The sequence below is a fragment of the Nyctereutes procyonoides genome, unplaced genomic scaffold (genome assembly GCF_905146905.1).
Source record: "Nyctereutes procyonoides isolate TBG_1078 unplaced genomic scaffold, NYPRO_anot_genome, whole genome shotgun sequence".
Classification (NCBI taxonomy): Eukaryota; Metazoa; Chordata; class Mammalia; order Carnivora; family Canidae; genus Nyctereutes; species Nyctereutes procyonoides.
The window spans coordinates 34,737,524-34,802,248 of record NW_026575160.1 but is presented as its reverse complement, the minus strand read 5'-3'; the positions used below and the strand labels follow the sequence as shown (position 1 = coordinate 34,802,248).

Here is a 64,725-nt window from a genome sequence, read left to right as displayed (position 1 = left end):
AAAATCTGTTTTTAAAAAAAGGAAAGATGAGACAGGACCCAAATAAAATCACAACGAGAGAAGAGAAATAACAACAAACAAAACAGAAATACCAACGATTATAAGAGAACATTATGAAAAATTCTATGCCAACAACTTAGAACCTGGAAGAAATAGATCAATTCCTAGCAATGGATAACATAGCAGAAATGAAAAAGGAAGCAATAAGAAACTGGAACCCAAAAATCTCCATCAAACACTGCTAAAACTGATAAATTCAGTAAAAGACACAAAGCGAACTTGCAGAAATCTGTTGCGTTTCTATGCACCAATAATGAGGCGGCAGGAAGAGAAATTGAGGATTCACTTCCATGTAGACTAGCACCAAAAACAATAAGATACGTAGGATTGAGCCTAACCAAAGAGGTGAATGCCCTGCACTATAAAACACTGATGAAAGAAACTGAAGATGACACAAACCAATAGAAAGGCATTTCATGCTCCTGGATTGGAAGAACAACTATTGTTTATATATTTTTTAAATATTTTATTTATTTATTCATGAGAAACAGAGAGGTAGAGACACAGGCAGAAGGAGAAGCAGCTCTCCATGCGGGGAGCCCGACGTGGGACTTGGACCTGGGTCTCCAGGATCAGGCCCTGGGCGAAGGCGGCGCTAAACCGCTGAGCCACCCGGGGTGCCCTGTTGTTTAAAAGGCTATATACTACTCAAAGAAATAGATAACACAGCAAAAATGAAAAAGGAAGAAATAAGAAACTGGGACAGACAGATAACCAGCAAAGAAATTGAATCAGCAATCAAAAATCTCCCAACAAAGTCCAGGACCAGAGGGCCTTCCCGGGTCAATTCCACCAGACATCTAAAGAAGAGTTAACATCCATTCTTCTCCAATTATGCTCAAAGCAATCTACACATTTCATGCGATCCCCATCAACATAGCTATGGTATTTTTCACAGAACTGGAACAAATGATCCTAAAATTTGTATAGAACCGCAGAAGATGGGCTGCCCGGGGGGCTCAGCGGTTTAGCGCCGCCTTCGGCCCAGGGCGTGATCCTGGAGACCCGGGATCAAGTCCCATGTCGGGCTCCCCGCATGGAGCCTGCTTCTCCCTCTGTCTGTGTCTCTGCCTCTCTCTCTCTCTCTCTCTCTCTCTCCTTCTCTGTGTATTCTCATGAATAAATAAATAAAATCTTTAACCAAACAACAACAAACCACGGAGGATTGAAAATAGCCAAAGCAGTGTTGAAAAAAACCCAAAGCTGGGGTTTCAGATTTCAAGTTATATCACCGAGCTCTAGTGATCCAGAGTATGGTGCGGGCACAAGAAGGAGAGCCTTAGATCGATAGAACAGAATGGAAAACCGGAACAAGACGCACACCTGTAAGTCTATTTTCAATTAATCTTCAACAAAGCAGGAAAGAATATCCGATGGCAAAAAGACAGTCTCTTCAACAAACGGGGTTGGGAAAACCAGGCAGCCAAGTGCAGAAGAATGAAACAGGACCACTTTCTTACACCATGTATGTTAAAAATAAATTCAAAATGGATTAAAGACCTAAATGTGAGACCTAAAACCATAAAAAGAAGAAAAGATAGGCAGCAATGTCTTTGACATTAGCCATTGGATCTTCTTTCTAGATATGCTCTGAGGCGAGGGAAACAAAAGCAAAAATAAACTATTGGGACTTCATCAAGGTGAAAAGGTTCCGCACAGTGGAGGAAACAACCGTCGCTAAGAGGCAACATACAAAATGAGAGGAGATATTTGTAAACGACACATCTGATAAAGAGTTAGTGTCCAAACTAGATAAAGCAAATATAAATCTCAGCATCCTAAACGCAAATTACCAACTGAAAATGGGCAGAAAACATGAACGGACATTGTCTCTGACGGGACATCCAGATGGCCACCAGACGCACGGAAAGTCACTCAGCATCACCCATCACCAGGGAAATGCAGACCCAAACCATGATGAGACGTCCCCTGACAGCCGTCAGAATGGCTAAAATTCACAACACGAGAAACAACGGGTGTTGGTGAGGCTGGGGAGAAGGGGGAGCCCCCTTACACTCCTGGTGGGCATGCCTGGGACCAGGTGCGGCCACTGTGGAGAACGGTGTGGAGGGGCCTCAAGAAGTGAAACGTAGAGCGATCCTACGATGCCGGAATTGCGCAGCAAGGTACTTGCCCCAAGGATACAGGAGTACAGTTTCGAAGGGGGACGCGCAGCCCAGTGTCTGTGGCAGCGTCGTCAACGGCAGCCGAACAGGAGACACGGCCCAGGCGTCCACCGACAGATGAGTGGGCACAGACGATGGGGGAAATACAGTCACTGCGACGTCACTCGGTCATCAGAAGGGATGGAATGAAGCCATTGACAACGATGTGGAAGAACCGGAAAGGACTGACGCTAAATGAACTAAGTCAGAGAAAGACAAATACCATAACGTGTGGATTTTAAGAAACCAATCAAACTGGCAAAGGGGCGGGGGCGGGGGGGGGGAGATGAGGGAAGTAAACCAAGAAACACACTCTTAACCGTAGAGAATAAAGTAATAGGTACCAGAGGAATGGGGGAGTGGATAGGGAAATGGGGATGGGGATGACGGAGGGCACCTGTGACGAGTACCAGGCGTTGTAGCCAATGGTTGAATCACTACGTGGTACACCTGAAACTATATTATTACCGTGTTAACAAACGGGAATTCAATTAAAACTTTAAAATGACAATTGTTAGTATTGATGGAACGGGTGGGTGCGCACAGTGAGGTGCAAACAGAAAGGAGGGATCCCTGGGTGGCGCAGCGGTTTAGCGCCTGCCTTCGGCCCAGGGCGCGATCCTGGAGACCCGGGATCGAATCCAAACGTGGGCTCCCGGGTGCCATGGGAGCCTGCTTCTCCTCTGCCTATGTCTCTGCCTATATCTCTCTTCTCTTTTAATTGGGAGATTTCTTTGACTGAGCTCGTCGGCTAACTGTGTTTGTCCTGCGTGTCTGTTGCATGTTACTTTCTCCCCATTGAGGCGGTTTCTGTGGTGGAATTTTTATAGATACGGGCTGCAGGGGTGGCATGAGTGGTATTGTGTTCGTATTTGATGGGTGTTCTCGTTATTGGTTGTTGTTTAGGTTTGTCTCTGTTTAATGGGGTTCCGTTTTACTTTGTCGGTCTTTCGCTTTGATTTTAGTTTTTTCTTTTTCTTGTACGCTTTGACATGGGTCATCAGTTTATTCTGTTTTTATTCTGTGAATGTGCATTCGTTATTTTTTATCTGTTTAAATCTTCTGTCGTCATTCCTCTTTGCCTTTCTGTATAGTTTTCATGTCCGTGTTCTATTGGTTTTTTTTGTAGCTTTTAAGTGGTTGTGTTTAACTTGCGCTGTCGTCAATCTTTTTTTCTGTTGTTTTTTCTATTACTGTGGTGTTTTTTCACCTTTGCTGTACGTTTTTGCGGGCTTGATTAGAGTTGATTGTCGCTTGTATTTGCTCGACGGTAATGGTTTTCGTTTTCGGGTTTTGGAAGGTGTCGACATTTATATTTTTTTGCACTTTGTTTGATGGATTGTTTGATTAGTAGTTTATGGTTTTTTATGTTTTGGTTTTCGTATAGATTTTTCTCGGGTTGGTCGCGTTTGATGAGAATGTTGTCTTTTTGCTCTTAGTCTTTTACGAACCGCAGTGTTTTGTCTTGGTCTACGGGTTAATTTTCTTTGTTTTTCCTCTTTGTTTATTTTTTTCTATTTCTTCTTTTCGCACTTATATTTATCGTTCTCGAGCCCTCTTGTTTTCATTTTTTTGTTGTGACTTGCATTCTTCTCGTTCTTATCAGGCGTGTAATTGCTTTTCGTGTTTCTTGATTGGTTTTGTTTTCTTGGTAGTTTCTTTCCTTCTCATACTTTATTCTCCCTGTGCGATTCGTTCATCTTCGTGTGTGTCTTTTCTTTATGCAGTTTTAAACTTCCTTTTTTATTTAATCTGTTTTCTATCTGTTTGGCTTGGTCTTTTTGATTTTTCTAGCGCGTATGTACTCTTGATTTGTATCTTATCGATTACCGTTCTCTGCTGTGACTATCATAACTAAATCATAAAATATTACCAAAAAACACAGAAAGGAATTTGAAAAACAAATAAAGAGCACTTAGAGCGAAATCCTCCTTAGTCAGGAGGACTCGGCCTGCCATGGCTATTGTCACCTCAATAGAGGCCTGGAGTTTGATCCTCTGGAGAGGCTTCTGAATGGATGGATGCCAAGCACATACCCTAACCCAAAACATAGCTAGAACACTTAAAACTAACCCACTGAAGCTACTGGGAGTCCCAGTGCCAAGCACATGCCCAGATCCAATCTGTACTGTTCACAGACAAAAACCCTGACCCTAATCTTAAACCTAACCCTAACCTAGCCTAACACCAGACCCATCAGTAACCGAAACCAAACACTAACCCCTAGTCCATAATCCATATACCTAACCCTGATTCCAAGTATAACTGTAAAGTAAACCCTAACACTCCAACCCAAACCCCTATCCCTAACGCCTAACCGTAACCCCTAACTGTAACCCCTAACCCCTGACCCTAACTCTGACCCAAACCCTAACCCTAACTCCTGACCCTAACCCCGAACCCCTAATCCTGACTCTCACACCTAACCCCTAACCCTATCCCTAACCCCTAACCCAACTCACCCTAAATCTAACCGTAACCCTAACCCTAACCCTAACCCTAACCCTAACCCTAAACCCTAACCCTAACCCTAACCCTAACCCTAACCCCTAACCCTAACCCTAACCCTAACCCTAACCCTAACCCTAACCCCTAACCCTAACCCTAACCCTAACCCTAACCCTAACCCTAACCCCTAACCCTAACCCTAACCCCTAACCCTAACCCCTAACCCTGCCCATGGCGAGTACCCGGACGCATATTTCCTCGGAGGGTTTCACGCACCATCATTATTGGCTGTGTTTGGTTGCAGCACGATGCAGGAGGACCCGGAGACCCTGCTGCCCTTCAAAGGGCCAGTATCGTGGCCCAGTACCATCAGGTGAGGCCCAGAAGGGATATAGACACTACACACCCATGACAGTGGTGACCATACCGTTAAGAGCAGGTGAGGCTCAAGCGGGGATCAGAGCCAAGGATGAGCCAGGTCAGCCCAGAGAAGGACCATAGTCACCAGGAACAAGTGAGACCCTGGGGATGGTCCCAATGTCAGTAGCAACTAAGGGTCCATCCTGAATCCTAGTCATTGGTAGCGGAGGAACTCAGTCACCAGGTACAGGTGAGGCCCGGGTGAGGACCAGAGTCACCAGGTCCAGATGAAGACCACAGCTACCAGGTTAAGGTGGTGAGCCCAGGTGGGGACCAGAGTCACCAGAGTCAGGTGAGGCCAAGGTGGGGACCACAGTCACAGATCCACATGAGGCTCAGGTGGAGACCAGAGTCACCTAGGTGAAGCCCAGTTGGGGACTAGAGTCACCAGGTCCGGGTGAGGGCCAGGTAGGGATCAGAGTCACCAAGTCAAGTGAGGGCCAGGTGGGGACCACAGTCACCAGGTCTGGGTGAGGCCCAATTGGGGACCATAGTCAACAGGTCCGGGTGAGGGCCAGGTAGGGATCAGAGTCACCAGGTCAAGTTAGGCCCAGGTGGGGACCACAGTTACCAGGCCCGGGTGAGGCCCAGTTGGGGACTAGAGTCACCAGGTCTGGGTGAGGGCCAGGTAGGGATCAGAGTCACCAGGTCAAGTGAGGCCCAGGTGGGGACCACAGTCACCAGGTCTGGGTGAGGCCCAATTGGGGACCAGAGTCACCAGGCCCGGGTGAGGGCCAGGTAGGGATCAGAGTCACCAGGTCAAGTGAGGCCCAGGTGGGGACCACAGTCACCAGGTCTGGGTGAGGCCCAATTGGGGACCATAGTCACCAGGTCCGGGTGAGGGCCAGGTAGGGATCAGAGTCACCAGGTCAAGTTAGGCCCAGGTGGGGACCACAGTCACCAGGCCCGGGTGAGGCCCAGTTGGGGACTAGAGTCACCAGGTCTGGGTGCGGGCAGGTGGGGACCACAGTCCCAGGTCCAGGTGAGGCCCAGGTGGGGACCACAGTCACCAGGTCAGGTCAGGCCCAGGTGGGGATCGTCACTGATAGATAGAAGCAGGTGAGGCTGTCAGGCTGCACCCACCGGTCAGACAGTCTCTTCCTCTGGCGCCCGGCCAATCTCAGAGGGTCGGCCCTCCCTCAGGATTCAGGGGAGGCAAAGAGATGGAAAAGCATTCCATGCTCATGGATTGGACAAATTAATATTGAGAAAATGTCAATGCTACCCCGGCAATTTACACATTTAATTCAATCCCTATCAAAATACCATGGACTTTCTGTTGCGTGCGCTGTGGCAACACGATCAGGGGCCTGAGGATAAGGGGATGAGGAAAATAAAAGTAAAGAGATGGGGACAGGAGGGACCCAGTGGATGATGTCCAAGCAGTTCCAGCTTTATTCAAGGTTTTACAACATTTTATAGCATGAACAAAACAAAGCCAAGAAGGTGTTTATTTTTAGCAGGTTTGTGAAACCCTCCAAAGTTCCCCTTTCTCAGCATGCAAGACAGACTCACAGGTGCCAGAAGACCTTGGTAAATAGATAAGCTTGTTGCTCCAGATGTGCATACTTCAAAGGAATATTAGGTATGGAAAACAGACCAGCAAGGACAGACAGACCCTTATTTACATTTATGACCAGGTCAGAATAAGTTGTATCTATTGTGTAATGTGGGCAATCACGTACAAGCGAGCCCTGAGAACCATTTCTCAAGCCCTTTCTCAAGTGTCTACCAACTATTTACCCTTTAGGCTCCCGAGCCTTTTGAGTGAATGAGGGACGCAAGTCTGGGCCTGGTTTGGTTCAGTTACTCCAGCTAGTCTGCGGTCGCCCACAATTTTCTTCCTTTTTTTTTTTTAAAGATTTTATTTATTTATTCATGATAAACAGAGAGAGGCAGAGACACAGGCAGAGGGAGAAGCAGGCTCCATGCACTAGGAGCCCGACGTGGGATTCGATCCCGGGTCTCCAGGATCGTGCCCTGGGCCAAAGGCAGGCGCTAAACCGCTGCGCCACCCAGGGATCCCTATAATAATACACTAATAGTAGACTTCCACATGGCACTCTCAGCCAGTGAGGGATATTCTAAGCAGAACATCAACACGGAAACCAGGGCTTTAAATGATACACTGGGCCAGATGAATTTCACAGATATCTACAGAACGTTCCATCCGAACCCAACTGAATACACATTCTTCCCAAGGGCACATCGAACTTTCTCCAGAATAGTCCACATACTGGGTCACAAATCAGGTCTCAACTGATACCATAAGATTGGGATTGTGCCCTGCATATTTTCAGACCACAATGCTTTGAAACTACAACTCAATCAGAAGAAGAAATTTAGAAGAAACTCAGTGTTTGGGCATCCCACTAAAGGAAGAGGGTCAACCAGGAAATTAGAGAATTAAAAAAGACTCATGGAAACTAATGAAAATGAAAATACATAATAGTTAGCAATATATTTGCAAGAGGAGCAGAATTCATCCTTTCCCCCGATAAACGTGCTTCTTTAAAAACCCTAATTTGCAGAATTTATAGCAATGGAAAAATACCTATAAGATGATTCCGTGATTAACAAAACCTTTGCTTCTCCTGATTTAGAACAGGAAATAGCTCCTGTCTCCCCTTTCTCTTAGGCTGCCAGGAAGCTAAGAGCCAAGTTCTAATTTGAATATAAGCCAAGTGGCACCTAATGCCTTGGACTATGTTCTCCTCTGTCAAGGTTTTCACTCTCTGTATTTTCACCAATCCCGACTTTTTAAATCTATAAACCAAACTGCTGTCAGCGTTTGGTGCTGAGAACTGTGCCCTTGCACAAGTGTATGAGGGAGTTTGGACGGTAGCGCCGCATTCACTCTGGGATCTAGGTGCCCAGCACCAGACAACCGCCTCCAGCTTTCCCTCTCGGCCCCGCCCCCGTCCCGCCCTTCAGCCCCGCCCCTAGGTCCGCCCCGCCCCTAGCCCCAGCTCCGCCCCGCCGCTGGCCCCGCCCCGCCCCTAGCCCCAGCTCCGCCCCTGGCCCCGCCCCGACCCTAGCCCTAGCTCCGCCTCCTGGCCCCGCCCAGCTCCGCCTCCGGATCCCGGCCCCGCCCCTTGGGCCCCGGCCCCGCCCCTCTCCACAGCCCTTCTTCCCGCGGGAGCGCCGCCTCTTCTCGCGGGACCGGCGCCGGCGGCAGGGCCGTTGCTAGGATGCGGCGGGCATCAGAGAAAGCGGCGGGGCGGGTGCGGACGCGGCTCCCTCGAAACCTCAGCGACCCGGTGGCTGCGTCCGTCGGTCAGGTGGGAGGACAGGTTCTGGCTGCCTCTCCTGGCCCCTCCGCAGGCCGGCCTGGAGCCGGGAGCCCGGGCGCGGGGCGCGGAGCTGTGTGCGGGCGCTGTCCCGCGGGGTCGGGGCTGCCTGGCCGCGGGACGAAGCTCCACCTTCGCTTCAGTCCGTGCAAAGCCTCCTGTTGTCCTTTTCTGGCTCTGTTTCTGCGATGTGGGGTTCGGAGCGGCAGCGTGCGGTGGGCGGGGCCGGGAAGGGTTGTGGGCGGGGCCGTGGGCGGGGGGCGGAGCCGGGGTGCAGACTCAGGCCGCCGTGCGGGGGGCATCGGGCGGCTCCTGGCAGCGCTGAGGGGGCCGCACCCCGTACCCCCGTGCTCAGATAGTGACCCCAGGGGTTCGCAGCCTGTATCGGGGTCACACCTGCACGACGTTCCCTGCTCTCCTCACGGCGGCTCAGACCTGGAGCCCCAAGATGCTCTGGGATGGGCGGGGCCGGGGAGGGGTGCGGGCGGGGCCGTGGGCGGGGCCGTGGGGGCGGGAGGGGGTCGTAGGCGGGGCCGGGAGGGGTCGTGGGCGGGGCCTGGAGGGTTGTGGGCGGGGCGTGGCGGCGGGAGGGTTTGTGTGCTGGGCTGTGGGCGGGGCCGGGCGGGGCCGTGGCGGCGGGCGGGCGGGGCGACTGGTCTCCCCGAGCCCCGAGTCTGCGGGGTGGTGGGAAAGAAGCCGGACGCGTGCTGACCCGGTCGGGCCGCAGGACACCGCGGGCGCCCACGGCGACGGTCCCGGGTGGCAAATGGGCGGCTTCGGAACAGCGTCCTCCGTGGCGCCCTCCGCTCCCCCACGCTCGTGTCCGAGCCTCTTAGAAAACTCAAAGATGCAACAGGTTCGTCTGGCCCCAGGCAGGACTGGGTCCCCCGGAGCAGTGACGCCGGCTTCGTAGGCCCGTCGGGGACCGTGCTTGGGAGGTGAAGGGGCAGGTCCGTGTGATCATCATAGGGGCTGTTTCTTCCTTGTTGAGCAATTTTTGTTTTTTTATTTATGATAGTCGCGCACAGAGAGAGAGAGAGAGAGAGAGAGAGAGGCAGAGACACAGGCAGAGGGAGAAGCAGGCTCCATGCCCCGGGAGCCCGACGCGGGACTCGATCCCGGGTCTCCAGGATCGCGCCCTGGGCCAAAGGCAGACGCCAAACCGCTGCGCCACCCAGGGATCCCCTTGAGCAATTTTTAAAGTCTAAAACGTCTACGTCTGAACAGTCCGCGTAAAGATGACGCCAGTTCAAGCGGCGGGCGGAGTGACCAGCAGTGACCAGCGCAGCCCCCTCAGCCCGTCCTCCGCGCCGCCTCCCAGCGGTGCCCGCCGCGCCCGCGCCCAGGTGCTCCTGCTGGGGGAGGGGCCGCGCTGGCGGTGACCCGGGCACGCTCGGGCGGGGAGCCCGCAGCCGGGCCTCTCCCTTCACTGGACCCCGCGTACAGGGCTGAGCGGGCCTCACTGGGACCCGCCCACGTTGTAGCAATAGTTTACCCCTTTTCGCTGATGAGTAGTGGTCTGTTTTATGAACGTCTCCTAGTATGTGGATCGTGCCTCACCCGAGGAACATTCGTTTCCAGGGTTCGAGGTTAAGCACAAGGGCTTCATGTACTGTCGTAAGCAAATTCGGTATGAATGTGGTTTTTCACGCCATCAGGGTAAAGAACACAGATTGCTAGCTGATGCGTGTGTTTGATTTTATAAGAAAACTGACAGTTCTTTCAAATGCTGTACCAATGGCCGTTTCCGCCTTCAGGGTGTGAGTTCCACGTGTCTTCCATTCACTAGCACCTGACATGGTTGGGAGAGTCTAATCTATATGGATATATCGCCATAGTTGCGTTTCTTTAATAGCTACTGATACTGAGCACCTTTTCATGTGCTTGTTCTCGGGGTCAGGGCTAGACAGAGGCAGTTGAAGAAACTCACCCGGATTTTCAGGAGGCATTCATTTTTAGGTGCACCTGCGAGCCTGGCACAGCGCAGGTGCCACATCGCACTTGTGCCTCTCTAGTCCTGGCTCCACTTCTTTGCCTTCTGTATATGTTCCGTGTTGACTGACTTGTTTAAATATTCTACTCATTTTTATTTTTATTTTTTTTAAGATTTTGTTTATTTATTCATGAGAGACAGAGAGAGAGAGAGACAGAGACACAGGCAGAGGGAGAAGTAGGCCCGATGCAGGACTTGATGCCAGGACTCCCGGGATCACGCCCTGGGCCCAAGGCGGACGCTCAACCCCTGAGCCACCCAGGTGCCCCTATTTTACTCATTTCTAAACTGTTATTCTTTTCTCACTGAAATTTGAGAGTTTTCTATACATTCCAGGTACAAGTCCTTGATCAGATACAAGCTTTGCAAAAAATTGTCTACCAGGCTGTGGTTTGTCTTTTTATTCTTCTACTTATGTTGTTTGAAGAGCAGACATTCTTGATTTTGTTGCTGTTTTAGAAGATGACATCTTGGCCATTGTGCAGGGAAGGTGACCCACCAGATAGAAACAAAAGCATTACCTCAGCCTCTCCGGGGGTGGGAGGAGTATGTTGCTGGGAGTCAGGGCTTCTTTATGATACTGTCTCTCTAATCAGGCCATTAAGCCCTGTTAATGGGAGAAAATAACCAAAAGGAAAATTTTGGGTGTGTGAGAACCTAAAGAAGTTTCTTGAACTTTTTAAAAATTGAGTTTTTATTCAGTTTTTTTTTCTCATTTCACATTTTTTTTTAATTGTTTTGGAAGTGTAGAACTTTCAGTTTTTCAATTGGCCGTACTAGAAATTCGGCTATGCTTTTAATTTAACAAAGTCTAGGGTTAAGTATCCTATCCCTCAATTTTGTAAAAAGTATAAGAATTTGAGAACAGTTCACTTTGATCTTTCCCTTCCCAGTCATATATTCTTATTGTCTAATACTTCAATTTTCTACTACTATTCTGTTGACAGTATTTTTTCGGGTTTACCCGTATGCTTATAATTTATTTGTTTACCTTTTCTTTTGCACTTCAAAGTTCTGTTGACCCCATTTTCCTCTTCCTTCAAGTATATCCTTTAGAACTTTCTTTAGAGCAGATATCTTTGTGGTAACTATGTATAAATATTTCTGTTTTCTATCTTGAAAGAGAATTTTGCTCTATGCACAGTTCTAGGTTGATAGCTATCTTCTTTTAATTAGCTCATTGTTACCTTGGCTTCTATATTTCTGATGAGAAATCCGCAGTGATTTTGCTTTTCTTTCCTTTGTATTAATATTAGCAAATTAATCCAAAGCAGTAGGTGATATGTCCTTTTTCACTGTGTGCTTTCCAGACCTTCTCTTTGTTATTCTGTAATGTAATTACAGTGCATATGGGTTTGATTTATTTATACTTATCCCATTGGGTGTATGTTTATGTTATGCTTCTTGGATCTTTGGATCCATACTTTTCATCAGTTTTGTAAAATTCTCGTGCTCGCTTTGGCAGCACATATACTAAAAAAGAGTTTTGTAAAATTCTCAACCGTTACTTTAAAAATATTTTCTCTCATTTATCTTTTTGTTTCCTCTGTGATTCAGATTTGACATCTGTTAATTAGATCAGGGACTGACAGACTTTTTCTGGAACGGGCTTCTCAGGCCACATACAGTCTCTGCTGCATATTCATTGCTATTTTTTTATTTTAAAAGTATAAAACCATTCTGAGCTCACAGAAAGATATACTTAGCAATAGATATGCTAGACTTTTCCTCTTTTGCATGGCCCTTAATCTCTCATATTTTTCATATCCTTATCTGTTTGCTGCATTCTATATCAAATCATTTTATTTATCTTTTAGTTTCCCAATTCTCTCTTCAATTATAATGCTATATTCATTGAATTCAACAAATATATATTTTTATTCCAGATATTCCATATTTGAGGAAAGCTAGAGAACTTCACTAAGGTTATTTTTTTTTCTATGTAAGGATTTGTGCTTAATGTGTTAGCCCCAAACACAGCTTTCCCACTTCACTATTGTTCCAAATTTTAATCAGCCCCTGCTCTTGCCACAGAAATACACCTCCAGGCCACTTCTATCCTCCCTTGCTGACTGCCAGTTTCTACAGGTAGACTCCCTGATGTACTGGCTCCTCAGAGCTCTGATCCAGCTGCTGCCCCTGCAGCCTGGCCCTTGGCTGCCCAAGCCCACTCTGGCCCCAGGTCCTGGGTGCTGTCACAGCCTCCCAAGCCAGAGCTCTGGATTGCTGTACCTCGGGCCCTAGTCAGCTCCAAAATCAACCCACACTTGTTTGTTGTGGGGAACAAAAGTCATTGGAGACTTGCTACAGTTTGTGAGAACAAAGCTACTACAAAGAGTGCGTACCATCCAGGGTGTGGTTGCTGGGTCGCTGGCAGATCCCTTACAGCTTCTGATCGGTTGTAATCCCAGAAATAGAAGTCCTGTGTTAGTTTGTATTCAGAAAGAAAGCTTTTCAAATAAGCCCTTTCACAAGGCATTGTTCATTGGATAGGGAAGCAGTGACAATATATTTTAAAATATTTTTCAATATATTCTTGACAGTAGATTTTTCTCAAATTAATTGTGTTTTGAGGTTCTCGTTTAGTGATATTTTTACTTTTCATGGTGTTTTTATTAAAAATTCCCCGGTGCTTTTACCTAATGCCATTACTAAAATAATCAGTATTTAAAAGAAAATAGTGAGCAACATTGCAGTATGTTATGAACATCACTGTACACCAGCACTGAATTTGTTATTTGGTGTAAGAATTTTTTATGTGTAATAAATACATATATTTTTTTTGGTTCAGAAAAATGTCTGATCGGGAAGAAGAATTTGGTGCTCAGAATGCTGTTACTGCGTCAGAAGAAAATGATGATGCTTTTGAGACTATCACTGTTCCAGTTTCCTCGGAGGAGCTTCCAGAGTCAGGTCAAGCAGAAGGCAGTGAATCTGAACTCACACCATCCAGTGAAGGCCGCACAACACGTGTTAAAGAGGAAAATGACCAGAGCTTCTTGAACGAGGAGCCAGAAGATGAAGAACAACTCATGGAAGAAGTTTTGTTCCCCAGACGAGTTTCATACTCTCGAAGAAATTCTATAAAGCATAAGTTCACTAAACATGACAATGCAGTGCAGTCAGCCAAACAGTTTTCACATGCTGGATCTCTGGCATTTCTGGATAAGATAAAGGCGATAAAGGAATCTCTGAAAGCATCGATGAAAGATCCTTTAGCAACAGGTATTACTTGGGGAAGACAGGAATCTCTTTTCCTCGTTTCGAAGAATGGTTGCTTTTTCAAATTTATTTTGCTTGAAGATTTGTTTTATATTTGGTGTTGCGTACTTTTCCTTCCTTTTACCCACCAAACCTCTGTAGCCACTACCACTTAATCTCTTAAGTAAGTGTGAAGGTACTCTATTCTTTAGTATCTGTTTTCCCTGAATAGATGAACACTATTACATTTTAAGTTGATATGGATCCATCTTTCCTAAATAAAGTAGGTTTTTAAAATGTTTAGGGACCTGGTAAAATGGGCAAATTCTTGAGTACAATTGTCGTTCTTTTGCATACCTCTTTGGAATTACTTGTTCGTAGCTAGATAGAGTTGGAAGGGAACTTGACTCCAGATTTCTTAGTTTCATATCCAGAGTTCATTCCTCATATCTCGTTACTTATATATATTTCCACACTTTTTCTTAGTGTTAACTTTATATTTAGCTTCAGAAAAATTGTTTTCTTGAATTATTGTTTATTGTATTGTATTGTATTGTATCATATTGTATTGTATCGTATTTTTATATTGTTTAATTTTAAAGGCATAAGATTCATGGCATGTAGGAGTTACCACTACATTGTTGGTAACAAAGCCAAAGTGGAGCAGCAAGAAAGTGGTTACATCTAGAACCAGCTTAGTTGGCTGATTAATGGACTGCTACTTCTCTCTCTTGTCCATAAGTTTTGAAATTGTTCATCCATAGGGTGGTGAATATGGGGCCATCTTTTAACAATAATAACAGCAGCTTGTTTGGCTGATGAAAAGTAGCTTTTGAATCCAGTGGAGTAGTTTACCCTTGTGTGGTGTATCCATACAAGAGAAGAATGAGAAGGAAGGAGAAGAAATTAATTAAGCCCTATTATACCTAACTGAAGCTGTTATCCCTCGTTTTCACTATTCACTATAACTTTGGTCTTCATTTGTTTATTTGTTTTTTAAAGTAACCTCTGTACCCAACATGGGGCTCAAACTCACAACCCCAAGATCAAGAATCACATGCTGTACTGACTGAGCCAGCCAGGCGCCCGTGGGCTCCATTTTTTGGTATTTCTGTGATTGCCGGATAGTAGTTTATAACAAATACTTAGGGATTAGAATAAAGTTGTCTTAGTCCTGTACTTTCTGAGGCTCACAAATTCATACACCTTCCTTTCCCAAAGCTTAGGAAGTCACTGTTACGAAAATGTTAAAATATATTAACCATAGAATTTTGAATCCATAAAACAACTAGAATAGCCTTCTGATGACTTAACATCTATGAAAGTGTTTTCTTTGTTGATAGCTGTGAAAGTAAATTTTAACAATCTCAAAGAATCTTAGCATCAACAGTGCCTGGTTAAATGTCATTCTGAGATTATTGATAAAAGTCTCATTTAGCTTTATGAAAATTGTTATGTGTCAGGCATCTAGAAATATATAAAACTTTTTCAGCCTACAGTTTGTACTCTGCCCTCCATCTTACTTATTGATCTTCTCCATTAAAACTTAAAGTCAGTAGATGTAAAAGAAGAAAGTTTACCCCATTATATTAAACTTTTGAAAAGTTTTTATTATTAATATGTAAGTGTCTAGAATTGCTATTTTATAGAATGGCTAGTGAGCCACGTAATGCCTATTTTTGTGAAAAGTAGATTAGTGTGTAGTTATTCAAAATATTTGTAATTAAGAGTGTTTTTTCTGTTTCTCATTTTAGTAACTATAGACATAAATCAATTATGGAAAGAAGAATGGATTTAGAGATCTTTTACTTTGAAAATTTCTCTATTGGATTTTTTTTTTTTAAAGATTGTATTTATTTATTCATGAGAGAGAGAGAGAGAGAGAGAGGCAGACACACAGGCAGAGGGAGAAGCAGGCTCCCTGCAGGGAGCCCGATGTGGGACTCGATCCCAGGACCCCAGGATCATACCCCAGGCCGAAGGCAGGCACTAAACCACTGAGCCACCCAGGAATCCCCCTCTATTGGATTTTCTTAACTTGATGAGTATGCACTGATTTACTGATGCATGCTATCAATATGTAACCAAAGTGTGCACATCATAAGTTCAGGGACACCTTGTAGGTCTCAGGGTCTCCTGTTCCAGTACTCAGTACACAAAAATGCTTGATTTTCTGAGCTGTTCCCGTATTTATATCTGAGTAATATAATACTAGATGCCAATAACCAGATTAGTACCAATTAATACCAAATATTGGGAATCTTTAAAAGCAGTTTAGTTTTCCTATTTCTTGTGCTATTCTGACTGAAGAGTTAATTCTAAATGTGCACTGATGCCCATAGCAGAGAATAGAAAAAGGATCTGAACTTTAAGCTGGAGTTGGGGTGCAGGTGTTGACCACTGATGCTAATTATTGAGATTCTGGATTAATCTGCAAAATAAAATCTGAATGTCATTTCCCGTAGATATTAAAATGTAACTCTTATCATGGAGGTGCAGTGGGGGAACACGGCAGGGGCAATCTGCCTTCAATATTATTAAAAATTGTCCCATAATTCTCTGTTTATGGATTGTAGGTTGCTGACCCTTGCTTTTGACTATGATTCTTTTCTCTTTTTATCTACAGTGAAAGTTGTACTTTTTCCTGTGGGCCAGGAAATTATAATGCCTTTTAAAATAGACACCGTTGTAAAATACCTCAAGGATCATTTTTCATACCAATTACTTATTCCATCCGATATACTGCAGATAAGATATGCAGGTAAGTTTGGAAGCTAACAAAACCTACCAAGACTTCTTTAGCTTTACCATGTAAATAATCAAGATCTTTGATTTGTTAAAATATATTGTTATCTTCTGTTGGAACATTATATTGTGATTCTGCATTCATTTGACACATTTTTATTGAGGCTATATATATATATATATATATATATATATATATATATATATATTTAAATATTTTATTTATTCATGAGAGACAGAGAGAGAGGCAGAGACACAGGCAGAGGGAGAAGCAGGCTCCATGCAGGGCCTGACGTGGGACTTGTTCCCGGGACCCTGGGGTCACGCCTTGGGCTGAAGGCAGCGCCAAACCACTGAGCCACCCGGGCTGCCCCCTATTGAGTATATATTTGTTTTAAATACTTAGCTAAGAACTGAAGATGTAAAGAAACATGAAACAAAATCTTTGTTCTCAAACTGTTAATAGACTAGTCAGAAAGACAATGTATGCAATAGTTACCACATAATGTGTAAATGTTTTTTAATGGAGATAAGCACAAAACACTCTGAGAACAGAGAGGAAGGAAAGTGGGAGATTCTAAAAAGCTTCATTTAATGAAAGTGATAATACCTGTGCTGGGACTTTGGGGAAGTGATAAGTTTAGAGTGGCTAGAAGTAGATTCTCTGTGAGAAGTGGGAGGCAATGAGGTTGAGAGAAGTAGATGAGGAATGAGAATAAGAAGAGGACTAAAAATGGTTTATCTGTCAGACTTTATACACTAAGGTCAATTCACAATCCTCTGATGTTCAAGTTTATTTATATTTTGTGGGCAATACTGAGTAACCCACTTTATTGTAGCCTTATGTCATGAGAGGACTTGGTCTTTGTAACTGTGATAGAGGGAGTGAGAGCAACATGGCTAAATGAATGTTTCAATGGAATATGTCTGCACAGAGGCTAATATTTTAGTTTAAAAAGTTTTGCTCTTAACTTATAAAATGCCACACACAAAAAAGGTTTCCATGGAGATAAGAATACTTTTTTTTGTGGGAAAATCCTAAACACTAAAAAGATGGTAAGCCTTACCTATTAAATTCCTCATCAAATCAAAGAAAACAATAAGTTCAATTTCAAAATTATTTTTAAAAAACTATTATAATGAATGTGCTATAAATTAAGATGCTCATGCATTCAAACAACTGACTATTATAGGGAAACAACATGAAAATTTAAATAATTACTAGTAATAACAATCACGATGGTTAATTTATTAGGACTTACCATGTGCTAGTCCATCTACAAGATACTTTGCGTCATTACCACATTATCATTCAGTCCACACAATAACCCTTTGAGGTAGGTATCTTATTAACTTTTTTTTTGAAGGAAGGAAACTAAAGCTTGAGAAAGTTGTACAAATTCACGCAGCTAATGAGTGACAGGGTCTGAACTTAAATATAGGTATGACTCCAAAAAGGATATTTGAAACTGCTTGGCATTAACTATGAGATGAAGTTCCAAATTGGAGAAGAAAGAGCACTTTGAGAATGGAGTAACTAGCCAGTGGTATCTGAGACTGTTCTTTGTACTTCATGACCTTCATTCGCTGTATCGTAAGTGGCGGCATCTCCACTGGGTACCGGGCTTATGTGAGCCACGACAGTCAAAGAGCGGATTCTGTGTCAGCTTCCCTCTAACATAGGTGCTTTCTTCTCGTCCGCAAATTGGAGTTTAAATTTGGTGGGACTAAGCCTACTACACAAACCAGAGGAGTGAAGAGGGCTCTGGGCATCTGTATTAGTTTCTTGTGGCTGTTGTAAAAATTAACCACAAGTTTAGTAACGTGTGATTCCTCTTAGAGTCCTGAGTGCCGGCAATTGTAGACCAGTTTCACTCAAATGAAGCCAACCTGTGGGCAGGGCTGTTCCTCCTCTGGAGGTCCTGGGGAGAATCTGCTCCTTGTCTTCTCCAGCTTCTAGAGTTGTACACCTTGCATGGCCCCTTCCCCCATCTGTAAAGCAAGCAGCAGAGCATCTTCAAATCTCTCTCTGCTTCTGGTTTATCATCTTCTCCTCTGTAGTCAAATCTCCCTTCCATCCTATCTAAGGGCATTTGCAATAAGTTCTGCGGATTAGGACATGGATATATTCTGGAGCCATTATTCAACCTATCACAAAGTCCATATAATATTCATGTTAATTTTTTAAATTAAGAATTTGGGATGTGAAATGGAAACTCAAGGAACTTTGTGCTTTCTTAAACATAGCTAAAGTAGGCTGTGGTATCTGATATTATTTCTAAGAAGGAGGGTAACAAAACCTTTGCTATGTTTAAATTCTTTTTTTTTAAAGATTTTATTTATTTATTCATGATAGACACACACATAGAGAGGCAAAGGGAGAAGCAGGCCCCATGCAGGGAGCCCGATGTGGGACTCGATCCCGGGACTCCAGGATCATGCCTGGACCGAAGGCAGGTGCCAAACCGCTGAGCCACCCAGGGATCCCCACTATGTTTAAATTCTTACTTATAATTTAGGAAGACCATACATTGGAAGAGTGATATAGATTCTATCAAAACAGCAGCCATTAACATTATGCATATTTATTATTCCTTAAAATAGAGAAGTAAAATTTGGGTCAATTTATAGAATAAACCAATAAGAGGAGATAGAACTAAAAAAAGACAAAAAATAACATAAAAATAGAGTGATGTACACTTTTTCCAGCACAGACCTGAGGCTTAACCCCACTTTTTCATGAATTTCTTTATATGGGTTTCTGACTATAGGAACAGAAGGGGAAAGATGCAACTCTGAGTATATGCTTTTCTGTACTGGAGAGAGGGATGGGTATGAAAATAATCAAATTTTCCCTGATAAAGATATGTCCTGTGTTTACATATAACACACTGATTTTTTATTTATTTTTATTTTTTATTTTTATTTTTTTTAAAAGATTTTATTTATTTATTCATAGAGATGCAGAGAGAGAGGCAGAGACACAGGCAGAGGGAGAAGCAGGCTCCATGCAGGGAGTCTGACGTGGGACTCGATCCAGGGTCTCCAGATCACGCCCTGGGCTGCAGGCGGCGCTAAACCACTGCACCACCGGGGCTGCCCACACACTGATTTTTTTAGAGAGTCAATGTCTAGAATATGATTTTGCTCATAGGATATGGTTTTTTTTTTTGTTTTTGTTTTTAAATAATTACGGAGTTTCATGGTTATTATGTATTTGTATTTCTGATGAGAAATCCTACGAGAGTTGTAGCTTATAATGCTGAATTCTTGCATCTTAACTTTTCCCATTGTGGAGTTTTCTGTACTAACATTACAGCAAGGAATGAACATCATCAATATTCTATTCAGTACTTAAACTATATGTGTTTATTATATAATCATCTTTGACATTTTCCTTCCCCTTGAAATTAGTATGTATAGTTATTTCTTTGCCATACTTCTACGAATGCTTCTTCTTCTAATTTCATGCCATTTTCAGGAAGGATTCTTAAAAATAATGAGACTCTACTGCAATATGGAGCTAAGCCACAGGATATTGTACAGGTGGAAATCTTTTCTACAGATCCAGATCTATTTCCAATCAAAAGAATACATGGATTAACTGATGCCTCTCAAATCATAACTGTCAAAGTACAAACTGGTTAGTTATTTGATGTCTTTTAGATAAAGTATTTTAGAGTCCCTTTGTAGGTGAACTTTCATTCAATCTTGGTTTTACCTCCTTAGGCATTGCTCAGTACCAGGAGGTACCTGTTGAGATTATTAAATCTGACTTTCACAAACCATTTCTTGGTGGATTCAGACATAAAATAACAGGAATAGAATATCATAATGCTGGAACACAAACTGTACCTAAAAAGATTCCTGAAAAAGACAATGTATTTTGTAGAGATACCCAGGTAATATTTTTATTTTTCTATGTAGGTTTTTCAAACTGCAAATCAACAAATGTTCTGTGTACCTCTCTAAAATGGAAATTTTCCCCATTTGCAATGATTTGGATGGTGCTAGAGCATATTAGCTAAGCAAAATAAGCCAGTCAGAGAAAGACAAATACCATTCATTCTTTTTTTAAAAAAATTATTTATTTATTCAGAGAGAGAGAGAGGCAGAGACATAGGAGGGAGAAGCAGGCTCCCTGTAGGAAGCCCGACGAGGGACTCGGGACTCGATTAGGGGTCTCCAGGATCACACCCCAGGCTGCGGGCTAAACCACTGCACCCCGATACCATTCATTCTTATGTAGATTTCATTCCTATGTAGAATTTAAGAAACAAAAAAAAAGAGAGACAGAGAAAGAGGCAAATAAAAAAAACAGACTTAACTATAAAGAACAAATTGACAGTTTGGGAAGGGAGTGAAGGGAATAGGTACACTTGTCATGATGAGCACCGGGTCATGTATAAAAGTGTTCATTCACTATATCGTACACCTGAAACTAATATTACACTGTATGTTAACTAACTGGAATTCAAATAAAAACTTAAAAAAATAAATTAAAATCTTCCAAGGAATTATATGGTAATTCATATAATAACAGAAAATTGAGAACACAGGAAAATGTGCTCTTTACTCACTGATATGTCTATATTGTGGATATTTAAATAAATGTTTATGTTTTTATTTTAGACAGTTTTTCTGAGAAAAAAGCTCCAACAAACTACAAATACAACATCCACACAGATGACTAAAATTGGTGTGTATGTATCAAATATGACTGATAAACTGGTGATACCAGGAAAATATTTTTCAGCAGCAGAATACCACGCTCAAAGATTACAGGCAGTAAGAGAATGTTTATTATGAGTAAATACTAAAAATGAAATAAATGAGCCAGTTGTTCTATGCGTGTCTACATGGTTTTCTTAAGCCACACCAGCTTATAAAACAACCCACATGAGTGTTCTTAAAGAAAAAATTATTCATAACACATGTTAAAGATGATAAGGAAGACTTTATTTAAGAGGGGCTAGTACAGTGGAGTTTTGTGGAAGGGAAGAGAGATTGGGTTCAACTCTAAATATAAGGAAAAGTGGGAATTTATAGCCAAGGGGTAGGGTATGGGTCAATGGTGGAAAATTACTAAAACATCAGGAGTAAGGGGAGAGTAAAGCATTCTAACAGGGTTTTTCACTGAGTGGGGGGATATGTTTTAAGATGAAGAACCTGATCAAATGAGGGAGGGATTCTCCTTAAACTTGACTTAGCAGGACTTGGGGAAAATCAAACAATGTGGAGATGATCACAGAAGCCAAGAGTTGAAGCCTAATTGAGAAACTCTCAGAGGAGCTTGATCAGAGTTTGGTCAAGGAGAGAGTCTTTATCAGTGTGAGTTCTGTTTCACTGGTATTAAAGGCAGGTTTTATCTCCATTTTCCCCTCAGTAAAAGGAACCAGGACCCTAAATGCTCCTAGTCCTTTTCATATGCTTGCAGAGCCCCAGGGGTTTGTGTATTACCTCTGGCCATTATTAGCTTTGTCTTCTCTTTACCTTGGCCTTAATCCTTGGTATAGTAGAATCACCTACAGAGCTTTCCAGAGAAATTGAGAGCAACAGGATACTAAAGTCTGCTTTCTTTGATATATATTAATATATAGCTCCTCCAACTCCTTTATGTCATTGTTTGCATGGTCTTTTTCTATCCTTTTACTTTCAACCTATTTTGAGTCTTAATCTAGAATGTATGTTTTATAGACAGTGTATAATTGGATCTTATCTTTTTATGCAGTCTAATCTCTACTTTGTGATTGGAATGTCTAATAGATTTATTTTAATGTTATTATTGATAAGATTGGATGGTATCAAACACTTGCTACTTGTTTTCTCTATGTCAGATGTCTCTCTCATCCTCTTTTTCCTTTACTGTCTTTTTTTATGTTACATAGGTATTTTCTAATGTACCATTTTAATTCTTTTGTTTTTATTCCATTTAAAACTTTTATTTTCAATATAATATATACTTTTTAAAAAAGTATACAATTTAATGATTTTTTTTTTTTTTTTTTTTTTTTACTATAGAAACAGTTACACAACATTTTAGAACATTGTCATCATCCCAGAAAAAATTCCTGGACCCACTAGCAGTCAGTCCCTATTTCCATCCAATGTTTTCTGCCTTGGGAGACCACTAATCCACTTTCTGCCTCTATCAGTTTAACTATTCTGGATTTCTCATATACGTGGAATCATACAATATGTAGTTTTTTGTGATTGGCTTTTAAAAATATATATTTTTGGGGATCCCTGGGTGGCTCAGTGGTTTAGCGCCTGCCTTTGGCCCAGGGCGCGATCCTGGAGTCCCGGGATCGAGTCCCATGTCGGGCTCCCGGCATGGAGCCTGCGTCTCCCTCTCCCTCTGCCTGTGCCTCTGCCTCTCTCTATGTCTATCATAAATAAATAAAATCTTTAAAAAAATAATAAAAAATAAAAATAAATATTTTTAAACATAGCTTAATGTTTTCAAGACTCATCCGTGTTGTGACATGTATCAATACTTCATTCTATTGCAGAATAATATTCCATTGAATATACTCAATTAGGTATATATTGTATCCATGCCAATGTATATACTGTATTTTGTCTGTTTATGGGTTGATGGACATTTTCATGTGGACATATGTTTTCATTTCTCTTGGGATGTAATTGCTAGATCATATGGTAAGTATAGGTTTAACCATTTTGAAGAACTACCAGACTGTTTTCCAGAGCAGCTGCACCATTTTATGTCACGCGAGCAGTATATGAGGATTCCAGTATCCTCACATCCTCATCAATACTTGTTATTTCTATGTTTTTCATTATAGCTCTCCTAGTGAGTGTGAAGGGTTGTCTCATTGTGGTTTTGATTTCTATACCCTTATGGCTAATGATTTTGAATATCTTTTCTTGTGCTTAATAGCAACATTTACACTGGTGCAGACATTTTTGATTATGATGACTTGGGCGAGGTGCTACTGTACTTTAATGAGTAGAGGACAAGGAGGCTGCCAAACATCCTGTAAGCATAAAAACTCCAGCCCCACTGCAACAGATGATTATCTGGTCCAAAGTATCAACAGTGTCATTGCTGAAATCTGCAATCCCTATAAGGTCCATCTATATCTTTACAAATGGCAAGATTTCATTCTTTATTATGGCTGAGTAGTATTCCATTGTGTGTATAGATATATTTATAGATGTATAGATGTATATCTCGCATCTTTTTTATCCATTCATCCACCAATAGACACTTAGGTTGTTTCCATAGCTTGGCTATTCTAAATAATGTTGCAGTGAACATAGGGGTTCATGTATCTTTTTGAATTAGTGTTTCTTTCTTTTTCTTTTTTTTTAAAATTTTTATTTATTTATGATAGTCACACAGAGAGAGAGAGAGAGAGAGAGAGGCAGAGACACAGGCAGAGGGAGAAGCAGGCTCCATGCACTGGGAGCCCGACATGGGATTCGATCCTGGGCCTCCAGGATCGCGCCCTGGGCCAAAGGCAGGCGCTAAACCGCTGCGCCACCCAGGGATCCCTTTTTTTTTTTTTTTTTTTTGGCTAAATACCCAGAGGTGGGGTTGCTGGGTCAAATGGTAGTTTTGTTTTTAATTTTTTGAGAAACCTCTATACTGTTTTCTTTTTTAAAGATTTATTTATTTATTCATTCAGAGAGAGCAAAGAGAGAGGCAGAGACACAGGCAGAGGGAGAAGCAGGCTCCATGCAGGGAGCCCGATGCAGGACTCGATCCTGGGTCTCCAAGATCACACCCCAGGCTGCAGGCGGCGCTAAACCGCTGCGCCCCGGGGCTGCCCTCTATACTGTTTTCCATTGTGACTGTACCAATTTACATTCTCACTACAGGGCACAAGGGTTCCCTTTCCTCCACATTCTTGCCAACACTTGTTACTTCTTATCTTCTTGATAATAGCCATTCTAACAGGTGTGAGGTGATATCTTACTGTAGTGTTGATTTGCATTTTCTAGATGATGAGTGATGTTCAGCATCTTGTCATGTGTCTGTTGGCCATCTATATGCTTCTGGGGAAATGTCTATTTGAATCCTCTGTCCATTTTTAAATTAGATTGTTTTTTTTTTTGCTTTTGAGTTTTAGGAGTTGTTTATATATTTTGGATATTAACTGCTTCTCAGATATATGATTGCAAATATTTTCTCCCATTCAGGAGGTTGTCTTTTCATTTTGTTGATGGTTTCCTTTGCTGTGCAGAAGCTTTTTAGTTTGATATAGTCCCACTTGTTTATTTTTGGTTTTGTTACCTTTGTATTTAGAGTCAGATTAAAAAAAAAAAATCATTGCCAAGACTGACGTCAAGTAGCTTACCACCTATGTTTCCTCCTAGGAGTTTTGTTTGTTTTGGGTCTTACATTCAAGTCTTTAATCCATTTTGAGTTAATTTGTGTGTGTGGTATGAGATAATACCTAGTTTCATTCTTTTGCATTTCAGTTTTCCCCATTGTATATTCTTGCCTTCTCTGTCATAAATTAATTGAGCATATATGTGTGGGTTTATTTCTGGGTTCTCTATTCTGTCCATTGATCTATGTCTGTTTTTATGCCAATAGCATACTGTTTTGATTACTCTAGATTTGTAATGTAGTTTGAAATCAGGGAGCATGGTACCTCCAGCTTTGTTCCTTTGGTAACAAAGTTAAGAGGGATGTGGAATGTCTCTTCTTTGAAATTTAGCATGTTGGTTGTAAATCAAGGCTGTTTTTCTCTATCAACGTGACATATGTCCCCCTTGCGGGAATGGTATGTTTCATTCTTAGTTATCTAATTTGAAATAACAAAGTTTCTGGTAGATTATGATTTTAGAGAACTAGATTTCTCAGTAAGTAAGAAAATAGTAGTGACTCCAAGGAGGGGATTGTCAGGATATTTTATAGCTGCAGAATGTCCTTGAAAGAAATATTGTTTCCCATTAACTTCATAACTGACTTTATTAGGGCCTGTTATTCCATCCTGATAGGTTTTTATGTTCTCAGTCCAAACTAATTTTTGCTTTTTTACTGTACAGGGTTTGGATGGTGGCTCTGTGATGTCATATAATTTTTTAATAAGGAAGTAGGGAAAATGGATTAGGTGAGGAGGTGGAAATCTCTACAATACTTTCCAAACTCCAATACAATGATTTTAGAGGAATAAAAAAATATACAGGAACAAAGAATACATGAGAAAAGAGAAGAGTAAATGCCAGTATATTATTTTAAAGTTGTAAAGAAGACAAAGAAATGTTAGCTTGATTTACTTAAACTGAGGAAGCGAAAATCTAAATGCCTGCCAAGGGGGATGGCATCAGGAACCAAATAGATTTGCCCTATGGAATCCTGGAACATGAATAGGAGGTTCAGAGGGGGTCGAAGTGGGATGTGAGGTGTAAACAGAGCGATTGATTAAAAGCCAGTATAAGGAGTAAGTTTCCATTTAATAAGTTCTTCTTTTGCTCACTGATTCTACTTGTATTATATTTATTTTATTCTTGGGCTTTTTAGAAACATTTTATTTATTCAGAGGGACAGAAGAAGAGAGAGAGAGACAGCATGAGTGGAGGGAGGGACACAGGGAGAGGGAGAGAGAGAATCTCAAGCAGACTCTGTGTGGAGCACTGAACCCAATGCAGGGTTTGATCCCAGGATCCCAAGATCACAACTTGAGTGGAAATCAAGAGTTGGTTGCTCAACCAGCTGTGCCATCCAGGCACCCCTCTTGAGCTTCTTGATTTCAGTGGTTAGTACTTACTTTAAATCTTTTTTGTTTTAACAAGTTTGTATTATGTATGACTATTGATATTTTTGTACTCATTCCTACCATCTCATTTTGGTTTTTATTTGTTCTTCATATCTTGTTTGTTTATTCTTTTTTTTTTTTTTTAAATTTTTTTTATTATTTATTTATGATAGTCATACAGAGAGAGAGAGAGAGAGAGGCAGAGACACAGGCAGAGGGAGAAGCAGGCTCCATGCACCGGGAGCCCGACGTGGGACTCGATCCTGGGTCTCCAGGATCGCGCCCTGGGCCAAAGGCAGGCGCCAAACCACTGCGCCACCCAGGGATCCCTTGTTTGTTTATTCTTTTACTAAACTTTCTTTATCTTTGTTAGTTTGACTAAACTTTTTCTTTCTTTTTTTGTTCTTTCATAATCCAGAAGCAGGTACTATATTTCTCTTTTTCTAATGGTGCCTCATAAAAAGTTTTAAATTTTTTTTATTTCCTAATTTTTTTAATACCTAAAGCATATTTATTCAGGTTCTATCTTTTCCATGAATAAATCAAGGACTTTAGCAGGCTTTTCTGTTTTTCATTTCTTTGTCCTTCTCCCTCATTCCTCCTATCCAGTGATGATCTGCAATTACAATTATATATATAATTTGCTATATACTTATCATTTTCTACATAATTATAACTGCTTACTGTTATATGTGTTTATATTGATATATATGATTTTTTTACAAATAAGATATATTTAGCTTGATAACTCTCTTGGAAATTTTTGCTCAATCTTTAAATTTTTCCCTTTTAACTTTTTTAATAAAGATTTTATTTATTTATTCATGAGAGACACACAGAGAGAGGCAGAGACACAGGCAGAGGGAGAAGCAGGCTCCACGGAAGGAGCCTGATGCGGGACTTGATTCCTGATCCCAGAATCAGGCCCTGAGCCAAAGGCAGATGCTCAACTGCTGAGCCACCCAGGCATCCCTTAACTTATTTTTCTTGCTAGAACACATTGTCTAATAATTCTTTTAGAGATTATGCATGGGAGATAAACTATCTTAATCCTGTTGAATCAACCTCATTCTTGAAGTTTAATTTGAGTGTGTGTAGACAGATTTAAACTTATTTTCAAAATTATTTTTCTTTATAACTTTGAAGTTCTATTTGTTTAAAAGTCTGATGCCAATTTCTCATTTCTTTGTTTTCTCTTTCTGGAAGCTTTTAGGATTTTTACTTTACCCTTAATAATCTTACTGTGATATGCTTGGGATTTGTTCATGAACCCTTTCTGAGTGCTCATGTCTTTCTTTAGTTTGAGGACATGCTCTTTTATTATATTTTGAGTAATTTCTCTAATCAACTTTCTTCATTCTGTCTAGAAATTATATCAGACATGTTTTGGAATGTCTTCCATGTCTCTTAATTTTCTTTCATTCATTCTCATTTTTATGACTTTTTACTCTTCATTCTAAAAGACTTTCTCACCTAAGTTTCTTGCTTACTAATTTCCTCTTAGGCTCTGCACATTCATGCAGGTCATTTTATAGTCAACTACTTGCTCTCCACCAATATCTATTCTTCTCGTTGTGATAAAGCTTTAGCCGGACACCTGGCTGCCCCATTGCAGACTATGTTTCAAAATCTCTTTCGTATATTGGTAATGCCAAATAACTAAGGCCTGAAAATGAAATGTAAAGGGAAATGATGTATGCCACTTTTTAAAGTCACTGGGTTGCAATTCTTTTGTCTTTTTTCTCCCTGTCTACTTTTCAGAAGATGATGAGAAATAGATCAGCCACTAGGGCAGAAGAGTGGGAAGCCATTTGTTGAATACAATAGAGCTTCCTACCAGCCCTAAACTGCTTGCTAATCCCTGGATTATGATGTAAAAGGGTAAAACTTATATATTATTTAAAAGACTGTGATTTGGTGTCAGTATTTATTAAAAGCATTTATTAAATGCTTTTTGTTTGTTAAGTTTAACAAGTTTAGTGGCACCCAAGTTAAATGCATTCTAATTGATTTTTTAAAATAAAAAAATTGTTTTTTAAATAGTGATTCAATATCCTTTTTTTTCCTCCATCTGAAAATGTTAATTCTAGTCTGGTCTTGGCTTTTGTTTTGTTTTGTTTTACTCTAGTACAGTGGTTCTAAACTTTAGCAGACATCAGAAACTTGTAAAATACAGAATCTGTGCCCCACCCAGGATTTCTGATTCAGTAGCTCTGGGGTGGAGCTTGAAAATTTGCATTTCTAACAGTTCTCCAGATGATACTAATAGTGCTGAGTTGACCATCATTCTTTGAGAACCACTATTCTAGTAATTCTGTTTCACACAAAAGTAAACTTTTCTTTGTTGGATGAGGAGCCTTATATTTTGTGGGCTCTTCCCAAATGTTTGGTTATTCTTGGGTGTGTAGGCAGGGTATTGAGATCCCTGATGTCCAGTGTGCTACCCATATTTATTTACTATAGCCTTACAGCAGTGGTTTTAGAATGGCCAAGCCTTGATTCTGGAAGAGAGCTAGTTTTCTGAAGAAGGAGCTTCTATTCATCCAGGGGGTTGCCGGGGACACTAACTGTTCTTGCCCAGAGGCAAATACTTCTGTTACTGTTTACCTGAATTGTTTTAGAGATGTCTGTCCCTTTTGTATTTCTCACAGGATGCACTGGTTTGGGGCTTGAAGCAGTCTCACAGACCCTTGTGTGTTTTCTAGCTTACCTTTCCCATGCAGGATAGGCATAGATTCCTTCTCCAATATATTCTTCCTGCCTCCTTTCTTGAGGGAATTCTTCATAGTGTCTGTTCTTTGGAGGACTCCTTTAGTATGATCCAGTGTCATTATTGATTTCTGCTTATATGATTTTATATAATTACCAGGGATTAGGATACAGTACAGAGATGTGTCCGTGTATTCCCTGTCCTCAGTTTTGATCTAACCTCTCCATATTTTATTTTTATTTATGTGTTTAGTAAATAAAAATGTAAACTCAGCTACATTGCAAGTTTCTTGAGGACCTAATACTATACTATAACCTCAGACATATTTATATCTCTCACAATTTAATATATACTGTCTGCTTGAGTCTCTCTTTTATCCAGCCTGCCTTTGATGGTTTCTACATATAACCTATCTACTTTGTGTTTAGATAATGAAAGTTTTAAATATGAGCCTAAGCTAATGATGGTTAAAGACAATATTCATAGCAATAATATATTTATTGAGGATTTGTAAGGGTGAAGCTAAACTTTATATGCAAAATAAACCAAAATCAAAAAACAAATGAGTAACAGAGGCAAAATCTAGACTAAATTTTACTCCAGAGAGTATGCTTTTAAGCATTGTACCTACTGCCTCCTAGGAAGGCATATTTGCTAGATTTCAAAGTCAAATTGCTGATGTGCATTATTCACAGCTTATATGTTCTAATGGGTTTGAGAATCTCTGGCATAGAGCTAAACCTAGACTCGGTACTTTACGGAAGTTACTACATTGGAATAGAAGTAATCACCATTGCTTTTTGTTATTATCTGATATAGTTGATGATAAACACTTTTGATTTCCTTTTAATTGAACTATAGGTCATAGTGTTACAGACTTACTATAGACAGTGGCATGCTAAAGTCATAGTAAAGGATTTAAAAAGACAGAAAATGTTAAGGTTGAAGTGGGAAGCAGAGGAAGAACTAAGGAAGAAAAGAGAAAAAGAAGAATGGATTAAATTGGACTATTACCGGAGGCATAATCCTCAAACAAAAGAAGATTTTGAAGTTCTCTATAATGCACTGGAACGTAAGTTTGAAACAGCCTTTGTGTACAATAATAATTTTATAATTTTTCACTAGTAGAAAAAAACAGGTTTACTAAAGACAAAAGGAAGATATTATTTCAGGATGATGTCATTTTGGATTAGAGAATTTATTTTTTTTTTATTTTTTATTTTTTTGGATTAGAGAATTTAAAGAGATGAATAATGTTTTATATTCGGGACAGGAATTAAGGCAGGAATGAAATTGGGAATGCCTTTATGTTAACAATGGATAAATAAAATGTGCATACTGCTCTGTAAATTCTGTGGTTTTAGTGTGTTATCTCATTTGATCATCCCTGTGAGGTAAAAAGAAAAAGAAGTATTGTCCAATCTGGGTCTCTGATGGTCTTGGGAAATTGTGAATTCAGAGTTGAACCATTTGGAATCTCTCAGTTCAGCATCCTGTCTCTGATTCTGCTCTTTAGAGAGGGTACGGGTAATATCTTTTAATTACCACCCATTAATGATCAATATAAATGTATATTCTCGACGCAAGTGACTTTTATGCTTTGTTTCTTCCACGAGATGTGTGCTAGTCATTGGCACAATTAAAATCTTCAGTTACTTGACCGATCAAGCACTCCCTACTCAGGGCAGTAGATACACTTTTCTTGCAGCCTTTTCCCATTGCCCCCTTCCAATCTCAGCTTAAATGTCACTTACTCAGAGGCTTCTGTGACTAACAGGAGAACTTGGATTCTCCCCAAAGTTTTCATTTATGTCATCACCACAATTTGTAATACATCTTTTTAACATTAATTTTCCCCACTGGACTGTAAGCTCCATGACACAATAACTTGTTCTTTTTTTGGATGATCTCTCTTTTTCTGTGCTCAGCTCACATGCTCAACAAATACTGACAGAATGAATGATTGTCGATCAAGTGGAAACCCAAAGATGTTGTAATGCAGCATCTGTAGCTTGAGTAACAGAACATATCATTGAATATAGTTTTAGGTGTCCGATACTGGGTCTGTTTACATAGCTATATGGTAACATGCTATTTACCAAAAGATGATTCAGTCAAACACTAGGTCTGACAAGCAATACTAATACATTTATCTCTTTGTAACATGCAAAATCGAGTGGCTTTAGGAATGTGGCACAGCTGGAGGTGACAGCCCGCTCCCTTGGCTTTGCCTCCACTTTCTCCTAATTGTTGGCCTCTGCAGATACTTTGTTTTACTTTAAACTTCACTTCTATTTTCATTTTCTCTCAGATGAAAACAAAATTTGTTTCAAAGTGTTAAGAGTTAGAACTGTTGGCAAGGTGTCTATGAGAGGCCTTGTTCACAAGTATAAAACTACAGTTCTGTTATAGCAGAACTCTTCTCAGATAATATTTCAAATTCACATATGAACAAACTAAAGGATATTGTTACTTTGTTCGGTTGACAGGTGGTTGTGCAAAACAACAGAAAGTTTGCTGAATGAGGTCCCACCTTTCCTACTTATTGGTGGCTATTAACTTGGACAAGTCACTCACTTCTAAGCTCCAGGTTCTTCATCTACAAAAAGATTCCATGATCTCTGGCACATTTACCTCACAGGACTTTATAAAAAGAAAATAAGTACTGCATTTATGAAAGTACTTTTTTATAAGTTTTTTAAAAAGATTTTATTTATTTATTCATGAGAGACACTGGGAGAGAGGCAGAGACACAGGCAGAGGGAGAAGCAGGCTCCATGCAGGGAGCCCGACGTGGCTCTCGATCCCGGGACCTGGGGCCACAACCTGAGCCGAAGGCAGACGCTCAACCACCAAGCCCCCTGGGTGCCCCTGTGAATGTACTTTATTTATTTTTTATGTACTTTAAAAGTGCAAAGACTTGTGCATATATGTTACTGTTATGTGATAAATACTTTTATACAGATTTTCTATATTAAAATAGAACACACATAGTTTGTATGTATAGACATGATTTATGTGGAAGAAAATGAAATTTCTTACATAAAAGAGGCATTTTTTAAGTTTTCTTCCAGCCCTAAAATTCTAAATTAAAACTCTCAGAGTAATAATTTTTAGGTTGTTTTGTTGTAGTCTTTGAAGCTACTGCCCTCCTGTGGCTCATGGTGACAATTGCATAGTTTGAATTCTAACTCCTAACAGGAAGTTTAGCTTTTCCTCTGGGTTCTGTCCCTCAGTAATAAAGGCAAAATATATCACTTTAGGAAAATGAATTTAACTATGTAAGATAATATAATGTATCAAAGTCAAAGCCGTTTCCAGGAACACTTTTATTTTCATGTTGTTGTTTTTTTTTCCTTTCCTTATGAGAGCAGTATGTTGAAGGTGACTCCTTTCATTGATCCGAATTGTCACTCTCACTTCAGATTCAGCATAGGAGTCATCGTCTTTAGGAAACTTCTCTTGACAGCACGAATTGGGCCCAGAGCCTCTTTTCCTTGTCCGTGATTCTCTGTAAACATTGCTTCTTGTGATCCCGGGTGGCTCAGTGGGTTAGCGCCTGCCTTGGGCCCAGGTCGTGACCCGGGTCCCGGGATCGAGTCCCATGTCGGGCTCCCCGCATGGAGCCTGCTTCTCCCTCTGCCTGTGTCTCTGCCTTTCCCTCTCTGTGTCTCATGGATAAATAAATAAAATCTTTAAAAAGAAACATTACTTCTTTAACTGTCTACATTTGTGCCAAGGATCCCTGATAAGAGCCCTGCTCATTATATCTAGTGAGTATCTGTTGAATTGAATCTGCTGACCCTCTGCCTTGTTTTGACTTGTGCTGATGGCAGCTTCTGACTCTTCTCTAATTATTACTTCGTGATCTCAAGGGAGTCCACTGTCATAATCTGGCTCTGGGGATTCGGCCCGAATCTTCCTTGGTTCTCTCCATTCAGGCTTTCAGTCCATGAACGAGAATTTTAAAAAGCATATGCATATAAACTATAGTGGTGGACAAAATCTTGTATGTTCTGTTCTTTCTTTTTCGGAAATTGCAAGTTTAGATCTCAGAAATTTTAGAATGTATATAGACTTTAGGGCTAGTGCTATCCTTTCATTTTATAGTTGAACTTCAGACCCTGGAAATTGATGATTTGTCCAAGAAGATAAGTTAAGGAGACAGAATAAATATATTCTTTCAAATGCACTAATCCCTTTAAGATCTTTTTCTTTAAAAATATTGGTGGCTATTGACATCTGTAATGGGCTGATGGCTCCTCCAAAATTCATATATTGAAGTCCTAACCCCAGTACCTCAAAATATGACTGAGTTTGGAGACAGGACCTGTGAAAAAGTAATTCAGAAAAAAAATAAGGTCCTACGTATGAGCCCTAACCGACATAGCTGATGTCCTTAGGAGAGGAGATTAGGACACATACACACAGAAGGTCACGTAAAGACCCTGGAGGATGGTGGCCCTTTAGGCACCAGGAGAGAGGCCCTCAGAAGAACCTGACCCTGCCATCACCTTCATCTGGAACTTCTCTCTTCCAGAAGTGTGAGGAAATAGATTCCTGTTGTTTAAGCCTCCCAGTCTGTGGCACTTTGTCATGGCAGTCCTAGAAAACTAATTCAGTATTCCAGGGTTTTGTTGTTTTTTTATTAACATCATCCATGTTTTATGAAAGGGGGGAGAGTCTCTTGTTTTCTTCAATGTCTTTTCTGTATAGGCCTGGAAAGTGTTCAGATAAAAAATAAGTTTTGTCCATCTACTCTTGATTCCTGTGTGTTTCCATTCCTTATCCATAGTTGGAACATGGTATTTCTCCGATACCACATTCCATTCCTTACCATAGATTTACAGGGAGGTTGTTCATCTAATGGAGAATTTTATTGGAATTGAAGCCCATTATTTTCATTTCTAATTAGCTTCGCTGGATTTTTCCCTTTTTAAAATGTTTTTTTTTTAAGATTTATTTATTTATTTATTTATTCATTCATTCATTCATTCATTCATTCAGAGAGAGCGAGAGAGAGGCAGAGACACAGGCAGAGGGAGAAGCAGGCTCCATGCAGGAAGCCTGATGTGGGACTCGATCCCAGGTCCCCAGGATCACACCCCGGGCTGCAGGCGGCACTAAACCGCTGCGCCACTAGGGCTACCCGATTTTTCCCTTTTTAAAAACCATGCTAATAACTTAAGCAAAATGTAAAGTCTGAATATACATGAATATAAGTGAATTTGAGTGCATTTATCTCCAGATTCACCCAGGACTTAAGTATTAATCTAGGAGAGCAGTATATTGCTATTTGAGTTTGGCAGGATAGCTTAAGTAATATCCTAGTGGCCTAAATTTATTACTGGTCCCAAAGGTTTCTAATATAAAACTGGAAGTAAAATAGGTTTGCTTACTTATATCATTCAATTTTTATTTGCTTTCTGGGAACATCTATATAATCCCATGAGATAAATATTCTCAGTTATTATTTCCAGAAGCAAGCAATTTTTCTCTTCTTTCATATAGTGCCTTTGGATATGTGGATTTTGTCCAATTTTTAAAAGTTCTTTGGGTTGATAAAACTAAAGGATGAACTCATCAATCACAGATTTCCTGGACTTTCATAACATAATTTAGCCCTTAAATTTACAACCCCTTTGCTGGAGACAATTTAGCTTTTAAATTTAAAAATCTTCTTTTTGAATAGACCAAGCTGTACACTGCCTGAATAATGTATTCCCGGTAAGGGACAGAGTGGATTCTTGTAAAGAATATCACTGACATGTCCTTGGCCTGATCAAGATGATTTCAAATTGATTCAAGTTGAGAGGAGGGAGAAGTAGTTTGATAAAACTGTAAAACTAAATATCATAAAAGTCAGTGGTTATAGCAGAAGAAGGCCAGGAACAACAGAGAGAACACGAACAAGGGGAAAGGGCGGAAGGAGAGGGAGAGAGAGAATCTCAAGCTGACTCCCCACTGAGCGTGGAGCCCCACACAGGGCTGGATCCCAGGACCCTGAGATCGTGAACTGAGCGGAGATCAAGAGTCAGCCACTCAACTGACTGAGCCACTCAGGTGCCCCTAAAATAAATATTATTAATTTTTAAAGATTTTATTTATTTATTCATGAGAGATATCGAGAGAGATGCAGAGACATAGGCAGAGGGAGAAGCAGGCTCCCTGCCAGGGAGCCTGAGGCGCAGGACTCGATTCTAGGACCCCGGGATCAAGACCTAAACCAAAGGCAGACAGAGCCACTCAGGTTCTCTATAGTTAAGAATCTGTTTCCTGGTTTGTCCCCCCTGCCCTGTTTTTTTCTTTTGTTTCTTAAACTCCACAGGAGTAAGATTATATAGTATTTATCTTTCTCTGACTGACTTCTTTTGCTTAGGTGGCAAAAGCAGCTATTCTCTTGATAGGAGATCTGAGTAGTATGTGTTCATGGCTGCTACAAACCCAAACCGTATATTTTTTAATACTGGGGAGAGCACGTGCTTACTTGGAGGCTTAATTTATCATCATTTTGGCTGATTTCCTTTGGTTTCTCTTTGTTTGACTCTAATTTTATTGCTTTAAGTTTCTCAGCTTCCATTTTATCCTATTTTTTCATATGTCAGGTGTACAATATGAATGCTTATATTCATGTTTAATTTTATTTAAATTGACATAAAAATAAAATACTATTTGTTGGGATATGATGGTAAAATTTTTTCTGGAAAGATGTGGGATTTTAAAAACTCAAGTCTTTCATGTTATTCCTCTAGTCTGGAGGCAAGAAGAATTTGCACGCATTAACCAGTCTTTCACTGGAGCTGAAAGGAAAGCTGCTTTGTGTGAACTTCTGGAAAAAGAGACCCAGATAATTGCTTCCATTGGGAGACATAGATATATTGCAAAAATGGCAAACCGGGAAGCATTGATACAAACTTTTTTGGATAAGGTTAGTGAAGTAACAATTATTTAAATAAGAATGTACCCTGAGTTTAAAAATGTAGAATAATGAGCTAAAGAAGAGACTTGCATTGTACGAATTTGCATGTTTAAATTTTTTCTAATACAGTGTTAGACTTTTAACTGTGGCGTAGACTAACAGTTAACAATTAACATGAAATTAATATGTTCTTAGCTACAAGGTTTCAGGCCATGAAGGAAAAAATAAGGATACCTTTGACTGTTCATTTAGCTTTAGGTTGGCTATGGAAGTTCGATACAAGCTCAGATGCCCCTTCTTCCAGAAAAGATCTGCTGATCATCCTACTTTAGCCTATACTATATACTTTCATGAGACCTTATTTCACTTCTGCCTTAGTACATAGTGGTCAGTTTTTATTATATCTATTTACATATGTGAATCATTCCTAGATACTGAGCTTCTTAAGCAAGAGCTATCTTTTATCTCTGTATCCTCATATCCTAGCACAGTGGTTATCACAGAGTGTTACTAAATGCCTATGGAGGAAGGCAGGGAGGAAAACTAAGGGACAGAGATAATGGTATGTAATTTCATATTTCAGGTGTTATCAAGAAATTAGACAATGTAGATCTGTTAGCAAGTTTCTTTATCTTGAATCCAGCTTCACCACTGGGAACTGTATTCCTTATGTGTTGGATAGTTAAACTTACCAAGGAGGACGGCATGGACTCAGGGCAGCAGGGACCCAGGGTGAAGGAGCTGAGGGCCTCTGAGGTGCAGGGGACAAGCAAGATGAGTGGCACCTTCCTTATTTGAGGCTGGAACTTCTACAAGAATTTCTACTTAGGCTTTCTCTGATGCTTTGTTTCCTATAAACTATTTTAAGTTCTTGTTGTAAATATATGGTGTCTATTCTTTTTATGCTTTTATGCCCCCCTCCTGCCCCTCCCCCACCCCCCAGGCCTCATGTTTATCTAACATTGTATCTAAACCTGTTATGAATTATAAAGAGTTCAAAAGTAGATAAAGTCCCAACATATAATATTGACTCTGAAGCCAGCTGATGACCATTGCTCTTTCTCACGAAGTGTAGCACTCTACAAAGGTCTTGAAATCTCATCAAGAAAAGATAAGATGGAGAAATTTTGTTCACAAAAATTTTCATGAAGAAGAAAGATGAGGTCTTTTTTGTTTATTTATTTATTTATTTATTTATTTATTTTGTAAAAATTGTTAAGTTGTTTAGGTAGAAACTGAGGACCTGAAGGATCCTGGATGTAGGAAGAATTGCCGGGAAGATGGAAATCTTTTGATTTCGTTGCCAGGAGAGAAAAAGATAAAGTAGAATGAGGAGACAGTTGGAAGGCAATGGGCCACAGTGTGGCTCCTTGTGACTTTTTACTTAAATTCCTAAATAAACGAAGTATTAAGGGAAACATTATTATTTGTTTGGCAAGAGGAGAGGGAACACAAGAAATGATTGGGCCTTAGTGTCCACACTGATTTAGGACAGCACACAAGGATACAAGACCAGAAGACTGAAGGAAAGAGGGAAAAATTAGCCACAAGAACTTGTAGAAATCAAGGGAAAGGCTTTTTGTGCGTCATACGTTTTAGAATTTGAGTTCTAAATCCACAGTCACCTTAGTTGATCCTAATCTATTACATATCCTAATTAGTCTAGTCTTTAAAAATATTGACTAACAGTGACTCTGGCCTACTTTTAATCAGTTATAGTAAGGACGCCTGGGTGGCTCAGCGGTTAAGTGTCTGCCTTTGGCTGAGCCGTGATCCTGGAGTCCTGTCCTGAGCCGGAATCCCTGCAGGGAGCCTGCTTCTCCCTCTGCCTGTGTCTCTGCCTCTCTCTCTGTGTATCTCTCATGAATAAATGAAATCTTTAAAAAAAAAAGAAAGAAAGAAAGAAAGAAAGAAAGAAAGAAAGAAAGAAAGAAAGAAAGAAAGAAGAAAGAAAGAAAGAATCCTGAATGGAAAAGCAAGTCTAAAAAAATAATAATCTGTTATAGTAAATGATCAAATCTTTGTTATTTTAATGCAGATTCATTTAAATCACCTTTTTGTATAGGATGCCATGTGAAGCATCATAGAAAACAACTGAGATAGATTGTATAGTCTTTCTTTGCAAATACTTCTACAATATCTATTCATTTAGGCCTACCTACCTCTCTGCTCCCTCATACCGGCATTGTCTCTAATATTCAGGAGGAGACAGTGCTGATTTCATAAAACTTGAAGTAACTTTGTTTTGTTTTGTTTTTGATTACTAAGAAAAAGTAGCTTATAATTAATCCCTGAAGCTAGACGAGGTCAGAGTTTTTTTTTTTTTTTTTTTCAAATGTCAAAACTAGCAACCAGAGATGCTGGTTTATTATGTGGTTTATTGAACTAATATTTTTTAATCTTCTTATTCCTGATCATAATATTTTCCTGAGTAATAAATGATATTATTTCCAGTTAGTCCAATCAAGGCATTAAACTAATCAGCTATTATGGATTCTATACTAAACCTTCATTCTCCATAAAAGGCTTAACCTAAAGCCTTTTATTTATTTTTGGAAGTATTAGTTAAATAGTTTGTAATTTTAACATATCAAACGTTGCCCTCGGCAGGTTATCAAATGTTAAAAACCCACAAGCTGACCGAGGTGAAAAAAGCAGGTCAAGAAATTCGAATAAAAAACTGTCAGCCAGCTTCTAATGCATCTTGAGTTCTCTTCACCCAAGCTGTGTTCAAGAGACAATTTGAATTTCTGCAAGAGATTTTCCCTAGATTCAAGACCATTTATTTCTTTGATTCACATACCACTTCTCACAGTACTTGTTAGCTGTGTCATTTAAATGTTATTTTCTCCCCCATACTCTGGTGGCCAACACCTAATGGGATAGAAAAATGCAACCGATTTTTGCTTCTCTCTGAGCACCATAGTGCACAGGGGTGTCCTCTGTATATGAACAAAACCTCTTTTCTGTGTAAAAGAAAACTTGATCACTACACAGTAGCTTTTGGGGGGTTGCGGTTATTCTTAATTTGTGCCCTTGGGGACCTGAGTATTAATTTAGGAGGAAGAAAGCCCTCTTCTCCCAGTGCAGTCATTTCTTCTCTTTTGTGGAAGCCTGCTGCTCTCCAGGTTTTTGTTATCTCTGCACCTTCCCCTCCTTGAAACGTGTCTTCCTGCTGTTCTTCTGTTTCTCTCCTCCAGAGGCTGCCCTGTCTCATTTGTTGGCAGCTTAATGGAATTTATTACGCTCCCGTTTTCTGAAGCAATTTAAGAACATGATTGTTGTACATCTCTTATTACAGCCAAAGCATTCAAAGAAAAAAGGAGATAGGAAAGAGAAATAAGCAAAGTTGACACATTTTCCTGTGTCAGAGTAAAAAATAAATAAAATAAAATAAAAATACCTTAAAGCCTGAAATCAAAGCAGCTTAAACTTGAATGAAGACCAAGTTATCAGTGTTGGCAGAAATACATCCAAGTATTAAAAACAGCTTTGTCAAACAGATTTTAAAATATATCTTTGAGTGCTAACTAGGGAAACTCAAACTTCAAATCCAGAATTATTTGATTATATCACTCAGTTCACTTTACTCTGGCTAATTCCTGGTTATTCTTCAGGTTTCACCTTAGATACAATTTTCTTTTCATAGCAACCTTTTAATTTACCTGCAGTCATCAAGCATAATCACCCTTTATTTTAGTTACTTATTTTCTTTTCTTTACATGTTATTAGATTTGAGAATTCTAGAAATCAGTATATATATTTACTCTGTGCCTGGTACACTGACTAATATATAGTAAACATAACAAATATTTGTTGAATGAATGAGTGCATACCCTAGGCCCTATCAGATATACAGAACTATATGAGCAATTTATTTCTTATAATCTTTCAGGAGAAATAAAATTAACAAACAAAATAACTATATAACAATTTGTATTTAAATTTCATTGCCCTGAGTGATTGAAATAGAGACACTGCATACTCGTGTGTGTTTGTGTTACAAGTACAATAGGACTTCAGGTACTAGCAATTTCAGTGGTTCAAAACATAGTGGTTAGGAATTTTTGTGGAAAAGGTAGGGTTTGAGTTAAAAATTGGAGGATGGGGAGGATTTGACTGTTGAATATATTTGGAAAAAACCCAAGAGATTACCAGATTATAGTATATTAGATGGGGTTAAAAACTTGGAGGGGAGGTGGAGTTAAATCAGTCTGTCAGCTAAAATACAATTTAGTAGATGAACTAGGCATTTCATTAAAAGGTGATTATACTTAGATTACTACAAATAAAGTTACCGCCTGCAGAGCAAAAGGTATTTTCCATATTACTGGAAGAAAGGAAATTGCATTTGGTAGAACCACCCTGAAGAAAATTGCATGGGAAGATTAAGATATTAGTTAGACTTTAAAATATCACAATATGAAACTTAGCCTAACATTGCTTATTCCTTAAAACTTTTAAAAGGAGCTTGGAAACAAATATTGAACTTTAGTACACTCAGAGGCCCATCCCAAAGGAAGCTATATCGATTTAAAACAATACATATATTTTTATTTCTAAGTGATAATAATTAAATGACATAATATTTTCCTTTTTTTTAAGGATTTTATTTATTTAGTTGAGAAGAGTGCAAGAGAGAGAGAGAGAGAGAGAGAGAGAGGAGAGCAAGCACGTGCAGGAGCAAGGGAAGAGGCAGAGGGAGAGGGAGAAGCAGACTCCCTGCTGAGGAGGGGCTAGATCCAAGATCCAAGGACCCTGGGATCAGGACCTGAGCTGCTTAACTGTCTGAGCCACCCAGGCACCCCGACAAGATATTTTCATTGAGCTATTTCCCTTTTATAATCCTTAATAAATTTGAGTTAATTCTACCGGTGTGCTCATTAGCAGTGCATTATTTAATATTGGATTTATGTCTTAAGAATATAAATTAATTATAGGATTACAGCCTCTCATTTGTTGGATTAAAGCTAGAACTGAGAATCTAAAGTTTCTGATAAAAACTCCTAGCTCTGAACAGCACTTATTTTGTCTTTGATCAGAAAAATGCTACCATTACTTTGAAAGCATATCAAGTATAGTTGTTTTTAGGTGGTACTTTTCAGTTTTTAGTGTAATTAGCTAATATGAAATGTAAAAAAAATTAATTTAAGGCTGCAACTAAAAGCTCCTCATAAATACTGTCGGTCTAAATACAGCCTTATATTATTTCTCTCTTTGGCTAGTCTGCATTTCTGATGATTTGTTCCCATACATGGGCTTCTGTTTAAACTTTAAATTATATCAAATCTAAGATTTAAGTGACTGCAAGTATGGCATAAATTGGGACTACAGGTCTCCAAAGCAGTTACCATTCAGCTTATTAAAAAAATCCAACATTTGGACAGTTAATAGTTGTGATCAAAATAGCCTTGTTCTAATAGATTAAAAACAGAGAAAGACATCAAGCAGCTTTATACCATAAAGGAGAAGAGAAAATAGTGAGTTTTCACTGGGAAATTTCTAGGTGAATCCATCTTTTCTTAAAATCTCGGTAAGGAAGAGGAGCCCTGTCAAACACAGGCTTAATCTTCATTAAAGATTGCAGTGGCGTCTCCGGTGTGTCACTCGAGCTCTGTCTCCTGGACTTTTAGCCCAGATGCCCACGGAGGAGCTGCAGGTCCAGTGCGTGCCAGGGTTAACCTTCAGTCCGTGGGGTGGGCTAGGTTGGGGGGTGCCACGTCAGATTTGAAAATAGGGAGTGAGAGTCTTGGCGTGTCTAGCTTAGATGGGGATCACGGCGCTGCTAAGAGCCAAGGAAAGCCGTTCGACTATGGGCATCTGCTTTGTGAGCAACTGTGAGCCTGTTAGAGAAAGATTAGGTTGATCGGAAACAAAACCCTAACTGGCAGAGTCTCATTTTGCTCTGTGTGCAGGTCTAGTGCACTGAGGATTAGAACAGTTGTTTCGCAAACATCTTCAAGTGGCAAAGCATGATCCAGGCACATTTCTATAAATCAGTGTAATGGAACCAGCAGATCATGTTTTTAAAGACTGCACACAGCATGCCTTCCCCCAAAGGACTCATCCGTATGCTCATTAAGTCATTCAGCATCCTAGTTAGTCCAGATTAGTAGCGATTTCTGAGTCCTGTAGAAATGTTTACACTTCCACAGACCAAATACCTCTTCCATGTTTTTTTCCTATACTGTTTTGCTTTCCCAAGGTCTACAAGTTCTTCAATTAATTTCCTCATGTTTTAGTGATACTTTTATTCGTAATGCACATGATATTAAGTTAGTCTTTAGTAGAAGTAGCAAAGTTATTTTTTAACCTTTAATTAACTGATAATCATAAACATAATATTATTTTTAAGTGTTCAGCTCCAAAGGTATGGAGAACATTTAGTGGCAAAATAATTGAGATGGATACACAGTTCACCGTCAGAGCCAGAGAGTTGCAAAACATCTATAAATGCATTATGCTGAAAAATATCTCTCAAGATGAAAGGCTGGATGTACTACTAACGCTTAAACATACTGTGAAGGTACATTAATTTTCTCGTCATTTGAGATATCACTATCACTATTAATAAAAAAATGAATACTAAAATAAGCTGTATTAATTATAAAGATGATTAATCAATGTTTACATATATGAACTTATTTTGTCAACAGCTATATTATTTTGGTATAATTTGGGGACAATGTGGTTTATGCATTAATATTTATCTAAAAGTTCTCAAAACTATATATTATGATACATAGTAAATATAAATATAGCATAATGAATATTCTAAACATAAATATACCCATATCTATGCAATGGATGCAAATATATAGCATGGGATTAATACTCAGTTTGATAAAACAGCAATTGTCTATATATTTTGACACTTTTCAGTGAAAATTTTATTTTTAGCAGTTTTAAAGCATTAGAGTATTTTAATTTTTTCTTTATTTTTTGATTTAAGATACTTTTAGTTGAGTAAATGATTCTTGTTGAGAGGTAAGTCTCCATAAATCTCTTGCATTTCTCCCCATCTTGAGAACAGAGGCATTGACCCAATTAGGCATTGACTGCCTTTGTTTTAAATTGCCGTTTTAAAGATATTTGTGCAGTGACTAACCCTGGAAGATAGAGATAGTTAGGATGAAAGGGAGAAGCAGTAGGTCCAGAGGTGAGAAATAAGCATGATATCCATGGTGGGCAGTAAAAAGGCCGGACTGGAAAAAAAGAGAGTGCAGGTAGGAAATTCAGTAGAAATCTTCCTAATTGACATATTTAGGAACATTAGCTGGTTAATAATAATAATAATAATAATAATAATAATAATAATAAACAAAGGATAGGCTTATAAAAATAAATTGTGCATATCTTAATATGTTTAACCAAGTATATTTACATGTACATTTATTTAATAATATTTTGATGGAGGATTGAGGCCTTTAAGCATGACTCAAATTCTGGATCTATTCACTATGGCTGCATAATCTTAGATAAGTTATTTAATATTTCTGAAAATCAGTTTCATTATTTGTAAAATTAGTTGGGGGATATAGTTGTGTATATATATATATATATATATATATATATATATATATATATATATATATATAAAATACAAGTAAGTATAATTTATATATCTCAGCCCTTAATCAATAATAGGTATTACTTTGATGACAATTACTAAGAGACACCAGTGAACCTTAAACCTCAGTACACATTAGAATTGTCTGTAGAGTTTGAAAGAGTGAGATTCACAGAGACAGAGCGAAAGAGAGAGTATTAGAATAAATGAATAAGGATGATAGCCCCCATTTCAGAGAAATTAAATTAGATCCCCAAGTGTGAGGGCTATGTTAAAACCTTTAAAAATCTCCCCCAGGTCATTCTAATATGCCTTCAGGGTCAAGGACCCCTGACAGAGATTCTTGCATAAGCTATACCAAATACATATTAAAAAGTACAGGAGAACATTGTTTTATGGTCACATTGACTTTGCATTCTGACTCCTTCATCCAAACTGTGTTTCTTTTCATCCTCTCTTGAGCAGTTGGAGCAACTTACTTCTATTTTACTACTCATAAATCCTACCTTAATCACTTAATTCCTAATTGGGGCTTTCTTACTCAACCACACTCATTTTTGTGAGTTTATTTAAAAAGTATTATGAATTATACAAATTTGCAGAAAAAGTATATAAAATATACATATATGTACAATTTAACAGATATGAAATCATCAACCACGTAACCTGTCTCTGACCCAAAATCAGGACATTGCCAACATTGCCAGTATCTGCCTTTCTCTTTGTAGTGCCAGTTCACCCTCTCATCCCCTAGAAAGAACTACCATGTTGATTTTCACAGTAGTCATTTCCTTGATTTTCTTTATAGTTTTACCAATATATATATATAAATATATATATATTTAATATGGTTTAGTGTTGTTTATTTTTAGGTTTTATTTAAATGGAATATACAGTATTATTTCATGCCTTGCTGCTTTTGCTCAGCAACATTAATGTGTTAGATTTAAGCTTTTACTGTTTATAGCTATAGTTTATTCATTTCCATACATCTGATAATATTCTATCAATATATGTGTTGTATGAATAAGCCATCACTTATTTATGTCATCAATTTATTTATGGGTATTTCATTGTTTCTAATCTTGAACTACTGTGAAAAATGATTCTACATGCACATTTCTCTAAAGCACTTTATGGTTGGAATTAGTGGGTTTTAGATTACCCATATCTGAAGCTCTACTAGATAATGTCAAAGTTTTTTCCAAATTAGTTGTACCAATTTGTATTCCTACCAATTTCTTTTGGAATGTAGTTTTCAGGTTGTTTAGTGATAATTTTGAAAACTAACTTAGTGATGTTAAAAAATTCTATACTGAATATGTTTGTGTTTTATATAGGAACATGAATGTAAACTGACTCAGGAAATTCTAGAATTGATTGACAGAGAAGTTGACCTTATGATGAGAGGGGTCAAACATCATAATCTTGAAGGACTCAGAAAAAGAATTGCAACACTCTTTTTTCATTATATCAAAACACCTCTGTTTAATCCAGAAGTTGCAAGACATCTTAAGGTAATCGACATATTTTTTCTTGTATTCCTTTCTCAGAATTGAATTCTAAGATTTGCAACGGTCAATTGAAGAACATTCAAATTTTGCTTTAATGCTTTCCTTGGGGTCCATGTGGAGGACCATCTTATTGGTGAAATCTCTTCTGAATGATTATTATGTCAATAAATTAAACTTGGTCATTTAACTTCTCTGAACCAAACTGAATATTGCACTGTGTTGAGCGCATGCATGATGATCTCTCACACCTCCGTGCTCTTGAATGTTGTTACTTCCACCTGCAATGCTGTCCCCTAACTCCTCAGCTAACTCCTGGTCATTTTCTGACATTTGATTCATGACTCCCCTCCTTCATAAGGCCTCAGAGAGAGTTAAACTCTTCATTTATGAGATTCTGCATATACCTAGTTTGTATTCCCTGACAATACTTCTTGTTCAGTCATGGTTGTTACTGAACAGATCTATATAGATATCCTGAGAGAACTTCAGATGTAACATGTATTTGAATTAAACTACCTTTTCCAAATCCAACATGTTTAGGCTTCTATGAGGATTTTGCTGTCTAGAGTCAAAATAAGTATCTTACTGTCTTTTTATTATGCAGAACTATTTAAAACACTTTTAGTAAAGTTTGGGAGTGGTTTACTAAAGAATTCTAAATAGTGTTTTATTTTAATGATTGTATTTAGAGTTATAATTTGTTAAGAAGCTGGTTAAACATCTATTTTGCTTTTTTTTATATTAAGTCTCAATATTGGGGCACCTGAGTGGACCAATCGGTTAAGCGTCTGCCTTTGGCTCAGGTCATGATCCTGGGGTCCTGGGATCGAGCCATGCATCAGACTCCCTGCTCAGCAGGAGCCTCCTTCTCCATCTGCTGCCTGCTCATGCTTTCTCTCACTTTCTCTCTCTTGCTATCTCTCTTTCTCTCAAATAGATAAATAAATTTTTTTTAAAATCTCAGTATTTAGTCAAAACTTTTAGAAAAATATAATTTTTATGTTTTCTTTTTAATAGATTTTTCTTTTTTCTTATTATTTCTTAAAGATTTGCTTACTTTTAGAGAGAGAGAGAGAGAGAAAGAGAGAGAGTGCATGTGTGCAAGCGAGGGAAGGGACAGAGAAGAGGGAGAGAATCCCAAGCAGACTCCCCACTGAGCCTAGAGCCTGATGTGGGGCTTCATCTTATGATCCTGAGATCATAACCTGAACAGAAACCAGGAGTCAGATGCTCAACTGACAGAGCCACCCAGGTGCCCCTCTAATGGATTTTTAAAACTTAATTGTATTGCAAGAGAATATAACAGAAAGTCAGCGGTGCCTGGCTGTCTCAGTCAGTAGAACATGTGACTCTTGATCTGAAGGTTGTAAGTACAAGCTCCACTTTGGGTGTAGAGATTACTTAAAAATAAAATCTTAAAAAAAAAAAAATCTTAAAAAAATAAATGTAACAAAAGTCCAAGAGAAAAGTTGCCCATTATATTATTGCTTATTCAAATTGGTGTTTTATTTGCCCAAGCTACCTTCTGGTCCTCTATAGACTTAACTCAACTTTTATATGTTTACGGTAATAGAATCTAATATTTTACATGTTCACATAATGTGTCATTTTATTCAGTTTTTAAATTTACCTTTGGTAAAATTCACCATTTGGGGTCAGGTTTGACAAATGCAGTCGTGTGATCAATAGCACAATCAAGATAAAGAATAATCTTGCCTCCTTCCTCCAAGTTCCCTCAGGCTGCCACTTTGTAATCAGCACTTCTGGCTCCCTAACCCTTGGCAGTCACTGGTCATATGGTTATACCTAACCCAGTGTGTCATGTAATTGGAATCCTACTATATGTAGCTTTTTGAGACTGGCTTCCTTCATTTAGCATATTGCATTTGATGTTCACCCATGTTTTTGAATGTATTGTTAATTTGTTATAACTGAGTAGTATTTTTGTTGTCTGGATATACCAGAGCTTGTTTATCCATTTATAGTTACAGGACACTGAATTGTTTGTTAGTTTTGGGCTTTGTGAGTAAAAGCACTGTATTAATTGTGAATTTTTGTGTAAATTTATCGTTTGGGGTTAAATGACTAGAAATAAGGATTTTTGAGTCATTTGGTAAATGCATATTTACCATTATAAGACATGGCCAAACTTTTTTTCCGCACTGGCTGTACCATGTTTCATCTCCATCTGTAATGTGTGACACTTCCCATAGTTCTGCATCCTTGAGAGCAGCTGGTATTGCCAGTCTTTAATTTTGGAATTCTAATGAATGTGCAGTAGCATCCCATTATATTTTAATCTGTGATTTCCTAATGAATATAATTTTAAGCATCTTTTCATGCATCTTTTCTGCCAGCCATATGACTTTTTGATGAAGTATCTGCATATATCTTTTACTACCACCCCTTCTTAAAATTGAGTTATTTTCTCATTATTGAATTTTGTAAGGTATGTGATTTGCAAATATTTTCCCTCAGTCTGTAGCTTGTCTTCTCATTCTCTTAATGGTATCTTTAACAGAGCAGATGTTTTTTTTTTTTTTATTTCAATGAAGGTAAATTTATCCATTTTTAAAATGGATCATGCTTTTGGCATTTATTTTGTACTTAAGAAATCTTTTTGGAAGAATTAATATTGTTAAAATGTTCATACTACCCAAAGTTATCTATACATTTAAGACAATCCCTATCAAATTCCAATGGCATTTTTCACAGAGATAGAAAAAAAAAATCCTAAAATTTGTATGGAACCACAAAAGATCCCGTATAGTCAAATTCTAATACTATTAGAAGGAAATATAGGGAAAATCTTATTGACATTGACCTTAGCAATAATTTTTTGGTTATGATATCAAAAGCAAAGGTGACAGAAGCAAAAATAGACAAATGGGATTGTATCAAACTGAAAACCTTCTGCACAGAGAAGAAACAATCAACAAAATGAAAGGCAACCTGCAGAATGGGAAAAAAATATTTACAAATCATACATCTGGTGAGTTAATATCCAAAAAAAAAAAAAAGGAACTTATACAACTCCATAGCAAAATAATTTTAACCCAATTTAAAAATGGAAAAAAGACAAAAATAGACGTTTTCTTAAAGAAGACATACAAATGGCCAACATGTACATGAAAAAATGCTCCACATCACTAATCATCGGGGAAATGCAAATCAATACCACGGTGAGATATCCTCTTACACCCGGCAGAATGACTAGTATCAAAAGGACAAGAAATAACAAGTGTTGGCAAGGATGCGTGGAAGAGGGAACCTTTGTGCTCTGTTCCCTGAAATTTAAATTGGTACAGTCGTTATAGAAAACAGTGTGGAAGTTCCTCAAAAAATTAAAAATAGAACTACTATTTATTTTAGTTTCAAGTTTTGCCATTGATCATTGAGCCAATCCAAATTTAGTGTTAAGATGAAATGAGGAAAACACTTAGTTCAGTGGGCTTTTACTTCCATGTGAATCTAGCTATTGCCTGTGACATGAATGTAGCAAAACACTAAAGATCTCAATTCTTTTAAAAAATAAGACAGATTTCTTAACCTTGTGACAGGGTAAATGAATACTGCTTGAATTTAAATTTTGTGTAGAATAGGAAGTTAAGGGAAAACAGGACTTTACAAATGAACCAACTTTTTATCTCATTCTAAGGTAAGTTAGCCCTAGTGCTTCCCGTGGTTGGTATATATGGCCTGACTTTTATGGTTTTCTTAACTTTTGTTGTTCTCTACTCTTTAGGTCCCTCAAGACCCGCTGATGTTTTCTAAGAAGGTGGACTTCTGCCGCAGCTGCCGGCTCTACCTGCCCCGCACGGAGTTCGCGGCCTCGGCCGGGCCCGGGCCTCCTCCCCACGGGCGCCCCTGTCGCCGCTGCTCTGCCCTGGACCAGGAGGCCCGGCAGCGACAGTCCTTCCTGAAGCTCAAGTGCTTACTCCAGCGGCTGCACTCTGCAGAAGCCCTTTACGAAGATGACCCCAAAATTGCTTTCCTGATGCAGGTAGGAGCAGTCGGGGTGCCAGTCCGGGCAGGGTTTACTGGAAGGTTCCTGCTTTTCCACAGAAACCTTTTAAGATAAGGCTGCTTTTGTTTATGCCTATACCTTGGGAAGCTTGCCCCTCCAGCAATTTTAGGTTTGTGTATGCTGACCTCATGCTAAAAAGTCACTCCTAGAGTTTCAGCTACTGTGATTTAAATTTAAAAAGTTTTTAAGCGGTTACTTCATTTCCCCCATTTCCTTTCTTTTTTCATTAAAAGGACAAAGTCTTTTTAATAACACTAAGCAAATTGCTTAATCTTTATCAAATACCAATTTCTTCATTTGTAAATGGATATAAATGACCTACAGTCACCCTGAGATTGAGGGTTAGGATGAAGATAAAGACAGTGTAAATACATTTGAAAAGCACTGAATACCATACAGGGAAGGTAAAATTAGCAAATGGGAAGAACCCTGTGCCGCTTCCTCGGAGCTGAAGATGCAGTCGTGACTGCGAAACTGCTCGTGTAGCTTGGGCTTGGGCGCAGTGAGCAGAGATTTGGTGAAAAATAAGCTATAAGAAGCATTGAAAACTTCACGAATAATGTTCCTCTTTTAAAAAACAAACTAAATTATCTCCCCAAATAATAATCTTAAAGAAATATTATATTTAGAAAAAAAATTTTTTTTCAAACTTGTTTTGACATGTAGCTACAAGACATCCAGTACCTGGTAGAGAACATCTGGGCTTCCCAGTCAGTGCTCAGCGCCTGGAATGATCTCAATGATCTGGTCCTGGTCAGGTGGGATCGGTCTTTGGAATGGTCCCCCTGGAACTGCATTCTTCTTACCAAAGACGAAGGTGTTGCTCATCTCAAGCTAACAAGTATTGAGGAGGTAAGAGAGTGGGACTTTATCTGAGGAAATAATTTAATCTTTGAAAATATTAGAGGGTAACTTTACTGCCTTTTACTGCGTTCCATGCATAACTTAAATACTTCCATTGGATTAAGAAACAGAACATGAATAATAGTAACAAAATATGTGGATGGTATGTGTGGCTGAGATTAAGATTAAAAAGAAGCTAAAGCACAGAAAAGGACAAGAAAAGAGATCTGAACATCTTACAGGTACCTAAACTTGATACCACCCTCTGCTAATAACAGCAAGTTCAAGCATGTCATTCCACGGCAAATTCCACGAAGGCGAGGATTTTATTTAGCTTATACCTGTCTGAATCTCTAATACACTACATCAGTGCATGTCAGACTAGGGGTTTAATAAGTATTTGTTGAATGGATAAATGAAATACCAGATATATATTAATAACCTAGAATCTGCCCTTCTTTGATTAGCCATCATGAGTCTGCCTAGCACACTAACTTCTCAAATTTTGTTGAGAATCGTGTGCATCAAATGGCAATCATACTGATGGAGTATGATTCTGAGGCCTGAGGCTCCATTTTTCATTTTCTCTCAACTGACTAGAAGTGGGGAAAGGACTATAAAAATTCAATACCATTTAATTTTAGTAACTTACAAGATGAAATCTGTAAAACATTTTGATGAGCAGAATTGAGTTCATCAGAGAGTTTCACTTACACTGAGCAAGCTTGGGATCCCAAAAGCTGAAGCTGATTCTCTGCCTTCTACTGATTAAATTTCTCAACTATTAATTTCATGCAAAATGTCATTTAAGGGAAAATAAAGAAGTGACTTCAAATGTAATAGTCATTTTGAATGTTGCTATTTCCTGCTTGTCTTTTTATTGGGGAAGGAGAAGGTATAAAAGAGGAGAAACTAGTAAAATTTTTAACTTTTTAAAATAATTTTCCAGTAGAAGCCAGGCTTAGAAAAATTTCACTCTAGGGATCGAAAGAAAGAGCAGCATGAAATTGAAACTGTGTTAAATATTATATTTAGTAAACTAAGCTGCTTCATAAATATTTAATCACTGGAAGCATAGCCAACACTACAATATTATTTCATCCAGGACCCATAGTGGGATTGCAGTTCATTCCCAAAGCAGATACTCTACTGCTTCAATTCATCCACACACTCCCTTTGTGTATTTAATCAAATTACTGCAGTATCAAATTAAATGTTCTATTCACATGCATTTCTAATTTCAGGCTGCCGATCTTACTGAATTTCTATAAATAGAGCTAAGGTTCTCAACCAGATAATCTAAAAAATACTGTCTTTTTATTATTTTGGACTAGTATAATCCCTTAAGTATCAATATTCAGCCTCGTTAAAGAATAGGTTATGTCTTGCCACAAGTTAAAACATTTCTAGAGTTTCCTTAACGCGCAGAGATATTTGCTTTCTCAGTAAGTAAAAAAATATTCAAATTTTAAAATGATCTTGGCTCCCTGCAGTCATGACACAAGTTATAGGAAAAGCATGGGAAAAGACTGCTGTTCTCTGAACTGTAAATGAGGCAGAGCAGTTTCCCGTGGTGTGCACACTGGTCACAGTAGGAAAACAGTGGATTTAAAGTAAGGAGACCCGACCCAGTATGTCCCCATCTCTGTCACTAACCATCTACAGGACGTTAAGACCTGCCTTCTTGGCTTCATAAATTTGTATAAAGCTGGAATAAAAACATGGTGTTGGACCCTGGCTCATGGGTGCCAACGTGGCCCGGTGGACGCCCCAGAGACCCAGACCCCAGACAGGCAGATGCAATCAGCAAGAGGGTTTATTGAACGTTTGCGCAAACGGGCTCTCCGCCTCCGAGGAGGAAAAGAGCCCCGATTAGCAATTACAGGGATCTTTTAAAAGGCAAAAGGAAAGAAACTGCCTAAAGACAAAAGAACCGCGGGAGTCGCATGGCATCCAGGTTGATTTCGGGGAGGGTCAACATGAACCTATTCAGGGACATTCCAATCAGGGTGTGGGGGTGGAAACGGTTTTCTTATTGTAAACAGAATGCTTTTAGTTGCTAAAATTTCAGGAAGAAGACTGGATGGGCTGCCTCTGGGTTAGGGCTGGCCCTACTTACAAGGGGGGAGGTTTCTTCAATGGAATCAATACAGAGGATCGGAGCAGCCCTGGTTTAATTGGTTTAATTCTGGCTCTGTCACTTATGAGCTGGGATAAGTTGAGCAAATTTGCTAGTGTCTCAGTGCTCTGATTTTGCTCATCTGTAAAAAGAGGATAATAGGAAGAGGGGATAATACGTATTGGATATCTTTCCATATTATATTATTCTTTAAAAGTTGAGGATTGTTCCTTTGCTGTATGTACCATAATGTGCTTGTCTTACCTTTAATGATTAGTTTGCTATTCTATAAAGGTGCTTTGAAAACCTATAAAGTTCTGTACATGTAACATTTACTGTTGTGTAACAGAAATACGTAGAAATATGTCCGGTTTTTTTAAATTTTTTTTTTTTAAGTGAAATGAGGCCTAAGGAGTGGTAGGACATAGATAGTGCAAAGGATGAATATTTTGACTTGGTAAATATGTCTGTAGAAAGGAAACTTAAGATAAGCCTGGATACTCCTACCTAATACTCTCTGCCAGAGTATTGTTTGTTTTGGCTCCTTTTCTCCAGATTTTGTTTACCTTTGTTTTGACACTGTGGAGGGATCTTTAGTGAGCGGTGCCTTCCCTTTAGAAAACTAATTTTAGGAGGAGGTATGAGTTGTGTTTGTAATTTGGTTGAAAAGAAGGGTCAGTTAAGATTAATAAAGGAAATAGATGGTATTTATTAATTCAACCAGAATTTTTTTTTTTTTTTTTAAAGTGCCACATACTGTGTTAAGTGCTTGGAGAAAAACAAGGACGTGTAATGGACACAATTCTTCATTGTCTCAGTTGTATTCAAGTTTGGTTGCAAATAACAGACTAAACAACTTATAATGACTTAATCAAATGTGAAGATAGTTTCCATTATCAAGCAGGAAGTCCAGATGGTGGCAGTCTGGGGTCTGGATGGTAGTTCCACTGTGCTCCCAGAAACCCAGGCCCTCCGACTTTTTCTTCAGCTGTATTTAACTTTTGACTTTCATTCTCATGCTTGTGGACTCTTAGAGATAAAATAGCTGCATCAACTCCTATATTCTCTTAAAAAGCTTTCTTGTAAGCTTTGTCCAATGCCTTCTGTTATATATGCATGTGTGTGTAATGGCCTGAAACTTGTCACATGCTACCCCTAGCTAGAATAAAGGCTGGGAAAGCTGAGCACATCACAAAATACAAAATCGGGCCCTTGTGCAAAATCAGGCCTCTACATACCAATGGTAGAGAGAATGAGTATTGGGCTGGCAGCCAGCAGTCCGCCACTCTCATTAGAAAACATGTGGTCTTATACCGTGGCAATGCTACATAACAGAAAAAGATCAAGTACTGTTCTAGCTGTGTAGGGACTAGAAGCCTAAACATTAAGAATAGAATTGGAGGGACACCTGGGTGGTCCAGTGGTTGAGCATCTGCCTTCAGCCCAGGGCGTGACCCCGGGGTCCTGGATCGAGTCCCAGGTTGGGATCCCTGCACGGAGCCTGCTGCTCCCTCTGCCTGGGTCTCTGCCTCTCTCTCTCTCTGTGTCTCTCATGAATAAATAAATAAAATCTTTAAAAATAAAGAATAAAAATGGAAAGGTACAGAGTCTTGATAAAGGCAGAAAGGTTATTTTCTATTTAGAAGACTAGAATGAACTCCTGAGGTGGGAATCTAGGGTGGTAGGAGGAGGAGCAAAGGAAGGTTTATACTGTCAGAATGCCGTCATGATCTTTGTTTTGGACCCTGGAGATAGTACTCATTATAGAAAAAATAACTCAGTCAAAAGTTGGTAATTGTATCAGTGTTAAAGTAGATTTAAAGAGGGGGAACCAAGGTGACAAGATTATTCATTCAAAAATTTTGGTTTTTGATGGTATTAACAGATGCTTACATGAAAGAGACTCAGTTTGAGGGTGGGGGGGCGGGCTCAGTGGTTGAGCGCTGCCTTCAGCCCAGGGTGTGACCCCGGGGTCCTGGGATCGAGTCCCACGTCGCTCCCTGCATGGAGCCTGCTGCTCCCTCTGCCTGTGTCTCTGCCTCTCTCTCTCTTTCTCTCTGTGTCTCTCAGGAATAATAATAATAAAAAAAAGGCTCAGTTTGAACCTTCAAAGGAGTATTCCTTATAATGGAGACACTTTCAAGCAGATAGTGAAATTGAAGGCTGAACGAACTAAATATTACAATTAAAATACATAAAAGTACTTGCAAGTAAGTAAGGAAGGAGGAATTAATTTGGATTCAGAGGTCAGAAAGAAAGTCAGGAAAGGCCTCCGGTTTGTAGTGTCCTAGGAGCAGAGCCCTGAAAGATGATGGAGTAGCAGCAGTGTTCTCTGGGCTGAAAGAATGGGTAAGCAAAGGCTTTCTGGGATAAGAAAGTGTGTGTGTGTGTGTGTGTGTGTGTGTGTGTGTGTGTGTTAACCTGGTAAAGTATATCTATGACATTTAATAGAATTTGATTTTTCTTTTCTTTTCAGGGATATGAACCCTTGTTTATTCACAAGATCAAACACAAACATATCCTGGCTAAGAACTACTTTTCTCACATTCCAGTGCTGGCTTCATTTATACTTGATGATGGTGAAATAGATGAGATCAGAAAAAAATATCACTCAGAAACAACTCCTAAGATTATAGTGGCCCAGAGGCCCAGTCCCTAGAAGATCCAGGAGTATTTGATGATCAGCATTTTTATCCACTGCTAACAGAGGAATACAGAGGCTATACATTATGGAAATAGAATTTTATCTTTTAATTGATTTTGTTTTTTGTTTCTCATGGTATCATAAGTGGTATGAAGACAAAACATCCATATGTAATGCTTTATTGTTAGATAATTAGTGAAAATTGAAATACCGTTTTGTTCCTGAATTATATTTTAAGGTAAAGAGAATATTTTATTTTCCATATTTTCACATTAAAATTTTTAAAAATTTCAAGTGCCCACTATAAAACCAGCAAACAAAAGCTGGTTTAGCTTTCGGCTCAAGTAATTTATTTTAGGTTAAATGTAGTTATAGAAGAATAGTCAGTATGTGGATGAGAGGAAACATAAAATTTTCTTTTTTAAAAATCTATACAGGTAGGATAAAAGATGCTATGTTTTTTTTTTAAGATGCTATGTTTTAATATAGCAATTTGAATCCTCACTTTTTATTTTCTACTTTTACCTTCAATCCTTCCTAAAATCCTGGTAAAACAACTGGGGTTATTTATAATCAAACAAACAAATGCATTCTATGCTGGAAAACAGGGTAAACAGTAGAATTATCTTCTATCTTCTAGGAGGAAAAACTCTCAGTGGGGCAATGATGACATTCTGTAGGAAGGATAAACTTGGTTAGGCAAACTGTAACAGTCCCTTTCCCCAATAAGCTGAAGGAATAACCTTGACCACATGCATGTCAGAGACCTACAGTGATGAGCACAGTGTGTGAGTCCATCTGAACAGGGAGTTGATGGCACACTCAAATTAGGAAAATTCAAGAACAGTATATTTACAAAGGGACTTACTATAAAGTGAGGACAGTATTTAGGGAAACTAAAGGAATAATACAGCAACGCAGGGCCAGTATGAGATAAGCTGTTTCTACCTCTAGTCTCAAATAAACCTGGGGAGGGAGAGGTCTGAGAATGCTCAGTGTAAGGGAGATAACTGAGGATCAGAAACCAACTGTCAAGGGATAGTCAACCCTAGGTGGTCTCATGAACTGGAGAAATAAATACTCTAATATTACACTAATCCCTTCCTCCAGTCTCCTGCTTGCATTTTCCATTGATAGAACCCAGAAGGAAAGTAGGAGAAATAGAATTCTGTTTTCATAATTCATGCAGTTTCAGGGCAAAGAGTGGAGTAGACAGTGGTGATAGTGGATCTGGATGGCTAAATAGAAGATATTTTGCTAGAAAGAAAGAATTTAAAGTGAAGCTCTATAACTCAAGGGGTAGTATTTCTCACCCACGCAACATAATGAGAGAGAGAGAGAGGTGAGGTAATTTTTCTCCTAATTCCAATCAGTAATTAATGAGCTGTTCTCTTCAGTTTCGGGTTCAAGGAATTCAATCTCAGTAATAATATTGGTTCTATATCAATATTTGCCAGTATTTCAACAACATATTTTCTAGGATATCTACAATTATTTTTTATTTAGCAAAAGCATGGCACTTGGTGGTTATTTTTAAAGGAAATAAACATAAAGGAGGGAAGTGGTATGGTGCTGTTATTTTCAGGTTTTCATAGACAATTTAGACCTTCTGGGACCCTTCTAAATAGTAACTTACCAATAGGGTTACATTGGGGAGCATTCCAATCACTAATAAACAGGTAACAATTTAACACAGACAACAGTGGGTTTGCCCTGGAATGTAAGTGATTTTCACAAAACAGTTTAGGAGAATGTCCTTGGAGAAGGAAGAGCTGGGGAGGCAAGCTTCAAGGTAGAAATATTCAGATAGGGACAAATAACGGTCTGTGAGAATTCCTCTATGTACCCTAGGGATGAAGCAACTGACTAGATAGCATTTGCTCCTAGTATGGAAGATTGTGGAATGCAGCTGAGGGGGGTGGACCAGCTAGAGCAATTGAATTCATGTATGGAAAGGGGCAGTACCTTCAGCACTAGGAGAATAACCACTAAGGGGCAAACAGCTCAACAGCACACAGACTTTCCCCCATATTCTGGGAAATGCCTTTCAGTCCTTCTGGAACTACAGTTCTCCTTCTACACAGCTATCTAAAAATCCACAGCAGAAGGGGCTAGAAGATGTATCTGGCTACAGGGACATCAGTGGGAGAGAAGTCAGGTTGCTACTCACTAAAGTCCTAACTCTAGCATACTGGCGAGCAACAGCTTGTTTAGCACTTGGTTCTCCTGTCTCTGTAGTATCCTCGTTCCTCAGTTTATAACCTGGTGACCATACTTCCCTTGGCCCACTAACAAATGAAGCTATAGAAAGTGTTTCCAGGGCAGCCCCCGTGACTCAGCGGTTTAGCGTAGCCTGCAGCGCAGGGCGTGATCCTGGAGACCCAGGTTCGAGTCCCACGTTGGGCTCCCTGCAAGGAGGGAGCCTGCTTCTCCCTCTGCCTGGGTCTCTGTCTCTCTGTGTGTCTCTCATGAATAGATAAGTAAAATCTTTTAAAAAATAATAAATAATAAATATTAATAAATATGACGACTGTATTATACAGATAGACACCTAAGCAATATATATAATAGGACACAGAGAGAGAGAGAGAGAGAGAGGCAGAGACACAGGCAGAGGGAGAAGCAGGCTCCATGCACCGGGAGCCCGATGTGGGACTCGATCCCGGGTCTCCAGGATCAAGCCCTGGGCCAAAGGCACGTGCCAAACCGCTGCGCCACCCAGGGATCCCTATTGGGCTTTTCATAGATGGCTTTTATGATATTGAGGAATGTTCCTTCCATCCCTACACTGTGGAAAGTTTTAATCAGGAATGGAGGCTGTGTTTTGTCAAATGCTTATTCTGCATCAGTTGAGAGGATCATATGGTTCTTGTCTTTTATTAATGTGATCTATCACATTGATTGATTTGTGAATGTTGAACCAACCCTGTATCCCAGGAAAAAAATCCCACTTGGTCGTGGTGAATAATCCTCTTAACACACTGTTGGGTCCTATTGGCTAGTGTCTTGGTGAGTATTTTGGCATTCAAGTTCATCAGAGATATTGGTCTGTAATTCTCCTTTTTGATGGAGACTTTGTCTGGTTTGGGGATCAAGGTAATGTTGGCCTCATAGAATGGGTTTGAAAGTTTTCCTTCCAAAAAAAAAAAAAAAAAAAAAGAAGAAAGTTTTCCTTCCATTCCTATTTTTTGAAACAGTAGAATAGGTGTTATTTATTCTTTAAATTTTTGGTATAATTCCCCTGGGAAGACATCTGGCCATGGACTCTGGTTTCTTGGGAGAGTTTTGATTACTGCTTCAACTTCCTTCCTAGTTATTGGTCTGTTCAGGTTTTCTATTTCTTCCCGTTTCAGTTTTGGTAGTTTATAAGTTTCCAGAAATGCATCTATTTCTTCCAGATTGCCTAACTTATTGGCATAGTTGCTCATAATATGTTCTTAAAATCATTTGTATTTTCTTGGTGTTGGTCATTATTTTTTCTCTTTTATTCATGATTTTATTACTTTGTTTTTTTTTTTCTTTTGGCTAAGTGTGATTAGGGGTTTATCTATCTTACTAACTCTTTCAAAGAACCAACTCCTAGTTTCATTGATCTATTCTGCTGTTCTTTTGGTTTCTATTTCATTGATTTCTGTTCTATTATTTCTTTTCTGCTTGGTTTAGGCTTTATTTGCTGTTCTTTTTCCAGTGCCTTTAGGTGTAAGTTTAGCTCGTGTATTTGAGATTTTTTTCCAAGGCTTGTATTGAAATGTACTTCCCTCTTAGGACCACCTTTGCTGTATCCCAAAGATTTTGAACAGTTGTGCTTTCATTTTCATTAGTTTGCATGAATCTTTTTAATTCTTTAATTTCCTGTTGACCCATTCATTCTTTAGTAGGATACTCTTTAACCTCCATGTGTTTGAGTTTCTTCCAAGTTTCCTCTTATGATTTAGTTTAAGTTTCAAAGCATTGTGGTCTGAAAATATGCAGGGGACAATACCAATATTTTGGTATCATTGAGACTTGATTTGTGACTCAGTATGTGATCTATCCTGGAGAAAGTTCCATGTGCAGTCAAGAATAATGTGTATTCTGTTGTTTTAGGATGGATTATCCTGTATATATCTGTAAAGTCCATCTGGTCCAGTGTGTCATTCAAAGCCTTCGTTTCTTTGTTGATGTGCTTAGATGATCTGTCCATTGCTATAAGTGGGGTGTTGAAGTCCACTACTTTTAATGTATCATCTATTTGTTTCTTTACTTTGGTTATTAATTGGTTGATATAATTAATTGGCTGCTCCCAAATTAGTAGCATAAATATATATAATTGTTAGATCTTCTCGTTGGATAGTATGACATAGTGTCCCTCTTCATCTCTTACTTTGGTTTAAAATCTAATTTGTCAGGAACACGACAGGGATGCCCATTCTCACCACTTTTGCTCAACATAGTACTAGATGACCTAGCCTCAGCAGCCAGACAACAAAAAGAAACAAAAGGCCTTCAAATTGGCAAAGAAGAAGTCAAATTCTCACTCTCTGTAGGTGACATGAAACTGTACGTGGAAAACCCAAAAGATTCCACTGCAAAATTGCTATAACTCATACAACAGTTCAGCAATGTGGCAGGATACAAAATCAATGCACAGAAATCAGCTGCATTTCTATACACTGACAATGAGGCTGAAGAAAGAGAAATTAAGGAGTCAATCCCATTTACAACTGCATCCAAAACCATGAGATATCCAGGAATAAACCTAACCAAAGAGGTAAAGGATCTATACTACACTTCTGAAAGAAATTGAGGAAGACACAAAAAGATGGGAAAAGATTCCATGCTCATGGATTGGAAAAGTAAATCTTGATATTTGTAAATGATGTATCAGATAAAGGGCTAGTATCCAAGATCTAAAAAGAATTTATTAAACTCAACACCAAGAAACAAATAATCCAGTCAAGAAATGGGCAGAAGAGAGATGCCTGGGTAGCTCAGTGGTTGAGTGTCTGCCTTTGGCTCAGGGCATGATCCCAGTTCAGGGATCAAGTCCCACATCAGGATCCCTGTGAGGAGGCTGCTTCTCCCTCTGCCTGTGTCTCTGCCTCTCTCTGTGTCTCTCATGAATAGATAAATAAAATCTTAAAAAAAAAAAGAAATGGGCAGAAGATATGAGCAGACATTTCTGCAAAGACACACAAATGGCCAACAGACACATGAAAAAAATGGTCCACATCCCTTGCCATCAGGGAAATACAAATCAAAACCACAGTGAGATCCCACCTCACACCAGTGAGAATGGCTAAAATTAACAACACAGGAAACAACAAATGTCAGAGAGGATGTGGAGAAGGGGGAACCCTCTTGCAATGTTGGTGGGAATGCAAACTGGTGCAGCCACTGTGGAGAACAGTATAGAGGGTCCTCAAGACGTTAGAAATAGAGCTACCTTATGACCCAGCAATTGCACTACTAGATATTTATTCCAAAGATACAGATGTAGTGAAACGCTGGGACACCTGCACCCCAATGTTCACAGCAGCAATGTTCACAGTAGCCAAACTGTGGGAGGAGCCACGATGTCCTTCGACAGATGATGGGTAAAGAAGATGTGGTCTATAGATAAAATGGAATATTACTCAGCCATCAAAAAGGATGGATACCTACCATTTACTTTGATGTGTATGGAACTGGAGGGTATTATGCTGAGTGAAGTAAGTCGATAGGAGAAGGACAATTATCATATGGTTTCACTAATTTGTGGAATATAAGAAATAGTACAGAGGACCATAAGGGAAGGAGGGGGACTGAGTGGGAAAAAATCAGAGAGGGAGACAAACCAGGAGAGACTCTTGGGACACCTGGGTGACTCATGGTTGAGTGTCTTCCTTCAGCTCAGGGTGTGGTCCTGGGGTCCCAGGATCGAGTCCTGCATCAGGCTCCCTATGAGAAGCCTGCTTCTCCCTCTGCCTGTGTCTCTGCCTCTCTCTCGGTGTCTCTCATTAAAAAATAAATTCTTAAAACAAACAAACATGAGAGACTCTTAACTCTGAGAAACAAATAGAGGGTTGCTGAAGGGGAGGTAGGTGCAGGATGGGGTAACTGGGTGATGGGCATTTAGAGGGCATGTGATGTGAAGAAGACTGAGTGTTATACGCAACTGATGAATTATTGAAAACTACGTCTGAAGCTAATGAAGTACTTTATGTTGGCTCATTGACTTTATGTAAGAAAAATTTAAAAAACAAAAATCATATACCTATACTTCTACTATAGTCTCCATAAATATTATGCATTTATGTGATCATGAAAGAAAAATATATACTAAATTATGAACCTCAATTATAAACAGTTGGTGACAACGACAGTGTCTACTTTCCATAGCATTTTATGGGCAGCTTTTGCAAGATGTTTGTGAAATCTGAACTGGATTTGAACTTCTCCTTTCCCACATACAATGTAGAATTAAATCACGATCTCAGCAAATACATGCTAAAAGTGATCTCAGATTCTAGAGACCTGATCTATTTGTAATGTGTCAAAACTGAAATTGAGAACTTATCAAAAACTGAACTGAGCACTGTTTAATCATTGCTGATTCAAGTGACCTGGTGTGAAGGTAAGTGTAGGGTTACAGAAGCAAATTGATACTGAACAGAGTATAAAAGGTTTGTACAGGTCAGAGGTCTATGTTTTTCTGACTCTGCAATAACGTAATATACTAGAGTTTAACATTTCATGCTAGTATTGGATCTGTGAATTGAATTAGGTGCAAGAACCAGTAATGAAAGAAGGAGACTGGATACTTTTTTCCTAATAGCTCTCTAGATTGTTATCTGCACTTACTGACATGCATTTTCACATGCTGGATATTCCCCTTGTTTTGTTTTTTCTACCTTCTCTCCCATGCCTCTATTTGTTCTAATCTTATTTTATTTGTTGGCCAGAACAACTGTACTTCATTCATACTTATTTACTCATATATTCAACACGTATTTCTCAAGTTTAATATGGACTAGTTATTATACCTTGGGGCCACAATATTAAGTAAAATACCATCCATGCTCTAGAGGAATCCATGTAGATAAATAGACAAATAATTGCAATCTTGCTATGCTTCTTCATCTAAAGTAAAGTTGGCAATACTTCAGCTTCAGGGCTGTTGGAAATTAGGCTGTATCTGTAAAATATATGGGAACAGGAAATATTAAATATTTGTTAAATGAAGGATTAAAGTTTGCTTCCTTTAAGTGTTTTTCAAGACAGTGTAATTTTTTCTTTTATGATTTCATATGCAATACGTTGTTGGGGGACACGCAGAATTAGGCCTGCCCTTTAATGACTGATTTTTTTTTTTTTTTGTGGCCTACAGGCTTGTTAACTGTAAAATAGTGATATGGCTCTCTGGGAATTTGCCCAACAGCCAGTGTATGCTAATTTGATCCATAAGGCATCCCTTATTTTTACGGTTTCCTTTTATTCAAAAGAGACAGAATTCTGCTTCCTTTTTCTTTCTTTTTTTTTTTTTAAGATTTTATTTATCTATTCATGAGAGAGAGAGAGAGAGAGAGAGAGAGAGAGGCAGAGGGAGAGGCAGGCTCCCTGTAGGGCGCCCGATGTGGGACTCTATCCCTGGACCCCAGGGCCACACCCTGAGCCTAAGGCAGACGCTCAACCACTGAGCCCCCCAGGAGCCCCAGGATTCTGCTTTCTAGAGGTGAATGTTCCAGGTCTATAAAATGTGAACTACTGTGATACTTGGCAGCTATGAGCTTTACACGTGTTATGAACGCGTTATGGCACTTCCTCACAAAAAGCCCATCTTCCCAAGGGCTTTACCTGCAAATTGTTTGCTGGGTTCTCTCCTCCCCTCAGGTTGTTGGCTCCTTACTCATGCTTGTGTTCGGCACCGTCCAGTGGTCTTCCTAACCTGCATTTATCTTTCCTGAATTAGAAGCAGCTAGGCAATCTTAGGAAGACAACGACACACCAGTTCTCTCTTTTCTAATTTGTAGAACCAGGAATTCTCCCAAACTTTAGTAGGAGACTGCTTTGGCTTTGATACAAAGAACCGTATATGGTCTTAAATTCTTTAGGCTTTGTAATTTGCAAATATCCTCTTAATGTAAAAGGTTTTAAAATATCAGTTATTAGAATAAAAAATATTATATATTGTGATAGCTCTATTTTCCTACCTATGTTTAAGTTGATATGAATAAAACCAACTGGAGTTGGCCTCACATTGTAAGAAACCATTTAATTTGTATTATGCACAGCAAGTAGCAGAAAAGACTCTTGAGTTGAAAAAAAATTTTTAAGTTGCTTTTGAAAAAATAAAGAATTCTTATCTGCTAACAAAAACCCCAGCTGTTTTATAGTAACAATATATTTTTGTAATTGTTTTCTTTGGAGAAAACTCCAGAGATGTTAACTATTTTTGGAATGAACTTAATGTCTGCTGTTTTTTCCAGCTTTTAAATTACATTATTATTTGACTAAACTTATCTTGATCTCCCTTTTAAACCATCTTCTCCAAAAATGAATGAATAAATAAATAAATAAACAAATAAACAAATAAATAAAATAAACCATCTTTTCCTTATAAATACTTGTTAGGGAAAAGTTTACTGTGTAGGCCAAAATGTCACAATGTTGATCAGGCTCCCTCCAGGTATGCAAGTATGGAAAAAGAAAGCAGCCATGAGTATTTGATAAATCATACCAATACTTTGTTTTACAAACATCAATATGCTAATTAAAATGCTATGATAAATAGCAAAAATGGTGATGTTATTCTCTTAATAAAATCCGTATTACACAAGACATAAATTTGACAACCTATGGCTCATAAAAAGAATCCTAAGTCCCCAAATATACATGTAGTTGCAATTTTTATTTGCCATGATTGAAGTTTACATAAAGAATTTATTTTTATTGCATCATTTTATTGTTGAGGTAAAATTTGTAAACAGTGAAATCCATAGATCTTGTATGTATAATTTAACGGGTTTTGAAAAAAACTATATGTGTATACCTATATAACCAATAATGTTAGAGAACATTTACATTACCTCCAAAAGTAGTTTTGTGGTCCCATATGGTCAGTTCCTACAGTTCTATGGTCATAGACAATCACCACTCTGACTTGAGTCATCAAAGATTAGCATTGCTAGTTCTTGAGTTTTATGAAGAACTCTTGTACCTGGCTTCTTTTGTGCAATATAATATTTTCAAGATTCACTGATGTTGTTCAATTCATCAGCAATTTGTTAATATTAATTATTGAATGGCATTTTATCTGGTTTATTGCCAGGTTTGGGGGGCTAGTATAAATAAACCACCATGAACTTTCTTTTACCAAGCCATTTTCTGGATATATACTTTCATTTCTATTGAGCAAATACCTAGAATTTGAAATTGTTGGGTCATAGGGTAGGTGCATCTGCAACTTTAGCACAAACTGCTCAAAGGTTTTCCATAATTGGTTATATTATTTTGCATTCCTACCAACAATGTATAAGAACTGTATTTTCTCTGAATCCTCACTAGCAGTTGGTGGTGTAGGTCTTTTTGTCATCTTAATGGATGTGAAATGGCATCTTATTGTAGTTTTAATTTTCATTATCCTGTTGACTAATGAAGAACAATTTTGCATGTTCTTATTGTGTCATTCTTATACATTCTGTTTGAGTGTGTTTCTTCAAGTGCTTCACCCATTTTTTTAATTGAATTGCCTTTCTTGTTATTTAGTTGTGTTCTTTATACATTCTGGATACAAGTCCTTTGTCAGATACATACATGGTGGATATTTTTTTCCAGTCTATGGCTCTCTGTTTAATTCTATTAGTTGTGTCCTTTCATGAGTAACATTTTTTACTATGAAATTGTGAAAATCCAATTGATCAGTTATTTCTTTGGTGGTCAGTGGTTTTGTGTCCTAAAAATAGTTTGCTGTCCCTAACATCTATCATATATTGTTTCTTTCTACTTGCTTTGAATTTTAGCTTTACATTTAGATCCTTGATTTACCTGAATTAATTTTTGCATATTAAGTGAGATTGGGATTGATTAAAGTTTTTAAAAATCATGAATATCTATTGTGCTAACACCATTTGTTGAAAGGGATTTCCTTTCTCCTTTCTTTTATTCATACTTTCATTGGTTTTTCTGTATCCTTTGCTATCTACTTCATTGATATCTGCTCTTACTTTTATTAATTATTGTTTCTATTTCTTTTGGGTTAATATGCTTGTCTTTCCCAATTTCTTCAAGTGGAAACTTAGACAATCGATTTGAAAACTTTTTCTCATATAAGCATTTATTTCATGCTGTAAGTTTCCCTCCAAGCAA

General features: G+C 38.9%; 1 protein-coding gene across 1 annotated transcript; it reads left to right on the top strand.

Moving 5' to 3' along the window:
* The first annotated feature begins 9,090 nt into the window (after positions 1 to 9,090).
* IQUB (IQ motif and ubiquitin domain containing) lies at positions 9,091 to 54,414 on the top strand. Its single transcript, XM_055314635.1, has 13 exons — positions 9,091 to 9,239; positions 13,168 to 13,601; positions 16,204 to 16,338; positions 19,804 to 19,965; positions 20,052 to 20,224; positions 20,955 to 21,110; positions 29,625 to 29,835; positions 35,516 to 35,691; positions 42,038 to 42,208; positions 44,593 to 44,769; positions 48,512 to 48,769; positions 49,460 to 49,645; positions 54,232 to 54,414. Exons 2-13 carry the CDS (start codon positions 13,172 to 13,174, stop codon positions 54,412 to 54,414), a joined length of 2,418 nt encoding a protein of 805 aa, XP_055170610.1. The 5' UTR covers positions 9,091 to 9,239; positions 13,168 to 13,171.
* Positions 54,415 to 64,725: the final 10,311 nt, after the last annotated feature.

Bases quoted from the DNA above. Each gene is read 5' to 3' on its own strand.
- IQUB (XM_055314635.1), top strand. From the start codon at position 13,172: ATGTCTGATCGGGAAGAAGAATTTGGTGCTCAGAATGCTGTTACTGCG. The intron at 16,339-19,803 runs GTAAGTTTGGAA...TGCCATTTTCAG, and splicing joins ACTGCAGATAAGATATGCAG to GAAGGATTCTTAAAAATAAT. The intron at 44,770-48,511 runs GTAATCGACATA...TCTACTCTTTAG, and splicing joins AAGTTGCAAGACATCTTAAG to GTCCCTCAAGACCCGCTGAT.